This window comes from Rattus rattus, chromosome 11 (assembly GCF_011064425.1).
Source record: "Rattus rattus isolate New Zealand chromosome 11, Rrattus_CSIRO_v1, whole genome shotgun sequence".
NCBI classification, from domain to species: Eukaryota; Metazoa; Chordata; class Mammalia; order Rodentia; family Muridae; genus Rattus; species Rattus rattus.
The window spans coordinates 61838565-61910653 of NC_046164.1; the positions used below are offsets into that span (position 1 = coordinate 61838565).

A 72089-nucleotide genomic window follows, 5' to 3' on the forward strand; every position below is an offset into this window, starting at 1 on the left:
AGCACCTAAGTCAGGGTGTTCACAACAGCCCGTAACTCCAGCTCCAGGGATCTAACACCTCTGGGTTCTATGGATGCCAGGGCTCAGACACACATATCCACACATAGGCACACACACCTACACATCATATATATATGTCCCCATAATTACACGAGAAACAAAAACTGTTTCCTTGGGTTCGTATGCTTTCCCAGGCATTAAGTTAGTCATTACCCCCCAAACTTCAATCATGCTGATTAGTTCTGCATGGTAGAAGAGAGACTTTTCACTTTCTTGTCCCTCCTTTCAGAAATTTTGCCAAATTTTATTTTGTATTTAGGGGTAAAATTATGAGACTGGCCCTCGAGATCAAGCTTGCATAAGCAGATCTACTCACAACATTTCACTCGACATATTTTGCTGATCGTAGGACATGTGCCTGAATTATCTTTAGGCTCCAAAATCCATAAAACCCAGATGTTGTTCTAGCAGAAGCAGAAGAGCAGGCTTTGAGCGTTCCTGGATTTAGAGTATACAGGCTTGTCAGTAACTCTGGTAAACAGCCTGTTAATTTTAATGAATCATTTGCATGTGGCAGCTGGGAAAAACAGATGTGGCTGCTTCCCACCAACCTCAGGTGAATGAGAGAGGCCACAGAATGTCCTTGTCTTTGACAAGAATGCTGTAGATCGCAAGGAGGTACAGTGTAGGCTTGACAGTTTGTGACCTGTCAAGTTTGTGAAATTCTTTATTAGACCAGTCTAGAAACTGACATGCAAAAATTATGATCACTTACTCTACATTACTACCTGTCAATTCAGATGTAGTCTTCATTGAATAAATGCATTTACTCTGGTCTTCAGTTCAGAGAGAAAATGGTGATGTATCTTGTCAACCTAAGGCTAAACAGACGCACTATGAACAAAATATCTTAGGATGCTATTGCTTTTCCGAAACATATTTGTTTTGCCTTTCTTATTAGCATATATAAATAGGCTTTACTATATCTCTCTTGCAAAAATAATGACCAGTCTTGACAGAAATTCATTAGCAACATGTGCATACTTCTCTAAGCTCTACAGTTATAAATTCTGTTCAGCTAAGGGAAATACAAGGTTATGCAGATGCCTTCCACATTACAAGGCAAGACTAGTTTTTCTGATTCCATGCCATGCCATGTCCTGGCTGGCACTGTCTGGTCTAATGGAACATGGTGTACTTAAGGAGAGAAATCTAAATTGAGAAGCTGAGAAGCTGGTTGAGACTCTGTTAAATGGTTTCTCCCAGTTTCCTCAATCTTGAAATAACAATGTAGCAAGGGCTGTGGGAATTAGCAGTGTTCGCCATGTTCAAGGCTGTTGTAATTTTCCTCATAGAACTGCATGACTTGAGCCTCCTATGAAGGAGGGTGGCTGTGAACTTCCTGGAGCTGTGTCATCAGATAGCAGGTGGAAGCACGAGTAGGGGCTTAGTGTTTTGGCCCCTTTATGGTGCGCAGGAAAGGGCCCCTTTATAGACCACTACCCATGTCTTTCTCTTTCATGGAATTTGCAGTTATAGACACCGCTTCTATCCTATAAGCCACTGTTTAAAAAAAAAATCTCTTCCAAACTACATATTTGCTGGTCAACAATCTGACAAATTCGTAGGCTAACAATTATCAAAATCTTCAAACAAGAAAGACCTAAGAAGCCATCCTGCCTGTTTCCTTCATTAAATTAAAAAGGAAGCCCTAGATAAATGAAGTGACTTGCCCAAAGCCACAAGGCAGGCCCTTTCCATCAACACCAAAGCAAAGCAACTTCAATGCCATTTTCAAGGACAGCTCTGGGTCCCTGGTACTCTTTTTATGAAATGAAGAGGGATTGTTTCCCATTGTGTCCTTGTGCAACTGAGAGCTGGTCTCACTGTCGTTTCGTTCCAAGTGGAAGGAAGCCCTGCTCAATGGATGCCACTTTTACCATTGTAAAGCCAGAAGATTCATAGATCGAGCCATCTTAAGCAATCCCTATCGTCCATGGATGCTGCTGCTGACACACTCCCTTGACTTTGGATTAATTCTTTGTCACCCACTAGAGCCGGAAGTGCTAGACAATAGGCTAGTGTTTGGGAGAGCACCAGTGAGCTTCCTCAGGATGTCTGTGAAGGCAGGAAAGCTAAGTGAGAGAATGCATGAATGAAGGGAGGGCAGTGCATGCTTTCCAAGCACAGGGATCTCAGAGGCCATCTGATCCATTCGCTGATTTAAAAATAATAAAAATAAAAACATATTCATCAGTTCAGGAATACTTGCTGAAAGCCTAATGGGGACCAAAGACTTACCTAGATATTAGGGTTTCACACAAATGGGCAGTCCCTCCTTCACGGGCCTTATCTGCTATTTAGTATGTAGTTCAATAAATTGTTGTGCTAATTCATCCAATAAATATTTACTGACCATCTAGTACATGCTAGGGCTTTCGTACATATTAGAAATATAGAATAGAATAAAGCAGAAGTCTCTGTCTTCCTAGAATTTACATTTTAATTAGAGGAGACGGAAATAACCAAGGACTTACATAAATGACATATCACACAGTCCCAAGTGCAATGGGAAGCATCGTGTAGATTAAGAAGTCTTAAGAGTGTACAGCCACACCCACACCCACTGGCTTTGAAGTCAGTTCTACCCTATGATAACTCTAAAACTCCCATCAAGCTACGTAATTTTTCTATACCATGTGCTGATAGTCACATGGCCTACTTCACAGCAATTTTTGTTAGAACTAAGTGAAGTATCTGAAAAGTACTGTTAGGCTGGTACCCAGCTATTTGTTATTAAATGTCTAATCAATAAATAACAGCTTCTCCCCTGCCCCCAAATTTAAAGAAACCAAAGACTTGTCTGGATGTTAGGGTATTGTGAAATGGGTAAGCTTCTTGGATTTAAAGAAATTAGGTTATAGTTTGCCTTTCCTCCGTGTTCTCACGTCAAATCCCCTCGTTTGGATCAACTAGCAGCACTTGTCCTGGCCTCTTTCAGGTTTTTGCCTCTTGCTTTTATTGAAAAGTAATTATTAGTTTTCAGCAAAGAAATGAAATCAAATACAGAGCATGTAGAAAAGAGGCCAACTGTTCCCTTCCATGTCAATCTCAATATTTTCAGCAGACCAGGAAAACGACTCCCAGATAATTCCTCTTCTGTGACCCAGGCCAATGTCTTTAATGACTCAGTAAACTTCAGTTTCCTTCATCATGTTGGGACTCAGCCTGACTTCTATCTTTCTAGAAAATCAAGTGACACCCATGCTGTAATGCCTAAGCATGACTTTCTGAAAATGACTGAGCATGGATAGCCTCTCAGGAATTCTCTGATATGACCTTGCATACACTAGAAACTCAGCAATAGGCCACAGCCTCATAACCAAGCATGAGGTTCATACACATGCATAACCAGATGACAGGCTTCGGGTTGGGCAACACCTTTCACTAGCAGGACTCAGAAATTTCTTTGGTTAAATAAGAAAAAGGAGAGTTTGGATTATGTGTATGGGAGGGGACTCCCATCTCCCAGCCCAGTTATTGGAAGTATGGATACCAGAAGGACACTAATAAATGTGAATTTTAGCACAAGCTCTTCTTCAAGTGCTGCACAGTCACATGTGACTTTCACAACAGGTGGCACTTTCTGAGAAACCAGGTGACATCCTCAGATTCCCACAACTAAGTAATGGGAAATGTACATCAAACTCTGCCTTCAAGTTAAATACCAACTGTTCCACCTGACTGAAAGTGTTCCCTAAATATGGAATGGAACTATCAGTGCCAAAATACAACTGTCCTGAGAAAATTGGGACAAATTGGTGACCTTGTCTTTAGTACAAAGTTTTCCATCGGATTGCTCAAGCTGTGGCTTACATGGGATGTTACTGTGAGATAGCCTGATCATCTACTCATGGTTTGAAACATGAGGATGTTTTCCATTCATTCACCCATTCATTCATTCATTCATTCGTTCATTCTACATCCCAATTGCAGCTCCCCTCCCCATATCCTATCCTCCCAGTACCATTCTGTCACCCCTTACCTCTTTCCCACTCCCCTTCAGCAAAGGTGAACACTACCAGCACAACCTATCATACCAATCCTCCCTGGTGCATTGCGTCACATCAGGACTAAGCACATCCTTTCCCACTGAGGTCAGACAAGGCAGCCTAGCTAGTGGATACAAGGGCAGGCAACAGAGTCTGAGTCAAAAACAGACCCCACTCCAATTGTTAGGGAAACCCACATGAATACCAAGCCAAATATCTGCTACATATATGTGGAGGTCTAGATCCACCCATGCTCTTTGGTTGGTGGCTCAGTCTCTGTGAGCCCCCATAGGCTCAGGTCAGAAGGCTCTATAGGCCTCCTTACGGTGTCCTTTTCATGACTCTTCCAAGACTACCTGAGCTCCGCCTAATGTTTGTCTGTGGGTCTCTACATCTGGTTCCATTAGCTACTGGATGAAGCCTCTCAGTAGACAATTTTGCTAGGCTCCTATCTGTAAGCATAGCAGAGTATCATTCGTAGTGTCAGAGGTTGGCTCTTGGGGTAGATCTCAAGTTCAGCCAGTCATTGATTGGCCATTCTCTCAATTTCTCCTCCATCTTTATCCCTGCATATATGGTAGGCAGGGGAACCTTTGGGTCAAAGGTTTTGTGGGTGTGTTGGTGTCCTGCCACTTCAGGTTCTATATTTTGCACTGCTAGAAGTCTCAGTTAGGGTCATCCCTAGATCCTCAAAGGAGCCTCCCCTATCGCTGGTCTCTGATTTGTCTCAGAGATGGTTCCCCTAGATTTCCCTTCTCTCTCCCAGCACTCTCACCTCCACCACCACCCCTGCTCTCCCCACATCTGATCCTCACCCACATACCCCTCATCCAGCTCTTTATCCCCATTTATTTCTATTTTATTTCCCCTTCTGACTGAGATTCAAGCATCCTGCCTTGGGTCCTCCTGTTATTTAACTTCTTTGGGTCTGGGATTGTAGCATGGTTATCCTGTACTTTGTGGCTAATATCCACTTAAAAGTAAGTACATACCAGACGTGTCTTTCTGAGTTACCTCACTCAGGATGGTATTTTCTAGTTTCATCCATTTGCCTGCAAATTTGGTTGTGTCCTTGTTTTTAAGCGCTGAGCATTACATTGTGTAAATGTACTACATTTTCTTTATGTATTCTTTGCCTGAGAGACATAAGTTGCTTCCAGTTTTTGACTATTACAAATAAAATTGCTATGAACATATTGAACAAATGTCTTTGTGGGATGCTGGAGCATCTTTTGGGTTTATGTCCAGGAGTAGCATATAGCCGGATCTTGAAGTAAAACTGTTCCTGGTTTTCTGAGAAACTGCTAGATTGATTTCAAAAGTGGCTGTAAAAGTTTGTACTTCCATCAGCAATGGAGAAATGTTCGCCTTGCTCCACATCCTCTCTACTATAAGCAGTCACTTGAGGTTTTGATCGTAGCCATTCTGGTGGGAATCTCAGATTCATGTTGATTTGCATTTCCTTGATGACTAAGGGCCTTGAACATCTCTTTAAATACTTCTCCACCATTGAGTCCTCTATTGAGAATTTTTTGTTTAACTCTTCCTTTTTTTTTGTTTGTTTTATATATTTTAGATATTAACCCTCTGTTGGATGTAGAGTTGGGGGAGATCTTTTCTCATTCTTCAGGCTGCCATTTTATCATATTGAAGGATGTCTTTTGCCTAACAGAAGCTATTCACTTTCATGAGGTCCTGTTTATTAATTGTCAATCTTAGTGAGTGAGCTGAAACATGAGAATTTCGAGATAGAAAGTTAAAAATGACCCTTGTGCTTCCTTCTCAACCTATTCGTCAACAACAGCCTGAATACCCATGTCACAATGTGGTTCCATTTTCCGCAGGCACTGCTCCCACCAGGCAGGGAAGGATGCATCTTTGAAGTCTGGACTGAGTGGGTCAGCAGGATCCCAGTCTTGCAGTGAAAGCTGGAAGTAAGGGGATCTTCTCCAAAGATTTCAGAGTTACAGCTCTGCAGCATATTTCTAAATCTAATCTGTAATTGTGCATTTCATTTTCTATTCAATTTAATATTTTGCCATAAAGATTATAGATGTTTCTATTCCAAAAATGCCATCCCAAAGAGTTTATCTCCTAGTTTATAGCAACAACAAAATTGTACTGTTCCTTCAAATAATTTAAAAATGCCTGGGTGACCTCTTTGTGAGGCTGGCTTGTAGGGTTCACTTTTCCTTATAAGCAGAGGGGCTGAGAGTCCTCCTGGGGAAGTCATTCATAGTGCTATCTCGATTTTATCATCTATCATATCTATTCATTGTTGTGCTTAAGAACAAATCCAGGCCTTGAATACGCTAAGAACTCAGTTATTAATCCTTCTAGGGCCTTTATTGTTCTTTGGCATTCTGTTTTTGTTTGAAGACCCATCCTTCTACACTGCCCATGCTAGTCTTGAATTTGAATATTCAATCATATCTTCATCCCAGTACCTTCTGTTGGTCCCCAGATGATCCAAGAGCATGTACCTGAATAGTAATAATGGTGCTAAAGGACGTTTGTGTACATTTACTGAGTAGTGAGGAGTTAATGGTAGTCATGAGCCTGTTGACTTAGCTGTTTTGAAACACCCATTCTCACCTCCATCTGAAACAGTGGCATGTTTATCTAGTTCAAAACAAAGCCTCTTCCGTGGCTGGGTGAAGTTAGAATTTTAGTGAATGGTGTCAGTTAAAAGTGTTCTATGAAACATTCTAGAAGCTTCTTAAAAGACAAAGCAGAAGTATTCTTTGGTTCTCTGTCTTCCTTTCCCCTCCTTCCTATTACTTGGATCACAGATGCAATTCTTGGAAAGCCATTTTGGACCATGAAAGCAGAGGATAGCCCTGCAGTACGCAGTAGGCAGCTGGGTTTCTAAGGAGCCTTCCTGCCCCAAATCACTGGCTCTGGAGTTTTTTAACATAAGGAAAAGATCAATTATTTTTGGCACTAGCTAATGATTATGAGTTTTACATTTCTTACCCTGTCTTTATTATCTTTTATTCAGATCCCAGAAATCCTTCAAGGTAGGCATTGTAAAATTTTACAGTGAATGGAAAAAGCTTTGGGGCTATGGAGTAGAAGAATCAGAATCCTCTACCCTAACACTGAAGCAACCCTCCACAGGGTTCTCTGCTGCCCCCTACTGCCTCTCTTCTCACTCTCACTCTTAAGCTCCATCCTTCAAGACAGAAGATGCTCTTGAACACAAGGGCAATCAAAGCAGCCATTCTCCAGTTCTTATGGCTCTCAATGTACATCATGTTCTGCTTAAGGAAGCCAAAAGCCAGAGAAGCCAAGTACATTGACCAAGATCATGTAATACAGGAGGAATGGAATCCAAACCTGGCCTTATTTGACCAGTGATATTTACAGAATGTCAGGCAGAGAGCACGGTGTGCTGAGGGATAATAATGGGAAGAAGCATTAGGGAAGTAAGATGATTAAGGAAGAGGAAAATGTGGCAGGAGAGGGAGGGGAGGACCACGGGCTTCCCTCAGTTGTCACCACTGGTCTCTTACCCTTCTTGACAGTCAAGGATTCCTCATTCTATCAAGGTGAGCTGCTGACGTGACCTTTAATGCCAGTGGTCAGCCACATTCTGGAGAGCAGGGATTGGGTTGGCAATACAAAGGCTGCTAAATGCATTGGCTTAAGGAATGAAAATAACAGATCTCAGAGTCTTAGACATGGGCTGGAGAGTTCCATCTTTGTCTTGGTCACAGGATTTGGAGGAGATCTCACTTGAAATAGAGCCAACTCTGTTCTCAGATGGTATCTGGACTTTGTTACTTTAGATGGGGAAATATTAGCCACTTAAGTTGATTCAAAGCTAGTGAAAGGTTGTAGTTGGTCCTTCTGGTAGGTAAGAGAGCCAGTCATTCTTTTAACTGCTACCTCACCCCTCAAAGTCCTAAGGTTTCAGCTTCTAATCCAAGCTTGTCAAGGATTTTTTCCAGAACAAACACAACACCCTTCTAAAAACCAGCATTGGTAGAGTTTTTGCAGATGTTGAGCAGTTTTATAAGAATTTTACATTTCTTTTCTTCTTACAAAGTCCTCAAAACAATGTAACAGGTAGGTGTTCTAGTCTCTGTCTTGCTGTTGTGATAAAATACTCTGACCAAAGACAACTTAGGGCAAAGAGATGAGCATTTTAGCTTGTAACTCCAGGTTACAGCCCATCACTGAGGGAAGTCCAGGCAGGAGCTGAAGGCAGGGACTTGAAGGCTGGTTTGCTTGCTATTCCATACAGCATTGCCTTCAACCAAGGAAATCACTTCATAGGCAAAGAAGTGTGGCAGGAAACACAGAGAACACTGCTTTTTTTTTTTAATGCAGTTTAGGACTACCTGGCTAGGGAATGGTGCTGCCCACAGTGGGGTAGACCCTCCTACATTAATTATCAATCAAGACAATCCCCACAGATAAACCCACAGGCCAATTCAATTTAGGAAGCTCCTCAAGTAAGGCTCTCCTTTCTCTCGTATGACTGTACTATACTTTATGTGTATGTATAGATCACATATTATAGGCTGTGTCAAGTTGACAGTTAAAGCTGACCATGACAGTGCAAACTACTGTGACTCCCATTTTTAAAATGAGGGAATCAGAGCCTGCTCTAAGCAGTTGTTTATATCAGGTCTTCATATCAGGCAGATCTGTGCAGTGAATTTGAGAATGATATAGCAAGCAAGCATCAGGATCCACCCATCACCTGCCATCCATTCACTTCTGCAAATTCTATTCCCAGAAATAGCCATGACTGCTTAGCATAAAAGATGGCCTATTATCTAGAAGTAACAAAAGACTCTTTCACCTCACCAGTCAGTGGAGTACCTGGAGATGTTATTTTTGCCGGAGTGATTCCCAAATCTGTTTCTTGCCCTCCTGCAGAATCCATAACATCCAAATAGCATTTAGAAAAGACTTTTTAGACACTGAAACCAAGACACAGACTTTGCTTATGAACAAATACATTGCCCATTCCAGGCATCAGGGGTTTCGAATGACACCTTCCTGAGCAGCTTGGCAGCTTGCTCCTGTGTGGACAAAGAGGAAGAAAGGGAGCTGTGAGAAGAATGACTCAGGGGAAGCCAGGGCAGGGAAAGGGAAGAGGAAGCAGAAGAAAAGAAGTCTCAAGAGAAAAGGCAACTTAGGAAGTAGAGACCTGGCATCAGACTGCGTAGGGTGACCAGGCTAGACATCGCTAGGCCTCAGTTGCTTCATCTGGGCTTGCTCCACAGGAAGAAGTTGCAGCTTGATGAGAGGTCATTTGGAGGACCTTGTGGCTTGGCACATGTGTAGAAATGGCGGCCCAGATTAGGTCCTGGTTTTTTCACGATCCGCATCACACACGGCTCCCTGTGGCCTCCACAGAGGGGCATTGGTGATGGCCCACTCAGCACGGACTTCCAGAATGAGGTCTGTGCCTCCTTCTCATCTCTGACCTCAGAAACCTTGACCTGCTTATCGGTCCCTGTGGCTATCACTTCCCCTTCCAGAGTTGTTGGAGTTACGAGAGTGCCCACCAGAGGCAGCTGAGGCAGTTCCACAGCAGGAGAAGTCTGGGAAAGGCTAACAGAAGGCTGAAAATAGCTCCTCAGGTTTTTCTGGGGTCTTCTGGAACCAGGCTTTCGAGGCCTGGATGAATGCCTATGGGCTTGAGATTTTCTTTGTTTCTGTGGTTGGATTTGTTTGCTGGGCTGCAGGACTGACTGCCCGCACATAGGTTCTTGTTCACAAGGGACCAGGAAGCCAAGAATCTTGAGCTGGGTACCTGCAAACTCGGGAAGGAAACGGGTGCACAGAGCTGGACACTGTTTCGCTGGCACACAGGACACATTCAAGACAGCTCCCACAGGGCAGTGGTCAGAGCCCATCACCTCGGGGAGCAGAAAGGCATCTTGGAAAGTGTCTATAATTAGATCCCTGTCTCCTAGGACGTAGTCAAGTCGGGCACCATAGTTGAGACTGCGTGCCCCACTGATCATTGACCAGCAGGTGAAGGCCCTCTCCTGTTTTGGATAGAAATAGCGGTAGCTATCCATGAAAGGCCCTATATGGGACCCAGCCGGGTATTCCAGGTTACTGAGCAAGCCATCCATCCATCTACGTCCCAGGTCTTCTTCAAAGCACTCCAGATTGCCAGCATTACAGTGGTCAATGGGATGGTGGGCTGTATTTATGTCCCCCAGGATTATCACATGACTTCCGGCTGCCAGGAGTGCTTCTGCTCGGATCTGCAGCAGGCGATAGAAACGCATCTTAAAGGTCAGCCGCTCAGGGTTCCCAGGACTGGCATGCGGGCAGTACACATTGATCAGGGTCAAAGGCTTCTCCTTCCCTTCCTGTGTGCAGATCTTGTGCTGTGTAAGGAGAGCCCGGCCCTCGCTATCCAGAGCCCGGAGTTGCTCTTGGGTGAACTCGTTCATGTTTCCATAGCAACCGACATGCCCACTCAGGGTGGCAAACTGACCACTCAGGCCTTCTTCAGCAGCCACTGGTGTAACACTGTCCTTACAGAAAGTAGCTACACCAGAATAGCCACTCCGGCTGCGGCTGAAGCTGAAATAGGAGTTATAGCCCTCAACAACAGCCAGGGGCTCTGTCAGCGCATCTCTGCTCACTTTGGTCTCCTGGAGACAGACTATATCGGCATCCAGTTCCCTTAAAATATGTCTCAAGGCTGTGGGACAGTTGCTGATTACCTCGCATCCCAGACCTTGCAGGGGTCTCCGGATCCCATTGATGTTCCAGCTTACCACGCGCAACATTTTGATAAACTGTACTGCTTCGGGAAGAATGTACAGGCATCGGCAAATTGCCGGAAGTTAACAAATTTCCATCTTCCTCGTGCGTTGGCTCAGTTGTCTCACGCCACAAACCACTGGACTACTCACAGGGCCTTTAAATTCAGTTCTGTTTGGAGGGAGACAAACTATGGTGGAAACTGGGAGGGTGGTGCAGATCCCAAAGAGGAAAGAAAGCTGGGTTGTACATGCTTGTAACCAGTTAGTGATGACTCAAGAGGCTGAGGCAGGGGGTTGCGATGAGTTGAAGACCTACCTGGGGTACAGAGCAAGACTGTCCAAAATCCAGGAAAGAGTAAGCGATGAGAGGGGCATCTATAGTCCGTTTCTTCTGTCCATACACAGGAGGAGACTCCTGAGTGTAGGATCACCTTTCTTCTCTATTCAAAAGTCCTCTTGATGCATCAGATTAGTTACAACCCGGATTTCCAAAGACTATTACTCAAAAGCAAAACAAAGTTCTTCTAACATTTAACAGTCAGCCAAGCAGAGTCTTCTCAAGACACACAAGTTATATTTTTTGGTTGTGGGCCTAGCCTTTAATGGCTGAGCCGCCTTTCCACCCTACACACACACATTATAAACATGGTAATTTGTTTTAGGAAGAAACAGGCCACTGGCGACGGAAATCTGTGTTGGCAGTGCTGTCTTTTGCCTCTGAGGACGTGCAGACTTGAATTGGGCTGTTTTCAGGCAACGGAAGAACATGGAAGAGTATGGGGTGACGAGAGAAGCTTGTACAGGAAAGTGGAGTGTGGAGAGCAGGCACAGAAAGTCTATGAGCAAACAGTAATGCATCAGTCACGGAAGGTGAGGCACACGGACTACCTACTACACACATAGGCCATCAAGTACTCAGGGCTGGAAATGGCAGGGCCAATGGTATAAATGCTCAAAGTCAGAACCAGAGAGAGAAAAGGATCGGGATAGTGTGCTATGGTGATAACGTAGCAGTTCTCAACCTGTGGGTTATGATCTTTGGGGGGGGGGTTACATATCAGATATCCTGCATATCAGATATTTACATTAAAATTCATAACAGTAGCACGATTATTGTTATGATGTAGCAATGAAATGATTTTATGGTTGGGGGTTCACCACGACCTGAGGAACTGTATTGAAGGGTCACAATATTAGGAAGGATGAGAACCACTGTGATAAAGGGAGATGCAGGCAGGAGAAGATGGCTCCTGAGGGTCCATTTCAGCATCATGTGAAACTGAAAGCCTTGTGATTTGCCTCCTCTGAGATCTCTACTGGCCGAAAGCTTGACCTCAGAGGAGTGTTCCTGGTCGCAGCTTACAAGTTGATTTCTACCTTAGGCACACATTGATTTCTACTCTGTTCACTTCATCTTGGAAGGGGATGTGAAGGCCCAGGAGCTTCTGACACAGCAGCCACCTCCAGAAGATGTTCTGGAGCAAGGGCATTAGTAAATCCTAATCTAACAAACAGCCTTCTTAAGGGAGGAACAAAAGTTGATTTCTACCTTAGGCTACACATCTGTTTCTACTCTGTTCACTTCATCTTGGAAGGGGATGTGAAGGCCCAGGAGATTCTGACACAGCAGCCACCTCCAGAAGATGTTCTGGAGCAAGGGCATTAGTAAATCCTGAATCTAACAAACAGCCTTCGTGGTAAGGGAGGAAGTCTTGTGCAAAAGCTCCAGGTTGCAGGCTGGACCAGCAGGAATCTGGTTCTGAGGACATTTTATAGGGGAAGCTACTTGAAATCTGTTGTCAAGCCAAAACTTAAATTCTCAGTAAGGATGAATAAGTGGTCCCGACACCAGTGAGAACTATTCACTGTATGTCCACTGTGGCTATAGCCAAGAACAGGGTTTTCAACCAGAGGATGACAGAGAGGAATGGATGCATATTCTTGGTTGTCAACTTGACTACATCTAGAATTAATTAAGATCCAAAGGGCTGGGTGTAGGATGGTCATACAGGTGAGGCAGATACAAGATAGAATGAGGCCTGTCATTGGACCAGAAAGAAGAACGGGCAGGAGAAAAGTTTGAGGGAAGAGGAGAGACTGGAACGGAAAGGAGGGGGAGACTGGAGAGAGAGGAGAGAGTAGCCGCGGACAGAACTTGGAGGCTGACGTTAAGATTGCTCTCTGCACATTTACAGGTTGTTATGAATATTCTGAAGGGATAGATGTCAGAAGATGGAAAGGGCGCAGGATTATGTTTGGGTACCAAAAGCGATCTACAGATTATATCTTATCAATTGTTAGACAGAACAATTTGCAAATTCATCTGGAATAACAAAAAAACCAGGATTAAAACTATCCTTGCATTGGGTGTTCTTTCAATAGTTAAAAAAACTGCATGGTATTGGTACAGAGACAGACATTTGACCAATTTTGGGAGATTTTTTGACAAAGGACAAAACCATCAAATGGAAAAGATGGCATTTTCTGCCACTGGGAATTGCAGAAGGGATATATATTTTGGGCAAGATATCTACCAGAAATCTTGGGGCAATGCGGTGCCAGATCTAGAGGGGGGTAAAAGACAACCCATTTTTATAATTTTACAACAGCTGGGCACATCTGTGAGGGGATAATGATGATGATGATGATGATGATGATGATTATTATTTTATTTTATAATTTCAAGATGTAGAAGACCCTCTTCTAATTCTGGATCAGTCTGAGGTCAGAAATTGGGAAGATCCACCTTTAATCAAAAGATGGCTGCTCCTTCTGTTGGCATGCCTTCAACAGAGGAATGTAAAGAACATCTACACAAAGGAAGCTATTGTTTTCTCTTTGCAAATGGTTGGAACTGGAAAATATCATCCTTGATCTCACCCTTGTTAGCAAGTCCATTTTACCCCCTGACATTAAAGTCTAGACGGATGATCTTTGAACACAGCCAGATTCTGGCAGAGAAAGAACTGAACTGAAGACCAGGGACAAGCCACTACCCAAAGCTGGACTGACCCTGGACTCTCACCTCATAGGTAGCAAGATATCCAGTCTCATGGACTGAACCCCAGTGAACTAGACTGCAGATTCTTGGACCTAAGGAAGGGGAGGGGAGGGGATGTTGAAACCGGGAAAGGGAATATATATATATATGTTATAAAAAAAAAAAATATAAAAAAAAAAAAATATGCTCTCTGCACATTTACAGGTATATATATATGTATATATATATGTATATATTTATATATTTGGGCAATTATATCTTATCACAGAGGTTATTGTGTGTGTGTTCTTTCATCGATTTGACTTTCTATTACTGAAAAACCAGAATTGGGATGCATACCACCCTACCAGAAATCTTTGGGACCTAGTTTTTGCATATCTATTCTAATTTTTATAATTTTCAACCCCAACTGATGATGATGAGATGATGATGATGACAAGATGATTTTATTAACAATTTTTATCTATCTGGATCACTGAGGGGAAGATCTTTAATCTGGCACCATATTTGAGCTTGGAGGGGTTACAAGTCCATTTTTCCCTGACATTAGAACTTCTTTGGAAGAGAGGGAGGAGCATGTGTATATGCAGGTTCATATGTATATATATATAGCATAAGAAAGCTTGAGAAACCAGAACATATTCAGCATATCTATTCTTCGTCAACCCCAATCAGGCTTTGTGTTAACAATTTTTATTACAGTTAGATCCCTTCTACCTTGATTTTTGAGAAAGCCTCTCTGAGACCTGGAACTTATCAGTGAGGCTGGGGTGAGAAAGGCAATGGGAAACCTATCTTTCCTTCTTCATTCCTGAGATTGCAACTGTACAGCACTAGCCTAGTTTTTGGTTTTTAATGTTTTATTTGAGATGTGTGTAGGGTGGAGATAGCATCTTTCTATGTGGCCCTGGTTGTCTTGGGCCAGTATGGCTTCAAACTCACAGAGATTCACCTGCTTCCTAGCCTTTACATGGTTTTGGGGAATTGAATCCAAGCTCTTATACTTACAAAGTAAGCATTTAATGGACTGAACCATCTCCCAGATCTCAACATATTGTAAGGGAGCAAGGTAATGCCTTTTAGTAGTTTTTAGAAAGTTTAGAGAACAGATATATTATTCAAAACCACAAAACGGTGTCAAAACATGATCACAGAAGCACCTGGCTCCAACATTTATGCTATTTTCAATAAACCAAGCAAATTCTTTGGTGCTGTGTCAATTTAGTTTATTGATACCCACTAAAGACATTTTAAAAAAAAGAAAACATTCTTTAGTTGTTGAAAAGTAAATATCACATTTCTAAATAACAATAAAATCAGGAATTATTTTGAACTGAATTGTAAGTAACCAGGAAAGGCATACAGAAATTCAGTATTACAGCAAAAGCAGGGCCCAGGGGGAAACTAGAGACCTAAAATACATGTGTGAGAAACATCGGACTGAGCACAGGGACCTAAATGGAGGAGATAGAGAAAGAACTGAAGGAGCTGAAATGGTTTGCAACCCCATAGGAAGACCAACAATATCAACCAAACAGACCCACCAGAGTGCTCAGGGTCCAAACCACCAACTAAGGAGAACACATGGAGGGACCCATAACTCCAGTCACATATGTAGCAGAGGATGGCTTTGTCAGGCATCAATAGGAGGAGAAGCCCGTGGTCCTGTGAAGGCTCATTTCCCCAGTGTAGGGGAATGAATGCCAGGGTGGTGAGGTGGGAATGGGTGGGTGGAAGGGGAAGTATCCTCATAGAATCAGGGGGAGGGGGGACTGGAGAGGAGGGAACTGGGAAAGGGGATAACATTTGAAATGTAAATACATAAAATACCCTATAAAAAAGAAAAAAGAGAACAGGCTGAAATAGCAATGGTCTAAACATTTGCCTCAAAAAAGCTAAATGGAGATATTGAAGACAGAAGAAATTTCTATGTTTCTAAAAATAGACAAAAACTCAATTAAATAAATAAATGAGGAAGGGTAAAGAGTGGAGCTTTGAAAAAGACAACCAACAACAACAAAATAACAACCAAATTAGTGACTCTGAGCAAGACAGATCTAAGAAAAAAAAGGATAAAAAACATAAATTGCCGATATCAGCAACAAATGTAAGCTAACTCCTGACTACCTACAGAAGGCACCAAGAATGAGGAGGGAGAGAAAGAGAGTGAAAGTAATTAGTTTCGGGATCACCCATAAAGATCACATTGCAGAGTCTATTGCTAGACGATAACACAGGCTACTATCAACTTGGCAATAAAAGCTCAGAAAAGAAAAAAAAATATCTTATGTTGTGGACTTTGACAGAACTGATTTAATTCCAGATGTAACCATGATCCTAAGAATGTGACTTTAGGAAAATAAATTATCTCTCTAAATTCCATTTTCTCATGCTAACCCTCTCCACCCCCCCCAATAAAACTCAAAGTTAACAAGGACATGTTGGATGGGTTAAAAATCGACTAAAGCACAGGGCATGTGGGTAGTTTCCACAGAGCACCTTCTCTATAATGACCCTATGACCTCATGTTTACCATTTGAATATTTGTGGGGAGAATGCAAAAACATAAAAAAATAAGGTTATTCATTTCGATAAACTTGACGTTTGATTTTCTTTGTCCAATGGGAAGTTGGATTGGCATTTTTCAATAAAAATCCAGCTGTGCTGAGGAGTTAGCTCAGTGGTATATAGGCTTATCCACCATGTGTGCAAGTTCTCAGGTCTGATTCTCAGCCTCATTAAGAGAGAAAGAGAGACTTCATTAAAAGAGAGGAAAAAAGGATGCTAGCAAAAATATAAACAATATAAAAGCACCACATTGAAATAACAATATAGAACCTTAACTCTGGTTTATGGAGTGACTTTTCTTGACTATTACTGGTAGTACACAGGACGCCCTAAGCGGATCGTGTCGTTCTGTCATAATGTATTGGGAAGCTCTTCCATCTCTGAGGTTAGCATTGTAGTAGAGACCTCTCCCTGACAACTGCTGCTTTCCCGACAGTGTTGCTTCTAAATCTTTCACCTCATTGCATGCTGCGGAGTGTGTGGGGGGATTCTGAGATCCAAGTCCTTCATACATTAAGTCTACATGACGGATGCTCAGGATTCTTCACACACTGAAGAAATCTTACAGGTCTGTGGGAGAGAGGCAAGAAAAGAAGTTAGGGTCAGGGTGAGGACTGGCAAGATGGGTCACGGTGTAAAGGTGCTCACTGCCAGGCCCAGTGACCTGAGAGTTTGATCCCCAGAGGTCGAATAAAGCACTGACTCCTATAAGTAGTCCTTTGATGTCCACACGGAGGCTACTGTATGTGCATACATGTGTACATTTATACACGTACAGTAAATAAATAAATATAAATGTGACAAAATTTTTAAGAGAAAAGAGATCAAATATGTACTAACTCATCAATGAAAGAAGACCCTCCGTGGCAACCAAAGATTAACCTCTGAGCATCCACACACGTCTGAGCTCAGAGACAACACTGAGAAAGGTCTAACCCAGGAGTAAATGACTTGAAAGCATGTCCCAAGTTAGTTGAGGTTCACTTATAAGACCACAGAAATAAATACCAAGGAGGGTGTACAATGGTAATATGTGGAGGTAAAACCAAACAACTAGCTCAACTGTGTCACAAGTATATGACAGCTGATGATCAGAAGACAGCAGATATGGCCCCTGGGACCAAACACAGTTCCTTCCTGAGAATTCTTTCCTCGGATCAGAAGCTCCCTGGTGACTTCTGGGTGAAAGCACAAGACAGCAAAGATCTCAGGGACCTTTCTCAAGAGGTTTGGGGGCCACTGTTAGAGAACCATGCTCCCTCTACACAAAGCAAGCTTTAGGTAAGTATCTAATTTGTAAATTTAAAAGACTGCCATTTTCATAAATGTGAGCTAACAAAACCACAGGATCTACATTCCTCAACCTTCTTCCTGTACTTCTCCATACAAAATATCTTAGAGTGATTTAGCCTATTCAACTGTCTAGAGGGTTTCTCTTATAGTTGCTCTTTTCTTCTGTTTTTGCATCTAACTGCTGCATGTTGATAGTTGTGTGTGTGTGTGTGTGTGTGTGTGTGTGTGTGTGTGTGTGTTTAACTCCCAAAGAACAGATGGCTGATTGGTGGGAAATTTGGATCATCTGGGAAATGATTGATCCATCTTTTAAGTCTGTCTTTGAGATGTGGTACATGACATGAAGAGACTGAAAAATATCCCATCTCTTCAGCTTGTACATATACCATGAAGACTTTTCTCTTTCCTTTAGTCTTGGCAGAAGCTATTCCTTATAGGAAAAGCTCGAAAAGTGCTTCTCTGTAGAGGGAGATGTCCCTGCCTGTATCATTAGCTACAACTAATTAAAAACTATGATGGGGTCCTGACATTTTAAAGTTAAAGGTGACTTTAAAGACGATATGCCTGCCCATAGGTTAATGGTAAATTTTCCATAAGAATATACGCCGGTTTTGCTTTTAATCTAGAAAAGATAAATCATGGTAGACTGTCATGTAGAAATTTGCCAAATATTAGGTACTTATATCTGACTCTAACTAAGGAGATTTCACATGCAAATGTGTAGCCAGCCATAGTATTTTAAGCAAAATACTAAGGAAAAGGTCGTGGCAAAACATATTTCTGCTCCCCTGAAATACAGTAGGAAAGAGATGTATACTCGGGAGACAGTCAGCTGCTGAGGCAAGCCTCTGCTTAGGGCTGACAGGCAAGGAAGAAGGGAGTGAAGGGCAGGCAGCCAGATTTAAGCCATTGGCTAGGGAAACAAGCTAGGTTTGGTGGCAGGGCAGAGACCGTCGTGCACCACACGAGCGAGAGCACCGGCCAAGGCCTGAGAAGATCCCTAAAGCCCTCTCAGTTCACACAGCTCTTTTGTTTCCACAAAATTAATTACCGGTAGTTATCCTGGCAGGCGAATACCATATTCCTTTTGTTCACAATCGACTTCAGCTCATTTATGGAGGGGCTCGAACATGCATTACTAGGAGAGAAAATAAAATTTAAATAATGAGATCTTTTATACACTCCGAATCTCTTACTTCCTCTTGAAGCAGCACTGAGTAGAGGTGAGGCAGACAACCACCTCTGGGGCTTCTCTGGTCAGCAGGAGCAAAGGTATGAAGCAGTCCCTGTCCTTTGTGGAGACAGAATTAAGACAGTATAAGGAGCGCTAAGTGTGTAAGCTCCATCCACTTGCTAAGCCAGTCTGTTCCCAGTGTGCTCCTATGACCTGAGAGTCCTTCTGCAGACTGATTCATAGACTATCACTCTGCTACCAAGAAGTAACATACCTGGAAGTTCCTTTAATGTCATGCATTACCCAGGCCTGTAGTTTATGAACCTTATTTGGGTCCAAATTATAGACTTCCACACTTCCAAAGGTGCTAAAACAGAAGAGATAAATAACATCACCGACCTCAAGCCAAAGTGTAGGGCATCCATACCTCCTGTTACAATTCAGCCTGCTGGACACCATTGAGTGCAACCGACCTTGGTTCCCACTCTTCCTCCTTCACAATGACTCTTGGTTACTAGATTTTTCAAGAAAGGACCTTTTCACTCTACACTGATGCTGATGGATACATTAATAAAAACTTGCTATTCAAAAAGTAGCATTATCAGAGAGCTGGTTGGAAACAGAGGATTTCCATTCAACAACATCTTCCTAGATTCTTTCTTGTTAGTTTGGGCAGCTACCCCTCCTGAGGCAAGGACTTGGATCTCAAATAGTAGATGGTGAGGTTCTGAACGCTAGCACTTTCACCCAAAGCCCACCGAAAAAGAGGGTCAGAAGACGACAAAAGGGTTAATGTGGCTGTGTAATATTAAATGCTAAAACAGAAGAAAGGAACAATTTACTGAGGGTACCTACAGAGCCCGGAGAAAAATTAATATGTGTTCTCATTTTTAGAAGCATGCTCATCAGAAAAAGATTAGAGAACAAGACAGTGGTCATTACAGAAACTAAGATGAGAACGAGGCCAGAGAAAGAAAGCTTGAGTGTGAGCCAACACAGCCTTGAGGATTAAATGAAAAAAAAATAGCTAATATGTACTGGGGAGTTTTCAATAGGCATGGAGCACAGCCTATCGTAGTCTATCTCTATAGCATCTTCAGCATATCACTTATGTAAACAGGGACCCACAGAGGCTAGATGCCTGCCCAAGGTCACATACAGCATGTGTAAGGACCGCCGGTATCCTCACCATTGAACCACTGTAGAGCTTTGCTAGCAACGCTGCCAGAAGAGGAGGGAGATCAGAGCCTAGCATGGTTTCTGATGACCCAGTGACCCCTCTACTGCTGATGTGGGATTCCCTGTCTTCACAGAGAAGAAAGCCATTACTCCTGAATGGGGAGGATGCAAACAGGGAGAAGGGTGGAGGCAGGGTAGACCGTATCGGTGAAGTGACAGCACAGAACGCAGGGGGAAGAAAGCTGAGAAAATTATGTGAGGCCTCAAACAGGCAGTAACTGGAAACCTGCAATAGTCTTTAGGAACTTTGGAGAATCTTAGATGAACCAGAGAAAACATTGACCCAGAAAGAAGAGACTACATAAGCCCTTTTAAAAGCTCAGCTCTTCAGGACTAATCTGAAACATGGAAAGAACATCCTTTCTAGAAATGCTATGTCCAACAGGAGGCTATGATAACTGTGAGGATTGACCCTTGTGCAAAAAAAGGAAATAAGTACCTGTTTCTGTAAAATGGCTCACTGAGGGACCCATTGAGCATCACTTGGACCACACCACAGGCATCTTCTGCAAACTTAAAAAAGAAGTCCATCAGCCAGGCCAGGTGGTAACGCATACCTTTGATCTCAGCACTTGGGAGGCAAAGGCAAGTGGATGCATCTCTGTTAGTTTGAGGTCAGCCTGGTCTACAGAGTGAGGTCCAGGACAACCAATGCTATATAGAGAAACCATGTCAAAAACCAAAACCAAAACCAAGAAGAGTAAGAAAGGAAGAGAGGAAGAGGAGGAGGAGGAAGAAGAAGAGGAGGAAAAGGAAGAGGAAAAAAAATGATTCTCCAGTTCTTCCATCCAGAGAGTACTTGGTATTAACTAGAGATGGAGAGAATAAATTATCTCCATATTTCTAGTATGAGAATGGTGAATCTATCCAATAGTATGAATTCTTGATGCATCCATGGCGGTCTGCGTGACACTATTTAGTGTCATGTACTGTAGATGCTACATCTTACTTAGCAGAAGCAAGGTAGACACTTTAGGGGTTAGGGAGATGGAGCACTGTAGAAAGGGAAGCCCAGGTAAGAGGCAGTGATCCTGAGGTTCTGAAAGGGCACACATGGGGGTGCTTGAATAAATGAACATGGTTGAGCAAGGAGTTTCATTTCTTCATGCAACCAACTCTCAGCTGGGAGGTCCGCTAAGCACTCAAGGACACCATGTGAACAGAGTATTGGAGTACTGTCCAGCTTCCTTTGGAGACAGACTTCTGGGACTCGGGTCTCCTTCCACGACACCTGTGCACATTACCTAATGACATTCATTGTAAAGGCGGGTTGAACAGACTTAGCCATCAGTATGAAGAGCTTTGTGAGAACAAAGAGTTTGGATTCCCACATGCTTCTAGAACTTTCAGTGATTTATACCTAGTGCATGGCACAGGGTAGATTTTACTCAGTAAAATTCAATGAAACAATGGCAGGAGAAAGGAAGATACTCTGTACTAGAGACTAGGAAATAACAAGAAAGTATCATACATGGGACAGAACCAATGTCCCAAAGAGTAGGCAAGACTCCAGTGGTGAAGCTGTGACTAGAAAGGGCACGTGGTTTTGGAGAACAGTAACTTGTGGGGAAAATTGCAGTATGAATAATTAGTTCATAGATGGCCATGTGTGTTGTTGGGGAGCCTGGACTTTATTCTTTGGGTGGCTTCTACACTATGGATGGATTTGGAGCTGAATTATGAATTTCAGTGCTCCCTGTGTAGCCACAGATGGACCTAGATCTAATCTTTATGATTGATTATTAAACATTGACTCAGAAGAGTCCTGGACTCTACAAAGGAGAATTCGCACGAGTTCTCTGACACAAGGTAAACATTGACTTCATTGGCCTCAAGGTCACATGACTGAGCAGCAAGTTGTCTCTATGGATTCAAACCTACAAGAAGAACTCTCCTTATTGTCAAAGAGAGGCACTAGTTTGTTTGTTTTCACCAAAGAGATCCTAGAAAAGATCAAGGTGTAGGTGCACAGTGTCTCAGAAGCCAGGGTGCCCTCAACCACCCTCACCATGGAACTCTTAGTACCAAAGGCCGAGATGGGGTACAAAAAAGTACTTAGTTTATATAAAACATGAACTGCCATAGAGGGTTTCAGAGACGACGTGGCTGTAAAACATATCCAAAAGTGATAGCATAAATGGAGCACATTCTCTGTAAAAGCAAGCAAACAAAACTATACAGTATCTTTGAATTTTTAAGTGTTCAACAAACCTTTGTTACATGGGTGGGTTCCATTACTTAACAAAATAGTGGTATTTTATTTAAACGCAGCAATAGCTATCTAGAATATGTATATGTTGATTTCCATTTGATAAAGGTGAAATAAGGAAACTGTAATCAGAACGTCTAAGAAAATTGCTCATTGGGGCTGGAGAGATGGTTCAGCAGTTAAGGGTACTGACAGATCTTCCAGAGGTCCCAGGTTCAAATCCCAGTACCTGTATGGCAGCTCACATATGTTTGTAACTCCAAGATCTGACCCTCTCATATAGGTATATGTGCAGGCGAAAACACCAATGCATGTAAAATAAAGGTAAGTAAGCTTTTAAAAAGATTTTTAAAAGTAGTCATGATACTGGTGGAGTTTCATATGGTCATTGTGAGGTTAGAGCTCTTAACTCCTGCAAAGAGTTGGACACATATTAAGTGGTCTACAAATGCAGATTATTAAGACTATTCTAGAAAACAAATCAATACCTGGGTCCTAGGACTAAGCCAAGTCTAGTATCCTGGTAGATGCAGCCAATGAGTATTATACCCTCCTTGGGTACAGGGATTATTTCCCTGAGCTCCCAAAGCCTTCATGGGTGTTCTGAAGTTGTGTGGGAAAATCTTCTGACATGTTTTTTTCCTTTCACACTTTCACAGCTAAAATGATCTATATACCCCAAAAGGCTGAAAATTAACCAATCACAGACTGGAACAGTATCTTCAGTCAAAACTCTAGAATTTAACTATTTGGGACTTACCTTTTGGGAAATCATATTCCAGAATACAGCAACAGGGTTGTTGGGACAGTTTTCACTCCAATGTGGGCAAGAGTCATAGTTCATATCTAAAACACATTGTTTATAGAAAATAGTTAAGTGGAAAAGGAAATGTACCTTTGGGCTCCGTTCTTGGCTGTCCAGTCCCAGTGGGAGTGATTTCCAACAGCATCTGTGCCAAGACAGAGGCCGGAGAATGGACACAGCTCAACCCAATTTAACTAAGTGTCCCCTGAATTCCTTCCAACTCCTTACCTCCCTGTCCAGATCCCAGACAGGAACACTGTGATGGGTTTTGACTCACCATTCTGGGAAATGGCAACAAATGTCCACCCTAAAGGCACTGGCCCCTGCCACTCTCCTGGAGTCCAGGAACACTTAGAGAGAAGGCCAAGCCTTTTCGGGAAGAAGACACTTTCCCCGGATAGTCCTCCGATTCCTGGCAATTCTCTCTTGTGGAGAGTTTCCTTCTCAACCTCCATAAATTTGGGGGCTCAGGTGGTCTCGTGCTCTTCCTAGCCAACCCTATCAAAACAGGCTCAGCCCTTAGTGTGATATAATGTATAGAGAGTTGATACATGGTTTCTATGACACTGTTCTCAAGGTTATCTGCCTTAATATATAAGCATTCACTGAGGGCTAGATTCTGGAGATAAAGGGTTGAATAAGGTGGGAGCCCTGCCTCACAGGACATGTGATATAGTGAAGTGAAATAAGCATAGACAGATTAACTTTGGTTGTGCACTATGACCAGAAAATAATTCAGGTTGAAATTTGCTTTTGAAGAAGAGTCATTGTCTTCAGACAGACTCTAAAGAAAAGAGCACTTAATGCAGATGGAATGTGGAGAGGCCAAGAGCTTTGGTCAGAAAAGGGATGGAGAGGGGAATGAGGAGAAGAGGCATTTGAAACACGGAGGTCATATCTTTAGACCATAAACCTCGGGGCAAAAGAGAGATTGTTGGGTTTTAGAGGGAGATGGATATAATCACATTTTTCACTCTAAGAAAAACTCTATGGTATCAGATAGAGACTGACCTAGAAGAGTAAAGAGTGACCAGTAAAACATTATAGCATTCCCAGCAGGAAGGAGAGGGTGTTTGTGTGCTAGACTAAGGCAGTGAGAGAGGAGATGCACAAATGGCTTAGTAGGCAAATAGATCCTCATTAGCTATGAAGGGGAAAGAAAGATCACCTTAAGATGATACCTTAAGATGTCCATAGTTAATAGCTCAACTATCACAATCGGTTCACTTTGTCTATTTATATCCAAACGTTACACTGTACACATTAAGTATATATAATTTCAATTTCAAAACATTTTAAAGTGACTTAGTTATATTCAAAAATACACTATATATATGTATATATACATATATATGGAGATAACTTGCCAAGAGTGAGTACGAGAAAGAGGAAGTGGAGAGGGAGAAAAGAGAAGAGGAAAGTGGAAAGGCAGGAAGAAGGTAGAGAGGGGAAGTGAGGGAGAAACTGAATGTGGGACGTCTTAACCTCAACAGCCTTATAAAGCGGTGCTGTGGTTTGATACAGTGTGCCTCAATGCTCACATTAAGCTCAATTCTCTATTGCAATGTGTTTGGTTGATGGAATCTCTAAAAGGAGCTGGGATCATGAGGGAATTTACCCCCATGATTGGATTCAAGACTTTCTTGGGAGATTGGAATATTTTTCTCCAGACTGTATTAGAGCTAATGGGACAGGGTTGGCTATCACTAAAAGGAGTAATAAATGATTTTGGCTTTTTTCACTCTCTCGCTTCTCCTCTTAAGGCGGTGTTTCCTCCCACATGTATACCTATCCCTCAGAGATCAAGGGCAATCCTAAACCCCAAGGCTGATATCTCAAGAGGACAGTGATTTGTTTTGTTTTGTTTCGTTAGAGCCCAACTTGTCGCTAAGGTTACTGATGGCATTAGATATATGCCTACTGGCCTTTCAAGTTCCCTTGCCCAGCTCAGAGATCCCTTCCCATTCACCCAGAGCCATCCTAGGTGGTTTAGATCCTTACCGGAAGTACTGGGGTCTCCACACCACCTGAGATCATCTGCAATGTAGCCCAGCAGTGTGTCCTCCAGGGTGAACATCTTCCCCTGGATCCAAGTATACTGATGGGCCAGGTGTTTGGATTTGCTCCAAAAGAGAGTCTGAGAAAGAACAAAAACACAATTTAGTAGGTCCAAAAGTAAGTCTAAGGGCTAGAGATGTGTGTGGCTTAGCGGTAGAGTGAGGGCATACGCACACGAGGATCCAGATTCATCTCCAGTGCTACAGTACATAGATAGATAGATAGATAGATAGATGGATAGATAGATAGATAGATACATACATACATACATACATACATACATACATACATACATACTACATACATACTACATACATACATACATACATACATACATACATACATACATACGTTTATTGAGTCATGATTTCACTGGGTTGTTGGGAGTTTATTCCTTAACTGGGGGGTGGGGGTGGGGTTGTGGGGAATGTGAGCAGAATCCGTGGCAGGGAGCTGTGATAGGCCAGCCCATGCTGGACTTCTAGAGCCCCGATTTTACCGGGTAGCTGGAACCAGAGAGTTTGTGGCTGGCAGAGAGCCGCCTAGGGAGATACTAATCAGAGATAAATTATGGTTAGTTCCATTTGGCCCCACGGGTGCCGGAACTAACACTGGAGACCAGTGTGGCAAGATGCCACTCCGGAACAGCCCCTGGACCACCTGGGTCAGAGAGTACAGCGTGGAGCCTCTGAGATAAATTAAAGCTAGTTCTTATGGACGGACGGAGCCGGAACTAGTGAGAGCGTGACCCCACTGGTCAAGAGAGAGCCTGGGAGAGAATCTTGGAGCGGTATGGGCATGAACCAGTTGCGCCTTGTTTTTTTCTGAAACAGGTAACTTCATTTCATCTAACCTCCATAAGCCTGAGCTACCCCACTGGTGAAATAAAGTCCCGGATACCTGGTTTGCTCCTCCATAGTATAACTCTGAAGAGCTATGAAGATGAAAAAGGGAAAATAGCTCTTCTAACACAACTTCGCCTTGTGTTGCTGTTTACGTGTTTATGATTATCAGAAACCAGGGGAAAGTTGCATAATTATAAAAGTCTGGGTCACCTTGGTTTGTGTAGAATGGAATTGATGTTAGATTCTCTTTCCCCTGTGTCCCCATCTCTCTCTTACCTTCTTTTCCAGATGTCCTAAACTGTGATGGTATTCCAGTTTTCCAAAGCCCCACTACCACCAGTACAACCCCACTAACCATATCCAATGATGCCTAATGCCAAGGTCTCCTCTCTGTCAGCATCCTAACATTGGTCCTGGGACCTCTTCCCTCTGGCTTTTTTCTCAATCTTAACAGGAATAGCTTGCCCTCCTTACCTTGTTACATGGTATGGTTTGAGTAACCAATTTAACCAGTGGTGCGTAATCTTCATTGGTGATGTTGCAAGGATTCTTGGAAATAAACCCTTTTTTGAATGTACTCAGTATCTTCTTGCAGTCCTGATCTCTAGAGAACCAAAGATGGAAAACATATTTTTAAGCAATTTTTGAAGAGTCTGGAGAGAAGGCTCGTGGGGGCTCCCAACTGTGTGTTCAGTTTCCAGAACACACATGGCACTTGAACATATATACAGACAAAACAACCCTACATATAAAATAAAAATAAATCTTAGGAACTTGACAAGTAGCTCAGCAGATGAAAACACTGGTTGCTCTTCCAGAGGACCCAGGTTCAATTCCCAGCACCCATGTGGCAGCTCACAACGGTTTATAACTCCAGTTCTAAGGGGTCCGGCACATTCACCCAGACATACATGCAGGCAAAACCCCTATGCACATAAAATAAAAATAAAGAAAAGGAAAAAAGTCTCTAAAATATTTTTTGGAACATAGATAGCAACAAGAAATACCCTCCATCTGGAATCATACACCCAGGGGCAGTCAGTTCTTAACACCATCCTGTCAGCTGTCTCCCACACCCCTGCAAGACGGGAATTAGCTGAGGTTGAGGCTCAGTGAGATTAAAATGACCCAAGTGCCCAATATCATTAAGAAGAAAATATGAAGACAACTAGTCTTTTCTGTCTCATACTACACCTTGTATTTTTAAGGTTTCTTAGTGCCTACAGTAAGGACAATGTTTCAAAGTAGCGAGAGAGAGGTTCCGAATGTTCCCAACATACAGATGTCATGAACACCCAAGGTGATAGCGCTATCTATCATTTTGATCATTAAACAGTGTATACATAGACCTGAATGCCACGGTGTGCTCATAAATATGTCCCATTACTTCATGCCGATTACAACTTTAAGTAAGTAGGGTCACTGCAGGTAAACTTGGTAACGTAGGGTGGGATCATGAGTCTATATTCATAGCTCCCTCCCCAAACCCCACCCCAGGCAGTTTTGACCCTGGTTCTGGTTGAGAATTAGTGGGTACACATGAAAATGTGAGTTTCTTTCCACAGTCTAGACAGAGTAGCTTAAGTTCATCAGCACCTGCCTTTGAAAACCATGCCAGGAAACCATTAGTGCCCTCTCTTGCCATACCTTTTACATACATAAAAAGAAAAAGTTATGACATCATGTACTTCAGTGTCAATCAAAATTTATAGGGTACCATCACAGGCAATTGAGAAAATAGATGTTTGGCGGCTCCCTGGCTTTCAGGGTTTATGTTTTAATTCCAGTAATTAATGCAATAGCCTTCTCAAGAACTCTCTGTTCTAAATCCCAACCATCATAAAAACTCCTCCACTTTTCCCCCCTTGGAGCACCTGCAGGACTTGAGGCAGAAGGAGATGGAAGAAGGAGAGAACAGTTTCCACTTTGGAAAGAGGCTGGTGGGAAAGAAGTTATCCAGTACCAAGGACCTACCACACATCTGACGTTTTCATCAGCGAACTCTTATTTAAGTGCTGAAACTCACATCCCTCACAAATTATCTTTGTACTTCTCTTAGGTCTTATATTCCAGCTTAAGAAATAATAAAGATTCAAGAAACTAACTGGGAGAGGGTTGTCTGATCAGGAGAGGAGACTGAAGTAGTATTGTTGACCACGACTTGGAAGAAGTTGATTGTATTTGGAAGAGTTGGTAATTTGAAGAGAATAACACAAACATCTTGCATACACTATAAATACTGCTTTTTAAATTAAAATTTTTATTGGTCCTTTGTGAATTTCACATCATGCACCTCCAACCCACCCATCTTTCCCTCCACTCCTGCAACCTCCTCCTACCCAAAAGAAAACAAAAAATAAAATGAATTAAAGGAAAAAAATCTCGCTACAGAAGTTGCAGTGAATGCTTTTGTGTATGCTTTTGTCCACACATCTTGACTTGCAAATGTTCATTGCAATGAGCCATTGATTGGTCTTCCTCAAAGCCTCTAGCTCCTGTCACACCATCAATATTGGATGCTCACTGTGACTCCTCCCAGTTATCCTGTTGTTGCCCTGTGTCATGGAGATCCCACAGCTTTGGATCTGAAGGACTGGTCTCTTCATTTGCTCCAGCAGTTCATAGATAGGGTAGATGTTCACGTGGGTCAACTCAGACCCCTGGATCTGGGCCTAGGTGGAAGCTGAGTTGGTCAGTTCACCAGCTCTCCCATGCCTGCACCACTGGGACCAACCCTCCTACGTAACTAAGTAAGGGGCAGGTCCAGATCTCCTGCTCGCATGCCCTCTCTGTCCACTCACCCTTGTTCTCACTGTTGTACTGTGCTGCCCAAGGGAGGAGGTATAGGGCTGCTCTCCTAAGTGCTACCGCTGATGAGGGACCAGCTCTCCACACTCACTCCACTGGGGCCAGCTCTTCAGCATCCACACCACCAGAGCCAACTCTCCCATGCTGCCCAGGCAAGGGGCAGGGCCAGCCTTGCCTAGTACTTGGACATCAACATGGCCTAAAGTGGTAGCCCAGGCCAGCGACATTCCCATGGCCTTTGGTGTTAACTCTGGCCACAGACATCAACACAGACTTTGCCTGCAGTAGTGTCACAGAACCAGACATGGCTCTTGTCAGCAACCTGGGGCCCAGACATTACCATGGCTCCCTGTGGTTGCACAGTCTCCTCCTATCTGCCTGTTTCTAACTACTATCCAGTCCCAACTCTGTCTACGGAGCATGAACTGCTCAGCTCCACCCTCCTCTCTTCTGAGTACGCCCTCTTCTCCCTCTTCTCCCTCTTCTCCCTCTTCTCCCTCTTTCCTGGCTGCCCTTCACACATTCACTCACTGTAGTAACTCCAGGCACTTGGGTGCCTTTTTCCTGGCTGCTCCGGGAAATATTGTTTTGTTTTTCATTTTTTAAAATAGATTTATTTATTTAATGTATATGCTCACACTGTTACTGTCTTCAGACACTCCAGAAGAGGGCACCAGATCCTATTACAGATGGCTGTGAGCCACCATGTGGTTGCTGGGAATTGAACTCAGGACCTCTGGAAGAGCAGTCAGTGCTCTTAACTGCTGAGCCATCTCTCCAGCCCCAATTGTTTTTCATTTTTTTGGGGTGTTTTTGTTGTGGTTTTGTTTTTAATATTGTTTTTATAATTTCTCTATGCATTTGAAAATTTTTCACTCGTAGCAAAATAAAAGTAATGTTAAGATTCAAGTTTTATCGGCAAACTTCTACAGTAAGACGTTTAAAGTATTCTTTCCCTTTTCCAGCTAGAACATCTTTTTCTTTTTTTTTAAATGTTGAGCATGCCCAGAGTGTTTTTCACCCCCATCGTCCTGATTCAAGTTGAGTATCCCCAAAATTGTACTCACCCACCATTGTAATCCTGCAAACAATGCTTCACATTTTCTTTTACCTCAGCATGCCCCCGACGTGCGCGATATCTTTTCTTCTTCAGCCTACTCTTTGCGGTGAATTTTTCTCTGATCTTCCCTCTCAGCGGTGCTTGTCCTTAGTTCTCACTCATCAAGATGCAAACTCCACTTTGGTTACAATAACAGAATTTATAAGTTCTGGGGCTACAGTCACCTAACAGGACTGGGTAGTTCTGTTTTGTTTTTTTAGTACTAGGAATTAAACTCACAGCATCACACATGCTAGGCTGCACCTCTGAGATATACCTTCCATCCCCATCTTGACAATGTCTAAATGTACAAATAGTTATGATGTTTTGTAACTCATTACCATTAACACCAAACCCTTCCTCTACCCAGACCCTGGCTACCATGATATTTCCTTCAATTTGACTATGCTAGGTATTTCACAAACCTGGAATCTTTGTAGATGGCTAATTTTACTTAGCATGATGTTCTCACCTATATTACATCTTAATTAGGGTCATTACTGCTATGATCAGGTTACATCATAACCAGAGCAGCTTATAAAATAAAAAAAATCCTTTTAATTGCAGACTTGCTTAGAGTTTCAGATGGAGAGTCTCAGAGGGCAGGGAGCATGGTAGCAGGTAGGCAAGCATGGTGGCAGGGAGGTATCGCTGGAGCAGTGATCAAGAATGCACATTCTGATCTGCGAGCAACAGGCAGGGAGAGGGAGAGGGAGAAGGAGAGGGAGAGGGAGAGGGAGAGGGAAAAGGGAAGAGGGAAGAGGGAAAGGGAAGAGGGAAGAGGGTGAGGGAGAGAGAGAGGGAGAGGGAAAGGAAGAGAGACATAGACTTTTGAAACCTTAAAGTCCATTTCCAGGGACATGCCTTCAATAAGGCTACACTTTCTAGTCATTTCTAAACCATTCAACTAAGATGCAAACATTCAAATATTTGAGCCTAAGGGGGCCAGTCCCATCCAAACTACCACATGGTAAGTATTAAATTTCCTCCCTTTTTAAGGCTGAATAATATCCACTGTAGAAAAAAAGTCAGTGTGTCTGCTCATCAATCAGTGGGCATGTAGGTTATTTCTATACATTCTTTTGCTGCATATTTTCTGTGGGAACTGCCATGAGTCTTATAACATGTTCAGGATGCTATCAAGATAAAAAATTCTCGGTGGGGCACTTGAACATAAGAAGAAAAACACTAATCAGTATTGGAGCAAATATTCTTGCTCCTGACCTGAATGCTGACTCTCACTATGGAGTCTTTGCTCCAACATCCGTTATCTTTCCACACCCATTGTCCAGTGAAGGACCAATATAATCAGAAAATAGTGAGTCGAGGTGTTCATCCCTCATCCCGAAGCCCAAGGATGTGAAATCTGGGGTAAGGTAGGAGGCCTACAGAACTTTTACAATGAACTTATTTTCTCCAACTTTAAAATTTGTCCTTATTAAGTCACACACAAACCACAGATGGATGCCAGGTCCAGACTTTGCCAGCAAGGTCAAGGAGAAGGGAAATGAAAAGTCTCAGAGAAAATGAAAAACAAATGGCGCACTCTACTAAGGTCCCTGAGTCCCCCTTTCTTCCCTGCATAAGGCACATGCTTTTTGGATCAGAATAGAAGGCGCAGCCACATGATTCTTGGTATTGCCAGAAGAAAATGGTTCCCCTTTATTTTCCCAGAGTTCTCTTTGTTTGCATTTTTTGAAAGTCATACCCTACGGATTCTAAATATATTTCCTGGAACTGGTGCTATAAGTATAATATATTCAAGGGCATCCTGCTGTGTCCTTAAAGAAATAGGATTTTGCTCTGGTCACTATGGTCAGTCTGTCTCCCAAGCATCCAGATAAGAAGACTGAGTCAGTTCCCTGTCACTTTCTTTCCCTAAGGCACATCTCTCTCCGGAGAAAGTAGACTGGTAGCAGGCTGGTTACCTTAGCTCCTCCTCCCCAGGACAGGAAATGGACAGGTTATTTGTAGAGATGCTGGGGGAATGAAGGAAAAACAGCTCTGACTTCAGAGAGGGTAAACAATGTAGCCTCACACTAAACCTCATCTGAAGTCTCTTCAATTCGCCACAAGCAATTCCACACAACACCAACATCGGGTAAAAGCAATGGTAGATTACAGTTTGAATGCAGACAAAAAAGAAATCACAAACATGAAGAAGCAATGGTGAACCCATCCTCGCAGTGACGAGTGCACTGTTGCATCTTAACTATCCAAACTTCATCACGTTTCCAGCCTGGTAGAGAGAAATGTATCAAGATTTCATACCAGAGAATTAAACTCATCCTGTTGACTCCATGACACCGTTCAGGTAAAGTTAGTTTCCTTAAGGCTTCCCTTAAACTCTTAAGCCAAGCTAAATCCCCCCAGGTTCCCTGGAAGCCATGCATGCCCTCCACAAACCTTGGCTGTGAATGTTTCCTTCTTGCAGAGAACCACAAACCCAACCCACACAATGTTCCCAGTGGTCCTGGGTTAAGGTCAAGAGTGGTGGTTCTCAACCTTTCTAATGCTGTGACCCTTTAATACAGTTTCTCACATGGTGGTGACCCCAACACATTGCTACCTCATACTGTAATTTTTCTATTAATACGAATCATAATATGACTATCTAATAGGCAGGGCATCTAATATTCAACTCCTGTGAAAGTGTTGTTCCACGCCCAAAGGGATTAGGACCACAAGTTAAGTCATCAATGAACAATCTTGGGGTACAAAAGAATCCAAAGGCCCAATGCAGGGGTGCCTTCATGAGTGTGCACACTGGGCACAAGTTTCACTAAGCCTCTGTCAGCCTCTTGACTTGCTGGAAAAAAATTTTCCTGGCGAAGAAGAAGAAGAATCTTAGTCTGAGGGCAGGTTTTTCCCTTGCTTTCCAAAATGGAGTCCTACAGTCTCGGTACAGAAGAAGTTAGCCCACATATCCTCTTTTCTACTCCTCTGCTCCTGCCAACAGAGCTTCACTTGATCTGCTCCCGCCACCATAAATCACTACTCTCACACCTTCTCTTTCTTCTAAGTTACTCAGGGTTGGTTGATTCCAGGTGGCCAAAGGTGGAAAGCAGCAACCGAGGAAAGGCCAGATAGTCGTGACCATGTTCCTGTGAGCCAAACGCTGCCCCAGATGCCAATGACTCGTGCTTACATCAAAAGCTCACACCAGCCAGAGAAGAGGACGCTATGTCTCTTCTCTAGAAGTAAAGACACCAGAGTTCAGAGCAGCTTAGCCCCATCCAAGGTCAATTAACCAGCTCCAGAAATGCCTTGCAGGCCAGATGTTGCTGTTTTTGCTAGACAATGCTGGCTCCCACAGGAAAACCAAAACTATGCACCTGTATTTCAAATAGAGTTGCTTCTAAAAGAAAAAAAAAAACATGATTCTGGGTCTCAGGAGACATTCAAGATTAGAATGAACAGTCATGTCTAGATGCTAGAATAACATGAGCAGGGAAGGTAAAGGTAAGATCTTGTGCTGAGGGGAAATATATACACATATATATGATCGTTAAATTCAGTTGTTATTATTATTGTTATTATTATTAAATTTTCTCTCATATATTACATCCCCTCCCTCCTCTTCTTCCAGGCCTTCCCCTCTGCTCCTTCCACTCCTCCTCCATTTCCCTTCAGAAAAGGGCAGGCCTCCCAGGGACATCAACCAAACACGGCATAAGAAGCTGCACTGAGACTAAGTACCTTTGCTCAAATTAAGGCTGGATGAGGTGACCCAGTGGGAATAAAAGGGCCCCAAAAGCAGACAAAAAAGTCAGAGACAGGCCCTGCTCTCACTGTTAGGAGTTCCACAAGAAGACCAGGCTATACAACCTTAACTATCTGTAGAGGGCCTAGATCAGACCCGTGCAGGCCCCCTGACCACCGATGCAGTCTCTGTGAGCTCCTGCTGGCCCAGGTTAGTGGATTTTGTTAGTTTTCTTGTGTGGTCCTTGTCCCCTCAGACCCCTACAATCCTTTCTCCTCCTCATCTACAGGATTCCCTGAGCTCTGCCTAATGTTTTGGTTGTGAATCTCTGCATCTGTTTCCATTGGCTACTCAATGAAGCCTCTCTCCTGCACACAAAATATCATTCCTTGATTTTTTTTGCTAGTTCTATTTTAAGTCTCAGGGCCATTTAGCCTTTAGTTTCTCACCTTCCAGGCAGTGTCAGGGGGCTCCCTCTCATGGCATTGGTCTCAAGCTGGACCAGTCATTGGTTGGCCACTCCCATAATTTCTGTGTCACCTCTACCCAGCACATCTTATAGTCAAGACAAATTGTCAAAGGCTGGGTTGGTGTCCCAGTCCCTGCACTGGAAGTCTTGCCTGGTTACAGGAGATGTCTGGTTCAGGTTCTGTATCTCCCTTACTAGAAGTTTTAGCTAGGGCCACCCTTGTAGACTCCTGCGAGTTTCCATTGTACTAGGTTTCTATCTTACCCCCAAAATGCCCTTCCCCAATTTCAGTTGTCTTTCCCAGTTCTCTCTCCCTTCATCTTCTCCCCGACCTCATCCTGTTCCCATACCTACCCATCCCCAGTTCACCTTCAATATCTGTTCCCTTTCCCAGGGAGATTCATGAGTCACCCCTTGAGCGCTCCTTGTTACTTAGCCTCTCTGGCTCTGTTGCAGCACGATTATCCTTGATTTATAGCTAATATCGCCTTACAAGTAAGTACATACTTAGTTTGTCTTTCTGGGTCTGCAAACTCAGCTTTTATACTGAATCCTGCACTGGGTATCAGAATGTCACTGATGCCACTCCCGTAAGAACCACATTTCTACCTTTATAATGTGCCACTCCTGTGGGAGGCTTCCAAACCCTAAACCTTACCCTTCTCTCAGTACATTTGGCTCTCGAGATGCAGGAATACACAGTTGATCTCTGACCTTTCCAGCTAGCTGGTCCTCCAGGTCAAGCTGTCTCGGCTCATGGAAAGTAAGCAGGTTCAGGCACCAGCTGGAGTCTTGACTTTGAGGACACTACAGCCTGTATTTAAAGTAGAGACTGCCACCTTGTGGGAGAAATGGGTGATCCGTGAGATGCAAAGAAGCGATGAGGATTTTCTAAACAGGTAAGAAAATTCTTGAGGTTGAAGGTGTCCCTAGAAACAGCTAAATCACAAATTTGAAAAACAGTAAGAGAGGGAAAGGGGGGCAGGATCAGGGGTATGGGAGGAGACAGGGGAGATGTACAAAGGGTCAGGAATTTGAACAGAGGTGTGTAGCAATAGGGGATGGGGAACTGGGGGTAGACAATAGAAAGTCCCAGATGCCAGGAAAGCAAGAGGCTCCCAGGACCCAATGGGGATAACATTAGCTGAAATACTCAACAAAGGAGAAAGAGAAGAACCTGTACAGTCCACATTGAGAGGTTAGGCATGGTCCCCGGTTGAGGGATGGGGCCACCCACCCTTTTCAAAAATTTTAACCCAGAATTGCTCCTGTCTAAAGGAAATATGGAGACAAAGTGTGGAGCAGAGACTGAAGGAAAAGCTATTAGAGACTGCCCCACCTGGGGATCCATCCTATATGCAGCCACCAATCAAACCCAGTCACTATTGCTCATGCCAAGAAGTGCTTGCTGATAGGAGCCTAGTATAGCTGTCTCCCGAGAGGCTCTACCAGAACTTTACAGATGCAGATGCTTGCAGTCAACCATCGGACTTAGCAGAGGGACCCCAATGGAAGAGTCAGGGGAAGGACTGAAGGAACTGAAGGGGTTGACAACCCCATAGGAAGAAAATAGGGAGAAATGGCTAGGATAAGAGTGTTAGGGGAGGGCACAAACAGTGTTTAGCATTAGATGAGGTGGGGACATTAGATGACATTGAGGAAAGAACAGAAGGGAGACAGCCTTAGAGCAGTAACTTTCCAAAGGAGTAATGTTCTGGATAGAAAGCCCTGGCATCTGATGTGTTAACAAGAAACCGTTAGGCTGGAGCAAAGCAAGCACTGAAGAGATGATGGAAAGAAAGGAAGAAAGGCAAATTTGACCTTCATTATGGACTTTGATCTTTTGTGGCAGCAGAAGACTTTGTACACAGGAAGTAGGAGATACCAGAATGTCCTTCTCTATAAGCTGCACTCAGAAGGAAGTGGGGACAAAAGCACATAGATCAGTACTCCTGACAAAAAGAGCCGACTTTGAGCCATGGAAGAGGAAGGACGATTTAAGTCACGATAGGAAAAAAGTAGTCAAGAGTGGTGGTGCACACCATAAGGCCTGCCTGGTCTACAGAGCAAGTTCCAGGACAGCCAGGGCTACACAGAGAAACCCTGTCTCGAGAAATGGAGAAAGAGGGGAAGGAGGAGGAAGAAGGGGTGGTGGTAGAGAAGGAAGAAGAAAGAAGAGGAGGAGGGAGGAGAAGGAGGGGAGAGAAGAAAAAATAAGACGGGAAAAGGGTATAGATTCTGAGTTCACTGTGGATTTCTAGTGGACTGAATATGTGTAGGGACACAGTGTTAGGGAAATTATTGAGTCAGTAACTAGAAGGATGAAGTGGCCATCAACTGGAAGAGAACTTCGAGCAGAAGTCATCTTCACGATGGGTTCCATTTGGAATAGCTGGGTCTTGAAATGCCTATAAGACAGCCAAAGGAAGCAATAGAATAGGGAAATGGGCTTGTGACAAGGACAAAGAAGAGATGGTGATAAGCCCAGTAGAAGTACTGGAAGATGAAATATAGACACCAGCAAAAGGAAAAATGGAGGGTTGTGACAAATGCTAAGTGAACGCAATATGTCAAACTGAAGCAAGTTTCTGATATGCCAAGGAAGAGAAAGGTTAGACAGGACCTTTGAAGTATTGGGAAATAAGTTATGCCAAGATCTGCATGCTTTCCATATGTAATGGTGGGGGTGGAGAGGATTTATTTCCCTCCCATTTATGTCAAATACTGTATCCTGAGAATTTATTCGGGAGAACACTGTCTTCATTTAAATATAGTATAAATATCTAATAAAGAAAGCAGCAGGTCCAAATCTATCTTCTGTGCCCTCATTTTTCTTACCCCTTTCAACACTTGGCATGTTTTCTCTCAGGATAATAACCAAGCTTTCTTACCAGTCCTAAGTTTGGTTGGAAAATTTCCTGAAAGCATAGATCAGAAGCATCAAAAATTTTAGGTTTAGTAATTCTGTGACAGTCATTTGTAATCTCTTCAAATTCCTATATTCTATAAAACCCATTTATCATTTTTCTCTTAAAAATTCCCAATGTCACAAATGCAAATTTATAGAATATACTTATACATCAGTACGATATAACTAGATCTGTTCTATGTGGAAGAGATCACATCCTGAGAAACGAGTCCAGAAAGAGTTCCTTTCCTCTTTTTTCTTGTCTTTGAGGCAGGCTTTCATGTAGCCCGGGCTGGTGTGAACTCGTCGTGTAACTGAGGATGATCTTCAATGATCCTCTTGCCTCAACCTCCCAAATGTTGGGATTCCACCACATCAAGTTTTTATGAAGTGTCAAAGATCAACCCTCAGCGTAGCACATTTTAGGCAAGAAGTCTACTGACGCAGCTACATCCCAGCCAGAACCTTTTTCTTTCTATCATGCCATCTCAGGAACTGGTTCTTGGCAGGAGATGGTACTCTTCTGTGCATAGTATCCTGATGACTTTATCATCTTTCACTGGGCCTGACTCCTAAAGGCTCTCCAACTTCTATGTCACCACACCGAGGGCTAAGCTTTGAGCACAAGCTCTTGGGCAGTATACTCAAACCATGTCTATCCCTTCCAAAAAAAATTATTCTTTAAAATATATCCTTACCTTTAAAATTATTCCCAGCACCATTCAAAACGGCTTGGTGGTTTCTCAAAAAGTTAAGCACCCATCTGCCATTTAGCCTGGTTCTTTATTTCTGGATACCTCCCCTTTCCAAATGAAACTACATGACCATATAATTGATTAATCTATATACTAATGCCCAGAGCATCTTCATCCATCATATCTGAAATGTGAATATAAGCCAAATGTCCATCAACCAGTAAATGGATAAACAAATTATCATATACACATATAGTTGACTTAGTAAAGGAGCCAACTTTTAAAATAAATTATGTGTGTATGAATGTGTATATGTGTATGTAAGTGTGGCATATGTGTGTGGAGTGTATACACGTGTGCAGATTGATGCACTTTTGTACATATCACAGAGGCTCAGGGAACACAAGGTGTCCCACTCTGTCACTCTGTACATTACTCCTTTGAGACAAGGTCTCTTATTGGACTGGGGCTAAGCTTATGACCAGTGAACCTCAGTGAACCCCAGACTCCCCAGAGCTCCGGTATAGGTACATGCGATTGTAGGGCAAGTGGGCTCTGCCCCCAGAAGGGCAGAAGAAGTGGTCAGGTGAAGTGTGCTTGAACTCCGGAATCTCAGAGATCTCAGACAGCAGGAGCTGCTCCCGCTCAGAACCTGCTCTGGAACACATAACCACAACTAACTGAGAGGACCACAGGCAGTCGGGCATGTAATGCAGCACCAAGTCCTCTTTTCTGTTTGGATAGCAAGTCTCCATTGAAGATTTCAAAACATCAAACACTTCTTGAAACACCTCCTTAAACCTTGGGTTATCCATGCAGGCCACTTCCAGCCAACGGAATTTAAGGAGAAGGCAGAAGAGTGAAGAAAAGATTCTTGGAAAGACATTGTTATCTGACAAGAGGAGTCCCAAGATGAATTCTAGTCTCCCTGATCTTTTTCACTCTGGATGTGATTACATGAGGACAATGGCTAGGATTGCCACAACCATTTTTTGACAAAGGCTTGAGGATAAAAGATACTCCTGGAGATAGAAGACTAGAAATAAAAAGCCTGTCTCTCACTGAGCTGCTAAGCTGACCCTGCAGTCACTTCTGGGTATCTCACTATATACATATTATACAACTCTCACTTAAAGCCTGCCTTGAGTCTCTGTCAAATGTCACCCCAAGCCATTTAATTAGCATACCCAGTGTGGTGGGTTGAACTATGTCCTCACAAAGATGTTGAAACCTTACCCCAGTATCTCTGAATGTATTCTTATTTGGAAATAAGATATTTGCAGAATACACACACACACACACACACACACACACAATCTATATCTATATCTATATATAGATAGATATATAGATATAGATATAGATATCTGCTGAGCACATTTGGTGTGGCTTGAGACTAAATTATATTTCAGTGATGAGCACTGTGTATTAGTGAATCAATTAGGGGGTTCATTCAAGGGAGAGGTGAATTCATCCAAAGAGGCCATCAACTGGAGAGGAATATTAGAAGAGAATCATGGGAGTGGTTGAAAGGAAGAAAGGAAAGAAAGTGATGTAATTATAATTTAGCTTGAAAATGTTAATAAAAATTTAAAAATTTTAAACTACTGAAAACCATCTTTGTAGAGAATCGATTTTATATGAAGTCACTGGGGTTTTCCACATTCCATACGACTGGGATGATGTACAAAGGGAGACTAAGGGGCTGAGGAGATGGCTCAGTGGGTAAAGCGCATGCTGTAAGCCTAAGGACCTGAGTTCAAATCCTCAGCATTCGTGTAAAAGTTAGGCACAGCCGAGTATGGAGAGCAGAGATGCGTGTTCCTCGGCCCTCAGTGGCCAGCGAGTCTAGCCAAAATCCCAGGTTCAGTGAGAGACCTTGTCTCACAATAAAATGGAGAGCAAGAGACGGAGATAACCAGTGTTGCTCTTTGGCCATACAGATGCCCAGGCATATTTACACACACACACACACACACACACACACACACACACACACACACACTGAGGAAAAGTTGGCTATAAAGACAGACGTGTATGAACTGAGAGAATACAATATGAAGACTACCAGAGAACTCCTTGAACCCAGGCAAGGACGTCTAAAGATCCCAAGAGCTGGGAGAAGGGAATGGAACAGAGCCCCTCACAGAAACCACCCCAGCAGCCGTCTCCGTTCTTGACTTCCAGAACTCTGGACTGTCAGTATTACTGAAGCCGGGTGTTTAGTAAGTGCCTGATGGGGCAGCTCTAGCAAACTAAAGAGACAGGGGAAGTAACTGTGGCACACTCTACAGCTCTTATTTATGCATAGATAAACGCCATAGATGAAGGATTGTAAGATCCTTCACAAGGAGAAAAACCAAAAAACCAAAAACAGTTAACTCCACAGAATGAAAGTGTGCAAGGGACACAAATTAGCCAGTACCTTCTCTTACCAGAGTGCTGGTCAGAAAGACAGCGACACCTAGAAGAGGCAGGGTGTGAGGAGACAGGAACACTCCTGTGTCGAAAAGAGAGCAGCCCACGAAGAGAAATGGGGCTTTGGTTTGTTTTTTTTTTTTCAAATAAAAATAATATATGTTTTAACTTAGCAAATTTGCTCTTAGGATTCTATTTTAATCACACACACACACACACACACACACACACACACACACACACACACACACTTTTAACATTTGCTTTGGAAATATTGCAAAAATGAAAGCACGGCAAACGTCCCTGGGTGTGAATCTAGAGGACAGTAAATGTACCAACTGTGGGCCAATTAACTGTGACAATACCATCCAGCCGTGCTCATCAGTTAACTGTGGAGGAAGGGGAAGTGAGAAAAGAGGTTGAAAACAAGATCATACGCTGCCTTGTGCTAGAAACACTTCTAGAAAGCTGTGAGAGAAACAATCGGCTCTCCGATTTACTCTCCGAGAAAAGGGGAAAAGATGTTAAGGGAGGTATTTTTGTAACCATTAGTCTGTAACTGGCTACTTCTTTAAAAACAGAAAGAAATCTGTGACAGGATATAGCAATTTCTCTCTATTGTATTATTGAACAAAAAGAGTTGCTTCTAACATTCCAGGGACATCTCAATGTGCTTTAAATATTTATTATGTAACTTTCTCACCTTTAAGAAAAGGACAAAAGATACTGATTGAGGTTGGTGAAATGAGGATTGAGAAGAACCCCTTGGCATATGAAGAACAAGGTTAACTGGGTACAGGCAAAGCACGTGGTCCTCAGCTGTGAATTGATCTGTTCAGACCTTGAGAGTCCAGAATGTCTTTGATAAAAAGGGCTACACCAAGAAAACAGTTCCCAAAATACAATCCACTGTCCTTACCTAAGCCTCAGTATCCCCTTGTGACTTTAAATCTCTACCAATTATCTGTTTTCTGCCTTTGTCCTTGAAGAACTCACAACGAGAGTTCATCAACTTAGATACCCTAACAGATAATTCAGTTTTCTCCTGGGAACCTAGATGATAGGTTTTACTATGAATTTCATATGACGTGTCAAAGACAGAAGTTACTTTGTAATATTTGTTTGATAGTCATAATGAGAAAGGAGAGAGAGAGAGAGACAGAGAGAGAGAGAGACAGAGAGACAGAGAGACAGAGAGAGAGCAAGTGTATATCAGTGTGTGTGTGCGCGTGTGTCTGTCTGTCTGTCTGTCTGTCTGTGTGTCTGTGTGTGGTGCCAGGGAGAATCTGGGTGGTAGCCATGGAAGTATAAACCTTAAGTGAAGTCTTTTCTGTTATTAGATTAATAATTTCAAAAGATTCCAGGATCAATGAGCTAGATAGTTTTTGTCAACTTGGTCACACAGTTTTGTCAATAAGCTGCACAGACCTGGAAAAGGGAAGGTTAAATGAGGAATTGTGTCTATTAGACTGCCCTCTGGTCATATCCATGGGACATTTTCTCGATTGCTGGTTGATGTGAGAGGACCCAGATCACTGTGGCCAGTGCCACCCTTGGCAGATGATTCTGAGCTATCTAAGAGGCAGCAGAGCAAGCCACAGAGAACAACCCAGTAAGTGGCATTCTTCGCGGGTTCCGCTTCATTCCCTGTCTTGGTGGAACTCTGCTAGTTCCTGCCTCCCTCAGTAATGGACTATGACCTGGAGGATCAAATATTCCTTTTTTGTCTCTGAGTTGTTTCTGGTCATTGTGTTTATTATAGCAACAGAAAGCAAATTAGGATAATAATATATGTAGGTCACCTTCTCCCGGTGTGTACAGGTCTGACACACTCTGGTGAGAAGGAGAAAACACCATAGCAATTTTAAATTTTCCATTACAAAATCTTTTAACTGCATTCTTAAAACTACTTAATGCCAAAGCTACCGGATGAAGCAGGTGTAGATTGCACTTGTCGACCACTTTCAACTTGATGGATTTTAAAAATTTTTTAATCCACTGTTTAGGATTCTAACTGGGGATTAATTGGTTCTTTATTTTGTATTTTAAATTTTTAAGTCAGTGTTTTATATCGGACTTGCTTTCTTTGCATTGTTAGGAAAAAAATAGTGATTGAAGGGAAGTCTGCTGGGTTGACTCTTGCTATTTCTCACCTTAGTTGTCACTCTCCTCTTTCTTCATAGCCTCCTCCAGAGTGGGCATTATTGGTAAAATGGCCTCCTTATTTCCATCCGTATCAGTGTATGAATGCAACCGCCTTGCCCTTTCTGACCCTTCCTAGCACATGTGCACAGGAAACCGATTCTTTATCTTTCACTCTGTTTCCTGTTTTGCTACATTTTTTTTCTCAACACCTTAATTCTATTCTTGTCACCACTTCTCCTTTGAGAAGACTGATTGTTTTCGCTATTCTGACCTGATTGGTTTCTAAGTTGTTTCTCAAAGAACAAGCACCAGAGTGAATCAGCTCTGGAGTCATTTTACCAGAAAACCATGTCCTACTCTACACAGATTTGGCAAAATAAAATCAATCCTCTCCAAGTTGCTCTTGGTTGTAGTATTCATCCCAGCAACAGAAAGCAAACCAGGGCAAGCATATACTTATCCCCCCTGTGGGTATAGCATCAACTGTAGAGGAAGTTGTCTTCACAGACCCTCGGAAGCACAGGCAGAAACTTTTGTTTCCACTCACTTGGATGTGTATTTATCTTTCTGCAAACATGTTTATGCTTCCTATAATTCCCTAAAATGTTATGTAAATAAATTAGGTAAGTGACAAATTAAAAACTACTTTTCCTATGAAAATTAAGTGATTATTTCGGTAAATAATGACTATGTGTGAGACTGTTGAAAAATGCTTCTTTTGATATTGAGATGCTAACAGTAATGACCATAGGACATTATGTATCTCTGGAGGCATGGTTTCTCAGCCTACTTAAAAGGCTCTGCCTCTTCAATACCACCCCACCCTGTTCCTTCCGTTTTGTATATTATATCAGCTGTTAGCCAATTTTGTTCTTCATCTTTCCCAGAAAAAAAATCAGATGAAAGGTGACTGTGACTTGGATAGTGGCAGATGCGGTAGGAAGTGGATATACTCTGGGTACATTTGGGATGGGGGACAGACTCGCCAGATACCCGGAATGACATTAAACCATGCCCCTCCTGATTCTCAACTATGGGATGAGCGCATGTACCCACACCAGCTGAGATAGATTTTGAAAGTAGAATGCATTTGATTTAGTGTGTGATCACATACAAAATATGAAAGAAAAAAGAAGAAGACAGAAGTGATACCAAGATTTTTGAGCTGAGCTACTGGAAAATGACTTGCTGTTTCAAAGAAGGAAAGAACAGAGCGGAACAAATTTAGAAAAGCACCAGGATTTGGATTTGTACAAATGAGTTTTGTAATGCCCACTTCTGTCCAAGTGGGGAATTTTAAATAGGAAGTTGGCCGTGTCAGTCCTTGGGTAATAAAGTTTTGGGTGAAACTATACACCCATGCAGACAGTGTAGAGAGATTAAGGGAAGAAAATGTTTCAAAGGGAGGATGTGACATCAACTCTTTCTAGTGATTCTAATTGATCATGTGAAGTGAAGACAGGAAAGGAGCAGAAGATTGATGAATCTGACAAGATTGGTTTAAGATGAATAGTAATGACACTGGAGAGGACTAAAGAAAAGCTAACTGAAGAGCCTCTGGATCACTTTCTTAGTTGAGTGTCTTACTACTGTCTATTCTCAATGAGACAGCCAGCATGATTGTCTCTTTAATTAACAGCAGCATGTCAGTACATAGTATTCTCAAGACACATCACTAGTGACATGAACCCTGTCTCTGAACCTTGAAGAAAGCTTAATCACTTAGAATATATGTGCTACCAATAACACTGATGTAAGCATAAAATAAATATATAATAATTACATATCACATGTCCAGAGACAAAGCAAACACATACTTATGTTGTTGTTGCTGTTGTTATTGTTGTTGTTGTCTAGGTTTTCAGTATAAGATAAATTAGGTACAAACATAAAATTAAGAATATTATGGACTTGTACTTTTACTCCTGATTGAGGTTATAAATGTGAAGTTACAACGGGTCTGTCTTTCCTTAAATGACTATGAAACAGCCAGAAACATGACTTGGCAGTTAAGAGCATAGCATAGGCTGCTCTTCTAGAGGACTTGGGTTTAATTCCCAGCACCCATGTCCAGCAGCTCACAACTGCCTATGACTCCAGCTTCAGGGAGCTCCGACACTCTTTTCTGCCCTCCGAGGGCATTGTACTCGCCTGCACAAACGTATACACATATGCACATAATTTCAAAAAATAAAATATTAAAAATGCAGATTTCAAGAACAATCCACTAAAGTCCAGAAACATCATGTCAACTTGCAGTGAGTAGCAATGTCACACTCTCTAAGTTTTGCCTCTACCGACAGCAGTTAATATTCCTCAGAATAACAGACAACCCCATCTCACAGGCAGGACAGTTACTCAGTAAGTTAGGGACTGGGGATTGGTTCTTGTCCTGAGACTTTGTTCCCCTGTCTTGGGTATCAGAGGTGCCAGTTGCATGATCCTGGGAATTCCAGCCTTATATGAGCAGCCAGCCTGATCCTCTGGATTTTGGTCCTAGATTGAGTGTCATACTGTTGGCTACTCTGGCTCTGAGGCCTCAGACTTGGGACTGAGCAATGCTGCTGCCATCCTTCGGTTACCAGCATGCAAGCACCTGTTGTGAGATTCCCCAGTCATCAAAGTCATGTGAGTCATCTCTGCTAGCAAATACCCCTCTTATCTCCCCATCCTCATCGTTTACTGCCTCTGTTTCTGTGAAGAGCTCTGAAAAATACATTTGCCACCTGACTGATAAAGGACCCAGAACTTATCAGCATTTCTTTTATGAACTCTCTTTCAGGACAAGCAGCAAAGAATGCCCTTTGCTTAGAATTAAAGTAAAGGCATGCCAAAGGACTCTTTCAGTTTAAAAATAATGATTCGCTCATCCCCATTGGATTCATCAATCTTGTCTAGGGTCATCAGATGCTGCTAAACTAATGGGATGAGAAGTCACTGTGGAAGTTGAGAGCACAATGACACACAATGCTCAACTCTAATAACCTTTAAACTGTGGACAGTGTGACATTATGGGGCTTTTGATGTGATGCTGGAGGAAAAGCCCCCTCTGTGAAGTATCCCTGCTTCATCCCTAAGTCTAACCATCTCTCACCTGGCTATCAGTATACAGGGAATACTGCTTCAGGAAGAACGTGTTCAACAGCAGCACAGAGGCCAGCCAGAGGAATCAGCAGGTCAACGCACTGTCTGTACAAGCCTGACAACCTGAGTTGTTCCATGGAACCCACATGAAGGTGGAAAGAGAAAACTGACCTCCATTCGTGCACCATAACACGTGTGTATCCATGTACATGTGCACTCACACGCATCATACACATACATTCAATAATATCAAACCAAAGCATAAAAATAAACAACACCACAAGGCTTTAACCACTCAAACCCAGAAGGTGGAAAATCCTAAGCTAAATGGCCATTCTGTTCCACACACTGATAGGTATCTGTAAATGGTAATAAACTAAAGAAACCATAATATACATCTGTACAGCATAAAATATGACTGTACATTAGAACTAATCAAACTTATAATATGTCTTTAGGAAAGTCCTGGAAAATTAAACACAGACTAGACATTACTAAAATTTCACCTCCTAGGAAGTTGTTCTTGTGTTGCTTTAGTCCCATAATTGAACATTTAAACTGTCTTCCACATTCTTTCCAGCCCTTCCCACCACTTGCTATATAGTATATGTTCTTCTGTTTCATGTGTACCTCTGCCTGTGAGAATGTAAGTTTCTGAAATTAGAAGAATTCTGTGTTTTGCTCACTGTTAAGAAAGAAGAATCCGCAAGAGTTTCCAGGAATACAGTTGGTCTTCTGTGCGTGTGGCCACCACATCTATGAGTCCAAGTCACGACAGATTGAAAATATTCAGAATGAGCTGTCTTTGTACTGTACATGTACACACTTTCCCTGTTGCTATCATTCTCTGGACTACATGATGTAATAACAATTTATGTAGCATGTATGTTGTATTGGCTACTTTAAGAAATCCAGCAAAGATATAAAATATGAATGACAAAGTGAAGACTACAAGCAAATATCTCAGAGTTTTATAGAAGAATTATCCGTACAGGAGTCCTGGGCTTCCTAAGACCAGCTCCCCACAGGTACATAGGAATGCATAGTATTCTTGAATAAATATGTTACACAATACATAAAACTTTGAAGGGAGGCTAAATTAGAGCCACAAGATAGACAGCATTCTTTGTCGCATCATACTGAGGTGTTATCATCGCTTGGATATGTCTGTACCCCAATGTTTCCCTTGCTTAGAGCTTGGCCCACTATGTGGCTGTGTTGAAGTTATAGGACCTCTGAAGCTGGGACCTGATAGAAGGTGCTTAAGTTGTGGGGCATCACTCTCAGAATAAATGAGTCCTGTTCTGGAGGTGAGAGTTTAGTGCCTGTGACTAAGTGCTCTCCTCACAGGGCCCATCATCCGGCCATGCTATCGTGGAGCCAGAAGGTGCTTCAACTTCTGAAATTGTGAGCTAAACTCATTTTTCCTTCCCCTGTTTTCCAACATCCTGTACTCTACTATACTAATAACAACAGACTACAGCAGGTACTATTGGGGAGATTTACAAAAAAAATTTACTCAGTAGAATATGTTTTTCATTCCTTGTCATCGGAGGTTATAGCTTCAACCTTTCAAGTGAGAGAATAGTGTGTCATTGTTGTCTGCTAGAGGTACAAATACTTTCTGTGCAATAGCAAGGTAATCACAAAAGTTCTGCTTCATGATGCCTTCTAGAACATTAGCTTCTTCATGTCACTGCACCTAAGTCTAATATTCATTTTGAGCACTAGCAAATACAAAGTGCCTCAAAGTATTCTTTGAAGTGAATCTATCATTTTACTGATGTCCTCACGAATGAATATTTAAAGCCAGGTCTCTCTGGCTTCAAGTCTGTTCTAGTTACATTTCACCTGGTCGCTTTCAAGGCTGACACAAATGAATACATAAATCACTAATGTGTGTAGGTCCATGTGCGATGTCGTATGGAAACTTACACTTGGGAAATGTTTTCAAATTCTGATGAGGCGGGCTGTTGAATCTGGTCACTGTTCTAGACTTTTTCCTGATTCATCAGTTTCCTGTCACTGTAGTGAAATGCCTGACACAGTCTTATGTAAAGGGAATGGGTTTATTTTAGTTCACTGATTTGCCAGTTCCATCCAAGATCAAGAAGTCTTTACTCTCTGTACTAGTTTTCTGCTTTCATCAAGACTTAAGCAAAATGCTGAGCCCATCAAAGTGGGAATCACGGGGAAGTAAAATGCACACACTTGACCTCCTAGAAAACCCAGAAAGTTTGAAGAGGAAGGAGCAAAGGACATTTTTTAAATGTAACCCAGAAACAATGGAATCCAAAAAGCCAGAAAGAACAAAGTGAGAAAGAAGTGTAGCAGGAGAATAGAAAATATTCTTTCACTCTCATCATTTACATCTGGGTCCAACCATCTTGATATTGACATAAGTGTGTTCCATTCAAAATACTTTTATTTTTTAATAAAGAGATCAGAATATGATGGGCAACATATGAGGTAACTAGGGGTGGTGAGGTGAATTAGTGGCTGACATCACAATCATCCATGGAGGAAGCTGATCTGATGGGAGTCATGGAACTTAAGTCTTAACAACCAGGCTTCTCTCTAGAGACCCATCTTCCTTCATGGCTTGGCCTCTGCATCAGTCTTCAGACCCTCTCCTACCTCTGCACATACTCTGAGTCCTGTGTGACACTTTCCCACAGAGCCAAGAGATACTGTCAGTGCTGACATCCTGTACACACTTTGATAATCTTCAACACGTGTCTCTCAGTATGTCTAAGAAGACAGCTCATAAGTGTAGCCTTTAGATAGAAGAACCAAGGGGGATAGCTCAGGAGTACTCTACATTCGTGCTCCTGGTTCAACTTAGGGAGTTGAGTTTCATCTTCCAGGAAAAGCTTGATATCCATCTTCTTATGAGGTGGAGACCATGGCTCAGCCAAGACCCCAGGTTTAAACCCCACCTGTTAGTAACTTTTCTTGTCACTGAGAATAACTGGTGTGTTTATTTCTCCTTGAAAACACTTAACAAAAGCCACACTTAAAGGGAAAGCTGTCTTGTAGCTCACAGTTTGAGTCATAGTCTACCAAGGTGGCAGAGTCAGGAGGGAGAGAGGTTGGTCACATTGTCTCTCCAGTCAGGAAGCACAGTGATTAATATGGGCACTCACCTGGAGTTCTCCTTTTCACTCAGTCCAAAACCAAAGTTCTTGGAATAATACTATGCACACTTATGTTGGGTCTTCCTACTTTGATGAATGCAATCTGAAAACTCCCTCATAGACATGCCCAGAGATTTGTCTTCTAGATGATTTCAGACCCTGTCAAGTTGACAGGTAATATTAACCATCACAGTTCATATAAACCAACTTAAGAAATGAAGGAAGGAAGGAAGGAAGGAAGGAAGGAAGGAAGGAAGGAAGGAAGGAAGGAAGGGAAGGGCCAGTAGATGAATTTTATGAGGACAAAAACAAATTTAATTTTTTTTTAAATAAGATTTGCAGTGTTGAGGAGATGGCTCCATTGGTACTAGCCTTGCAAGCATAAAGACTCGAGTTCTAGTTCCAGAACTCCTGTTAAAATTCTAAGTATGGTGGCATGCAACTCGGGGATAGGAGGCAGAAAGAGGTAGATCCCCAAGGTTCATCAGCTAGCTAATCTTACTTATTTAGCATGTTTTGTGGTGGTTTGAATGAGAATGGCCTCCATAGAATCATATGTTTGAATACTTGGTGTCCAGCTGGTAGGACTGTTTAGGAAGGATTAGGATGGGTGGCCTTGTTGGAGGAGCTTTAAAAAAAAAATACTTAGTCGGGGCTGGAGAGATGGCTCAGCGGTTAGAGCACTGACTGCTCTTCCAGAGGTCCTGAGTTCAATTCCCAGCAACCACATGGTGGCTCCCAACCATCTGTAATGGGATCTGATGCCCTCTTCTGGCACATCTGAGGACAGCTACAGTGTACTTGTCTATAATAAATAAATCTTTAAAAAAAATACTTAGTCAATTATCAATGTGTCTCTTTCACTCTACCTCAAGATGTGCCTCAAGACCTGGCCTCTCAGCTACTGCTCCAGCACCATGCCTGCCTACCTGCTGCCATGCTCTACACCATGGTGGTCATGGACTCTAACCTTCTAAACCTGTGAGCCCTGTGGTGGTTTGGATACAAATGGGCCTTATAGGCTCCAGTTGATGAGTTCTTTGGAAAGGATTAGGGGGCATAGCCTTGTTGAAGATGTGGTCTTGTTGAAAAATACATGTCTTTAGGAGTGGGCATTGAGCTTCCAAAATTCCACGCCAGCCCCTCCCCCTTCGGCCTGTGGATCAGCTGCCACTCTAGCACCATGCCTCTATGCTTCCTACCATGACTAAATGGACTAAACCCCTGAAACTGTAAGTCAGCCCTAATTAAACCTGTTCCTCTATAAGAGTTACTGTGGTCATGCTGTCTCTTCATAACCCTAAGACAAAAGACAAGCCCCTAATTAATTGCTTTGTTTCATAAGTTGCCTTGGTCACAGCAATTGCATCATTGCCCCCTCCCCCCACAAAAATCCTACAGCTTATAAAGAAACTACCCCCTACTGGGGAGGTATATTTATTATGGCTTTGTGCATATATACTCATAGGCCATTTATGTAATCCAACTAAATATTTAGAGCTTATTATAGTTTAAGCATTGATCTAAGTGCTCAATATATGCCACTACATAACAGTCCCCAAACTCAACTTGCTATTCTTTTTCATTATAAATCTGGTTGCGGGAGGTTGTTAAGGGCAGCAACAGAGGTAACAGAAAAATCATAACAAAATGCTAGCAGGAACAGAGACAAGGATGCTACCATGCAAAACCTGAAGAGTTGAGGGTACTCACAAAATGTGTTATGCCCCCCCCATTGAGAAGCAGAGTTTATTTCTCTAGCTATTGAGTCTGAGTTGGCCTTGGATTGGTGACCTGTAGCGGTGAAGCCCATCGTGAGCTTAAAGCTTTAGGAGGAGCCATTTTCCAGAATGTGGAAACCATGAAGGGACCCTAGTCTAATAGGGAAGGCCTAGTGCAGGGGATCATGCAGAGGCAACATAAAGAGAAAGAGAGGCACAACTTCTCTGCTGAGCCAAGATGTCGTTCACGAAAGCACAACATCTTGAATGATGGCCTGGGTGATGGCAGACCCAGATAACATCAAGTCAAGTTGGTCTCTAGACCATCCCTGTCTGCTGACAGAATCATGAAATCTAGATGATCCTCAGTGTAAATCACTGAATCAGGGAGTTTGTTATAGAGTCTTAGAAAATGGTACCTGGCATAAGATTCTGCATTTTAAAAAAAAAATCTTGAAACAGGGGAATCATCGGCAGTGTCATCTCCATGAAGCAACAGCACTTAGATATGTGCTCAAACATATCTACCTGCCTGCTGTGAAAATGTTCTAGGACATGAAAATAGCATTAAACCATAGGCCAGGTAGGAAGGACATCACCCTCCATAATTGTGAGAGGGCTGCCTCTTATCAAGCCTTAAGTCTGTGGTTCCAGGCCACACTTCCTTCAGACTAAAGCTGCAGCAATTCTACAACTTACAGCCTGTTGGCTTAGACTGCAGGGTTTTGTTTTGTTTGTTGTTTTGAATTACCAGCATCCATGAGTATGCAGACCAATTCCAATACCCACCCCCCCACACACATATACACTATTTTAATTTGCGTGAAGACCCTGAGACTTCAGTACAGGCAGAAGAAGAAAGGTCTCAAGGAGGGACTGTTCATGCTGACTTGATGAACACACAGGAAGTGGTCGTTGGAGGCTGAAAGAAAGCCCCTTGCAGAAGTGATGTAAGATGTTATAACTTGTCAACTGCAAAAGCGGAGATGCCTAACACCCTTTAGGAGCTCAAAGCTTTGGCTCAAATCCTTAGAGCAGAAGCTGAGAGTCCAACTGTCTCTTTTCTTTTCAGCTGTGCAAGAGAAAGTGCAGACACGGAGAGGAAAGAATTCTTAATTCATAGTGCAGAATGGAATGTAAACATTTCTGGTTTGCTAGGTTTGAAAATAAAACTAACGTTCTCAGGGCTTCTTACTAAGGGCATCAAAATAAGAAGTAGCCGGAGATAATAATGAAACTCAGGGTGTTGTCAGTAAAATGTGTTCTCGGGGCAGAGGTCTTAGTGATGTAGCTGTGAGATACTTTGTGTGTATAAATATGACCTAGAAATATAAACAACCCCAAAACACATATGTAAGTAACTCGACAGAAAGAATGAAGATCTGAACAAAGTTTAAATGGACAGAAGCCAGACAAAAGACTTGCTGGCAAACAGGGAATGGTTATATGCTATTTTTCTATCTTTCTCATAATTTAAAAAGATTAAAGACATTCAGTAATGGTTGGATCATGAAGGAGTTGTCCCTGTAGACTGACGTGGGAGTGGGAAATAATAAAACTATTTCAGAACGGATTAGGAATTCGAAAGCCAGTCAAACATAATGTGCACTGTGGCTGGCGATGGTCTGAGTGAAAATGGCCCCCAAAGGTCCATAGAGAGTGGCACTATTAGGAGGTGTGATCTTGTTGGAGTAGGTGTGGCCTTATTGGAGGAAGTGTGTGAGTGGGCTTTGTGGTTTCAGACACTCAAGCCAAGCTAAATGTCACTCTCTCTTCCTGTTGTCTGCCAGTCCAGATGTAGAACTCTCGGCTCCTTCTCCAGCACCATGTCTGCCTGTATGGCACCGTAATGCTAATGAGCTAAAACTTCTCAACTGTAAGCCAGCCCCAACGAAATAGTTTCCTTTACTAGATACTCTATGCTCGTGGTATCTCTTCATAGCAATAGAAACCTTAACTAAGACATGCACAATCTCCTAGCTTACCCAGAAATCCCGTCAGTGGGAGTCTGTCATACAGAACACTCCAGTACACACATGAAGGTGTAACCTGAAATGTTTACAGCAGAAGGAAACCTGCACGAGAATCAGAAATGTATCACTCCTGTGCCACCAGTAGCCAGGTCACCGCCTGGAACACAGTAGGGGCTCAAAAATATTTATCGAACGAAAGAATCAATACATGGGATCGAAAAATTAGAAAATGGGCCAACAAGATGGCTCACTAAATAAAAGCGGTTACTGCCAGGCCTGAAGACCTGAGTTTGATTTCCAGAACCTGAATAGTGGAAGAAAGAAGCGACTTCCACACATGCCCTGTGGCAATCCTCCCTCCCCCCAAATGTAACAGAGATACGTAACTAAAACTTGGAAATTAGATTTTTGATGACTGAAAATGGTTACATCTACCCTATAAAAAATAAGGTAGATTTGAGTATAGCAACGTGAGAGAACCTGACCAGACCACCAAGCGTTAGAAGTTAACAAGATTTGAAACAATGTAACTTTCAGCACTGAAGGACTGAATTAGGGGACAATGTTCTACTGCGTGAATGATTGCAGTTGGTTTATATGTTTTTGTGGAGATGTATCTGCACCACTACATTTACACAGCGGTAACATTTTGAGCATTCACCGTGACAAGATTATTTGTCTTAGTCTTCTTCATTTCTCTAGGAACTGGGTGCTGACATTACCATTCCCGTTTTACAAGGTGGGAACACAGCACCATACAGATACACTGAGAACCTAGCCCAAGGTCATACTGAAACAGAGCCAACATTCAAGCTCAAATGATCTGGCTTCAGGGTGCACATTCCCGAACCATGGGACGATAAGGTACTATGTGTTCAGGTTAACCTTGTTGGCTCGTTATTCTCATAATTATCATTTCTTTCCTGTTTCAAAGGTCTCTCTATACATGGCCTATAAATGTCACAGAAACTTCCTACAAAGCATACACAGGCAATTAGTTTAGTGGCTAGGAGTTCAATCTCTACAACCACAGGTGGACACTCCACTCCAACTTTCTAACTCGGTTTTCTTGTCTATAAAATAAAGATATCAACAGCAACTGTCCCTGCATCATTGTCTTCTGTCCAAGTCCGTTCTGTCCATTCATTCTTCTACTGCGACGCTGGGGATGAACCCAGGGCACTGCGTAAACTAGGCCAGGGCTCTATCACTGAGCTACATCTCAGCTTCTGGCATAAGTGCCTGACACATGATAAGTGTCTATCACTAATCTGTTAATATAAAGTGTGTGTGTGTGTGTATGTGTTGTGCAATGTCTGGAAAGATGCTCAATATTTATATGTTATAGGTCAATGAGGTGAACCAGCAGGTAGGGATATTTGCTTCCAAACTTGTAATTACCTGAATTTGATTCCCAGAAGCTACATAGTGGAGGCAGAGACCTGATTCCATGATTTCTGCACACATACACCCATATGCACATGCGCACATACACAGTAAATATGTAAACTTTTATTACTTAATCTCGTTATTTTTAGATTGATTATTTGATAAACACAAATTGTTCTTGCAGAATGCATACACATACACATGAGTGGAGAGGTTAAACAAGTGTTTAACATCTACACACCTCAAGGTTAATGCTAAGTACACGCCATGCCAATTCCGTGCATCCCGTTTGCAAAGCACAGTGAATTCACTCAAAATGACTGAACAACCAATATCATTTAAACATCTGTAAACAAAATGTTTGCCAGGGCCCTCAGAGTGTTCATACATGAACATTTTCGAGTAAGACCAAGACCCAAACCACTGAGCATGGGAAACATGTGCATCTGAAGACAGAATGTAAAGTTGGGCTTCTATGGGTGCCTTCCCAGCCTGTAGGGCTTCCTGTTTGACTTCAGAGATCAGTTCTACATTAAAATGATGCCAGGGAGTAGCAACACAAATCCTTCCCTCTGGGGCAGGTAGCGGGTGGGAGGGGATGTGGAGGATGAGGACTGGTTCTATGGGCTGACTCTACTGACTGATGAAGATGTTGTTCCCAAGGGTCTGCACAGGTTCACCGAGTGCATTTAGCTTACCTGATGAGTAATATTTCAGTTTTTATAGTCTTGTTTTGTTTTTATTAACGATCAGGTGCAAAAAACAAAAAACAAACAAACAAACCCAGGATGCTGTTTGGGCTTGTTTTTCCATTTTCTTTGTGTTGTAATTAATTAAAATTTACCTTAACTTATTTTGAGCCTGGTCTCTCTTTGTAACCCAAGCTTGCCCTAGAACTTACAATGTAGCTGTGCAGCCCTTGCTAACCTTGAATTAACAAAAATCCTCCTGACCCTTCCACCCCGCAGCGTGCTCAGCAAGTCACCCAGTCAAGAGTCGCCTGTGACCCTAACTTTCTGGGCAGGGGCAGTGTCTGAGGAAACCACAAACCAAATGACAATGTGAAGTTCCTGTGCCTGCGAGTCATCTTTGTCCCTGAAACACCGCTGTGGCTAAAGATGGTCCTAAGGGCCCCACAATTCAGGACCCACTGTGGGAGGCTAGCATCTTTAAAGAGCTAGCAGAGCTCAGCAAGGATCAGCGCCCCCGTCGCAGACACTTCCAACCCGGAGGTGGTGGTGCAGGCGGTGTTCTGGTAACTCGAACGGGAGACCTTCGGCTCAGCACTGCCCCTCGGCTTCCAGCTGATCCACAACAGAAGTTTCTTTGTTTGGGGCAAACTGAAAGGTCCCTGCCATGAGAGCTCCAGCTGGGTCACAGCCGGCTTCCCCGGTCCCGCTGTTCACTGTGCCTAGAGTGTGCCTCACAAGCCAACTCACCTCATCTCCGGCCGGAGGATTTGAGTATAGATCAGGCAGCGTCCCAAGATGATGTCAGCGAAGTGCTTCGTGGTAGGCTTCCCATTCCACACCAGGGGTGAGCGCGGCCACAGAACTATGACCAGGACCACTACCAAGGCGACCAGGAGCAGGAGACCCACTCCGAGACCGATCTGGGCTTTCCTAGTGAGGCGGCAGCCAGGTCTGTCCTCAGACACCTGGGAAAATTCATAGTTGGCCATTGGGCTCCTGGAGACTGGCCCAGGCTAGGCAGGAAGAGAGCACAGGGCTGACTGGGTCAGAGCCTGCCCCTCCTCCTTTCTTTCACTTGCCTTTTATCTGCTTCCTTTCCCACCCCCCACTCCTGCTTCAGAGTTCCACCGGGGGTGACTAGACTAACAAGGCTTTTGGGTTGTCAACAGGCGCTCCAGCTGCTTACTTCCAGACTGCAGAGCAGACTGACCCGAACCTCTCTCTCCAAGAGAAGACAGCACTTTAGCCTCTGTGGGTGCACAAACAAGAGCTTCAGGATACTCCTGGCCAACGCCCCGTGTCACCTGTGCACTTGACACTTTCGCTACATATGCGCCCCGGAGGTAAAAATCCTCTCTCTCTCTCTCTCTCTCTCTCTCTCTCTCTCTCTCTCTCTCTCTCTCTCTCTCTCTCTCTCTCTCTCCATCTCTCTGCCTCTTTCCCACTCTCCGTCTCCCTCTTTCCTCCCTCCCCCTCTCTCTGTTCACCCAAATGCCTGGCATTGACTGTCCCCCCTACTTCTGAACTTTGATAAAATCCTCAGATATCTTTAAAGTCTCAGCATCACTGTGTTCCTCTTCTCGGGAGTTATCAGTTCAAACCCAGCCCCAGCTGTTAAAGTGCTGTTAAGTTTAACTCACCTCTCTGAACCAGATAGATGTGAGCAGAGACTCACATTAATTACATCACAGCTTGCTTTGATTAGGTGAGTTAATATCGCCTAGGTGTTTGTATAATCCCTAAAACATAATAACTGATTACTCAATAAATGTAAGTTATTGCTGCTTGCTCTAGGGGGTTGTCAAATAGGGTTTTATAGTTGATAGGATGCCTGCAACCCATCTCATGTGCACTGATACGTCATCCCACATAGGAACCCCAAAATACAGACGCTCTTCCTGCCGCTTCTTCCTAGGAAGACATATATTGCTTAAACAGAGTTTGTCACATAATGGATCACAACACTGGATCTTCATGGGACATTTTCCAGGCATCGGGAATACTAGATGAAAAGACTGGGACAGGAAAGCCCCTTGTGTTGTTTTAAGGAGTGGGAAAGCAGCCATTGCAGCTGGACTAGAGGATGAACAGAGAGAGAATCCTTCTGAAGGCAGCAGCAGAGGAGGTCTCTGCAGCTTCCTATGTCAGCGGGACATTTTTAGACTGTGCATTTCATTTTTTTAAAATGTTTGGTATGCTCGCTTCGGCAGCACATATACTAAAATTAAAATGTTTGCTGTCATTTTGCTTATTCATTTTGTGTGCCTCTGTGAGTGTGTGTGTGTGTGTGTGTGTGTGTGTGTGTGTGACAGCACACAAGTGGAGGTCAAAGGACAACTTTGAGGGGTCCTTTCTCTCTCTCTCCCATGTGTGTCCAAGGCATTGAACTGAGGTCATCAGGCTTGAGAGCAGAGAGGACTGAACAGGTTGGGCCATTTCACCAGCACACATTTCTGTTTTAAACCATTTAAGATCGGTGACCTTAAATGACCTGGTAGATGAGGGTTCAGCACATGGTTTGTAAAGAGGGCTGTCATGTCTCAGAAAGACTGTAACAGACAGAATGGAGAAGTTTCAAAACCTTGGGGAACATTCTTGAAGTAGGGGTCAGAAAAACGTGGGAATCCCAGCAAGAGGAACTTGGAAGGATGACACCTGAAAAAGAAAAAACGGTTCTTAACTAACGGGAGCTCAAAAAGATTAAAAACCTAACATAGTGTCTGTGTATGTGTGTGCATGCTCCTATGTGGGGTGCCCATACCAGCCAAAATAGGGCATCAAGTCTCCAGAGTTGACGTTGTAAATGGTTATGAGTTGCCCAATGTGGATGCTACATCCTAACTCCAGTTTTCTGCAAGAGCAGCAAACACTCTTAAATGAAGGACACGGCCCAGCAGATTAGGTTCAAGAGAATGTTTGAAGGTTCTAAAAGTAAGTTAGAGTGCAGTTGTGTTGAAAAGGGAAGCGGTTCTGTTTGGTTGGTTTTTTAATGTCAAAAGGAACAGAAAAATAAGGATGCAATTAGAAGGCGCTGAGTATTATGACTTAGATATGTAAACTTCTCTAAAGGATCATGATTTTAAACTCTTGGACCTCAGGTTGGGGAACTATTTTGGAAGGTTTATACATTTAGGAGGAGGGACCAAGATGGAGGAGTTGGGTCACTGGTTAAAAGTCTTTGATGCTGTGTTATCCCTGGTAACTTTCTGTCCCGTTCTCTGCCTTGTAGTTGGTCATGATGTGAGCTACTCTCCTATGCCATATAATGTTCTACCCAAAAGCATGACGCCAAGAGACCATGGATCAAATCCTCTAAAACTGAACCAAAGTGAAATTCTCTTCAGTTGTCACGTTGGACATTTTTTCTCAATAATGAGAAAGTAATAACAGCCTGGGAGTCAGGAAACAGCTTCCTGTTCTGAGATCAGACTTCCCACAGAACTTTTGGAGGCTGACTCACTAGCACAGAAACACTTGACAAATGTAGGAGATGGTGTGAGGAATCTGAGGCATGGTCAGGATGTGGGCAGGAGCTCAGAGCTCTCGTTCCTCACAAAAGAGAGGTGGAGAATAGGGGTGGGGGTGGGGTGAGGCTTTAGAGGACATTCTCTCCTGATTGCTTCCTTCATGCTGTAAAAAGGGAAAGATCCTGTGGCGGGGAACAGCACGGAGCACTGATGGAGTCTAATCAGGGTGCAAGTTAGACAAGGCCTCAGGGTGTCATTAAATGGTCAAAAGTTCAAAAAGAGGCCAGTTAGTGAACCAGTGTTTGTGCAACCACACCCACTACTTAGGAAAATACCGGAAAAAAAAAGGTCAAAGTTCAGTCTGCTGGAGGTGCCATAGCAGCATACCACACCGTATACTGGATGTCTTAAACAAAAGAAATGTATTGTCTTGCACTACTGAAAGCTGGACGTTCAAGATCAGGGTTTCTGCATGGGCGTCTCCTTCTGAGGCCTGTCTACTCAGCTTTCAGACTGCCCTTCTCTGTGTCTTTATTTGCTGAGCAGGTCTCTGTAACAGACTGCGATCTGATTTCCAGTCTGTATGAAAACACCAGGTGATGGATTTGAGCCTTCCCTCCCTCCGTGGTCTCATTTTAATTACTCTATACAGGTAACCAGGCTATCTCCAAATACAGCTGCCTTTTGAGACACAGAGGTTAGGGTTTAGACCTAAGAATTGTGGGAGTCCTCATGAAGTCCTGTTAACCTTAACACCGGGTAAACACCAAACTGATATTTGAGCAACAATAGATTTAAATAATAAACTATGGCTCCTAAATCCTCCAGCACAAAAGGAAGATGAAAAACGGTGAAAAGACACCAGATATTACCGCCATGATTCTTATGGGACTGCAGGATTATAAAAGCAGGGATGTTCATCCTTCTGTGACTTCACAGGTCCACCATGGCAGAGAGGATATGGAGGTAGCATGAGGCAGGTGGTCCTTGGTCAGGAAGCTTAGAGCAATGAGAGCTATCGCTCAGTTCACATTCTTTTGCTTTAGCCTAGGAGGCTGACCCATAGTTGGGATATTTACATTATACATATTAAATATGGTTCTTTATCCATATCTGCGTATTTAGGATGGGTGTTTCCACTTTAATTAGTCCAATCTGGAAAATCCCTCACAAACACGCCTGTGATATGTCTCCTAGATGATTCTAGAGTCTATATTAACTATCACAGAAGGCCTCCAAGTTGTACCCTCTCCTTGAACACTACAGACACCAGATCGCCTGAGACAAGGCAGATCTCACAGGCTTGGAAACGAACTACCTAGTCACCAAATACAACTTGGGAGAGCTTCTTCTAGGTTCCTTCCCACAAGGCTGGGTATTTGCTGAGGGTGTGGTTGGTAACGACAGGCCTTTTCTTTCCCTCTCTGTATTCTGAAATTTGAAGTCCTTAAGTGCCTGTTAGACAAATAGATGCACAGGTTTCCCCTTCCCCCTCCCCAGTTTACTCCCAGTATCCAGACTTTCTGAGGAGCAGAAGGTTATTCCCACATGTCACATCCGAACTATAGATTTGAAAGGGAGCATGGAATGCTGCCCCTGCTTTGCCTCAAGTTTGCTACCCTTATCTCTGACCCTGTGTTGTTCTCTTACCTTCTTTTACCCCTTTGCCCTGTGTTTCCTTTCATGGCTATAAGGGCAAAATTCAAAAACAGTCGCCATGTAACAAGGCTCCTTCCTTGTCAAATAAGATGATATCTGTCCCCCCACCTCAACCATTCCTTTTAAAAGAATATTGTTAATTTTTTCAAAGACACGTTTATATATTTTTATCTATATGTATGTATGTGAGCCCACATGGGTCTCTATGCACACGATGTTAAGTTTAGGAGCCTATGAAGGTCAAGAAGAGAGATCAGATTCCATGAAGCTAAAGTTAGAAAAGGTTGTGAGCTACCCAAGATAGGATCTGGTTTGCAGTTAAGATTCTTCCAAGCACTATTCTAGCTAGCCCTGTGTGTTTGCTTTTGACAATAAATATGATAAGTACACATGAAGCAAAATGGTAAATATAAAAAAATGACTTTTTCCTTCAGTGGTCTCCTCTTAGGTTAATGAACAAATAAGACACATTTACATATGTGAAAATATATGTACATATTTACTCATATATAATCATATACACATATATATAAGCATCTGCACATATATATAAGCAGAACTTCATTATGTCACAACATAATGCCATGTCCTATTGGTTACCTGGTTACTTTGGAAAGATATCACTGGTCAAAAACATTGTACCCAGTGGCACACTGTGTCTAGACCTCGGGTTTCCCAGCATTCACATGAGTCAAACTGCTCTTTTTGCTGTCTTCATTTCTTGTTATTAACCTTCAGGGACTTGAGGAAACTTGTGTTTTTAGTTCCCCTTTCTCGTAAATATAAGAAACACAGGAGGAAATGAATCCAAAAGGAAGTCGGCAACCCTTGACTTCTGCAGTCACTTGATTTGTGAGCTCTATTCTTTTGCATTTTATCTTTCTAAAAGATGTCCAGCTACAGTGTCTAGCCTTGATATGTACTTAGAGAAGAAAACTACATCTGCGTCAACTGACCATCTCTTTTAACTGTAACATACTGCTACAATATGCCTGGGGGGTGGGGCTGGTCCCTAGATCTTTCTTTTAAGAAATGGTTATCGTGCTATGTTTAATCAGACGGAAGTGGTGCTGACACGAGAGAATCTATACACCTAAAATAGACAAAGCCCTGTGATTATGGACTTATTGGGACATAGTTAACACACCGAGACTCAAAACATAGCCTATGATAGTATTCATTCATTTGTCCATTTATTTGACAGACATTGAGGACCCACCACATGTAAGGCATTATGTCAGGTGTGGAGAGGACAGAAATAAAGGGGCCTTGATCTCCGCGACACACAGTGAAAAGCACCGGCTTTGTGGCCTTTCCAGGTGATTATGAATCAGCTCGGGAGCACACATTCCTCTTCTGAACAATGAAATTAAAAGACTCTTTGGGCTTCGTAGAATTCCTTTGCTAGGGACTCCTTCCAACACAAGTATAAAGAGTGAGCTCAAATATTGCAGCAGCTATGTGGCTGGCGAGAGGGATACCAGTGAGTCTGAGCAGCTTTAAGAGAGGCTTAGAGAAGACAGGGTGTGAATAGCAATCAAGGTAAGTGAACAAAGGAGCTGGGTGTCCAAACACAGCCTCTAGAGTCTTGTGGATCTGGGGGTGCCTCTGGTGTGGCCCAGAGGAGTTACTCTTGCAGGCCATACACAATTCCTATTAACTTTTTTTTATATCCCTCTGTTCAGCTTTTTGTTGTTGTTGTTGTTGTTGTTGTTGTTGTTGTTGTTGTTCTAATCTTTTGTAGGTTAAAGTTAGTTCCTGAAACAGGGGGAGGGCTGGGGTCAAGTCTGTTACCTGAAATTAGGGTGTCTCCTAGAAATGACAGGGAAGCAAATATTCATGATACTATAACAACATGGCTGCCTAAACCAGACCTGAACAACAACAACCCCGATACACATGGTATCATGGAAGGAGGAAATCTCATGGGGTTCTCACCCTAGACAAAGAACTACATGCAACTCATGACTGCTGGGAGAGGGAGAATTAATTTTCCCCAGGGAGGAACTCCCTACCTGGTTATACAATATGAATCAGTCAGGCTAAAATCATATACATACAAGAAACATCTCAGCAGGTTGTACTTAGATATTTGTGTGTGTGTGTGTGTGTGTGTGTGTGTGTGTCTGTGTGTGTGTGTGTGTGTGTGTGTGTAAAATAGCAAGAAGGAGGAGGAGGAGGAGGTGGTGGTGGAGGAGGAGGAGAAGGAGGAGGAGGAGGAGGAGGAGGTGGTGGAGGAGGAGGAGGAGGAGGAGGAGGAGGAGGAGGAGGAGGAAGCTATGAATTCCAGATGGAGTGGGGGATGATGGAGGGAGGGGTTAGAAGAAGGAAAGGACGGGAATGACCAGGCATACCTCCTCTCTATAACAAAGGACCCAGGTTCACTCTTCAGAAGCTCCTTGAACATGAGTGCCCTCCCTATGCAATCTCTTCACTTCCCAGGCTTGCTATAAAATCATGCACATATAAAGCAGATACACCTCCTGGGTCAAGTCTCCAAAACTGGGTGGAGCCTCTCCTCTGTCCTGCCACCAGCAGCTCTACTCCTCTAGGACAGGACAATGCTTGCCTTGGTTTATCAGCTGTCACAAGTACATTATGCCCCAGTGTGCAGCATGAGGCTGGCACTTGGGCAATGCCTGTAGCAGGAAAGCCTCTCTCAATGCCTAGCTCATGGCATAAGCTAGACCATAAATCTAGATCCTTCTTCATATTCTCCAGCTGAAATCCATCTCATGATCAGCACCTGCTGTTCATCTGCTGAGAATAAAAGCAGAGTCACTGGCAGCAGAGTAATGGAGAGAGAAGAGAGAGATGCCATAGTCAACTGTGCAATTATCTTTTTTTTTCCTCCTTCAACAATGATTGCTAGCATCTTAGAGTATCGAGCACCTTGTGAACAATAATGCCATCTCAAAACCATTGTGTCCTTGAAGAGGATTTGTGGTACAGAACTGACACTTCAGGAGACATTCTTCTCTGGCAGTTGTCAGGAGCCTTTTGTGACCTGAGAAAGCTCAGGGTTGATCTGTTGGTCTTGGTAGGTGTCTGTCTCTTCAGTATGTTCTGTGTGTCCTTAACTCAGGAGGACCATGGAGAGATATTTCTCAAAGCACTAGGAAAGCCTCCTCACTGACAGTATCAAGTCCCAACCTGGGCTTTTATTTCTAGTTGATTCAAGAGAAGAGAAGTCACATGTCTCTCTTCCTATATCCTGAGCAAGGTCCAATATCCTAGCTTCCATTTTCCCCTCCTAGGTTTACTATGAAACAGGAGTAAACAGGACTTGGCACAATGGCAATATTTCCAACTCACTGGAGCCTCCTGCTCTTCTTTGCAGGCTGCCTGTTTATTTGGTGTGAGTAGAACTCAGAGTGCAGGAAAGCTAACGTAGCCACTTCCTTGGCAAGTACTCACCTCCCTCTACGTAATTCAGTGTCATTTCATCTCCCCTTTCTTACCACATCCTCTTCCTAAGTCCTTGCACTCCTGAACTTTCAAGTGACCCCTTAGACGTAGTACCTTTGGCAAGTTTTATATATCCTTATGGATAGCAAATCCTTTTCATGTGTTTTCATGCCCACCCTTAGGTGACCTGCATATTGTCCATTCTAGCAGCCAGAATTTGATTGAATATGTTAATGGCTAAGGCAGTTCAAGATACCATCATCCCTTGTCTGGATCCAAGACAAAATACTCTTTAAAGGATGTATTTATTCTATGTACTTGCGTGTTTGCCTACATGTATGTTTTGCCATGACTGGGGAGGCCAGAAGACATTGTCATATGCCCTACATTTAGAGTTTCACATAGCTGTGCGCTACCATGTGGGTGCTGGGAATGGAACCCAGGTCCTCTAGAAGAGTGAATGGTTTTAGGCACTGAGCCATCTCTCCAACCCCACCCCTGAATTTCTGGCAGTTTCTCCACCTCCACCAGACTGTGGCAGGACACCAAAGCAGTCTTTGTTTCAGTGGTGTCCCCAGGGTCTAGAAAGCCACAGGTATCTAGAAGGTACTACAAACCATTAGCAAATAACATACTTCATTGCAATGTTTTCTTATATTTCCTCAATCATCCACTTACTCATTAAATATTTATTGAATGTTTATCTTATGTACCAGGTATCCAAAAGCTAAAGATAGTCCAGCAGTCTAATAGAGGCAGACGTGAAATAGACACATTCAATAGGCAATCCATAACACGGTCGAAGTAGTTTTGAAGGCCAGAAGACCGTCTCAACAGGGATTGGATCTGCAATTGGAAGGTTTGCTATGGGCCTGCCTAGAGGACTAAGAAGGGTCTCATGGGGAAGGTTATTATCCAAAAACAGGTGAGGGAGCCTCATAACACAGACGTATAGACAGAGCAGGTGAATGGTCTTCCTGGAGGCAGAAGTAAGCCGGATGTGCTCAGGGAGCAGCAAGGGCAACTAGAGGACCCTGGTGCCAGGATTCTGAAATAAAGGAACAGGAGCTCGACGATCGGCTCAGAACTGGGGTCAGAGGTAACTTTGGGATTTTAGTTGCTACAGTGAGGCTCCAGGTGTGTGTTTGTGTGTGAGAACAGGGACACAGCTGGCTGTGCGTTGGCAGTGGGTGTCAAGCAGACACATATATAGAAAAGTTCCACCCACGGACTTGAATTTTATTAGACACCTTGCTGAAAAGCAGCAGAAAGAAGTCCAGAAGCAGAAGCTGCTATATCATTTAAGAGTCTGTGGCGCCTGGACCCAGACAAGAGATGATGGTGTTTTGAAATGGGTTACCTGTGGCAGAATACAATTAAATTCTGGGTGTGGCTACAAGGACTGACTGGTAAAAGAGACAGGAGGAAGCCATGATCTGGGCTTGTACAGCAGGGGGGTAGCAATGATGTGAGCATCTGGGATGATAAAGAAGTTGCATGCTGAACTGAAAAAGACTAGGAAGGAAAGTTCATTCCATGCCCAAGGTTGGGAAGTCCATTACTCCCACAGGTAGACATGTAGAGAACAGAAGCTCTATGACAGGCTTTATAAATGTTAACTCATTCAGTTCTAGAACAAGTTCAAAACACAGGCGGTACCTCTGTCCCAGACTACTGTGCCAGGAAGACTGACTTACTAGCAGCTGGTAGAGCAGGTACTGGGATTTAAGCCTGTAGGATGGACACAAGTCTGTTCTTCCTTACTGTATCACTTTGTAGCAGAGCACTGTAGATTCCCATGTACTAGCCTGGTGCCTCATTGTAACAATTAAAACCCTAGTGTTACTTTTGAGCCCACTTCTGAATCTGTATCTCAGTCAATTGCTAGTGTGTGCCTTAAATTTGGGCAACACCTACAGCCTGACCTCAGAAGCAGAGCCCCAGGTGGACTGTGGATTGGGTGAGAGATGAGCCCTGTGTGGAAAATCAGCTTTAGGACACTAGAAGAGGGTGCATTGATGCTATCATAAACAGCAGACTCACTGATTTAGCCAAATTAACCCCTTTGTCAAGTGCTAAGTCTGCACATTAGCTGTTCTGTACATGCATTGCCAACCCAACCAGAATACCAATGTACACCATTTTTTTCCCCAATAGATCCTCTTATAAGATGTTTACTTCATTTCTAGGGATATTTATGTTTTCCATTCTAATATTCAACACCGAAAGGCTGAAGGTCAAGTATCTTAGCTTGAGAATTGTGAAGGACACTGAATAATGCTCTCTCAGCCCAGTATCATTGGAAGTAAATTAAAAACAAAATCAAACCACAGAAGGAGCAAAAAATGAAGACAAAGTTCCAAATGGAACCCATTTGAAGACTTTGACCCTAAACATCATTTACCGACTTTCAAACATGTTTCATTTCAACAGTGAACTTCCTTTTTATGGCAGGTTTTACAACATAGCAAAATTGAGCAGGAAATAGAATTCTTACACCTTTTCTCAACCTTCCACCCATACACCATCACCACACCCCACCACACCCCACCACACCCCAACTCTCTTACACCCCATCCCAACCCACCCACACCCACACCCACACCTATACCCAAGCACCCCACACCCTCACTCATGCACCCCACACCCACACCCACACCCGTGCATCCCCCACCAGGTTAATTAATATTCACTATCAACCTAACTGAAATTAGAATTATCTAAGAGATACAGCTCTGGTTGTATATGTGAAAGAGTTTCCAGAAAGACTTAATGAAGGAGAGGAGACTCACTCGTGTGGGTAGCACCACTGTATCCTGGATGGAGACTGGAACTGAGTGAAAGAGAACAAAATGAAGGGGGGAAAGGGAGCCTGAGAACCGACATCTGTCCCTTCCATTCTCTGGACTAAATGTAGTGAGAATAGCCCCACATGCCTGCTAACCTACCTTCCCTCCATGATTGACTGGATTCCTTCACAAACCATGAGCCCAAATCAACCTTTCCTTGCTTTAGTGGCTCTCTGTCAAAGCAGAGAGAGAGAGAGAGAGAGAGAGAGAGAGAGAGAGAGAGAGAGAGAGAGAGAGAGAAATCCCTGCTATCACCAGCACCACCCACAAAAGTGACATGTTATAATGTCATGTCATGACTATGTATAAGTAGGAGTCTACTGTTAATACTCAGACCCAGTCCTGTCATCCGATATTCTCTGGGTTGTCCTGGAGGTAGAAGAATATGCACCTACTATTCTTGCACCCCGCATAATTATGAGCTTCCTGCTCAACTCAGGTAACTAGGTAACTTGTTTTTCTTGATAGTCTTTTGTTTTCTGGAATATCGTAATATCTGCACTATAGATTACCTGTTCAAATGTTTTATTTGATTTCCTTCCTTGTGTCTGAAAGTTTTGCCTACTTATATGTCTGTGTACTACTTGCACAGAGGCCAGAAAAGGATGGCAAATTCCCTTAGAACTGGGGTGACAGTGAGTTAAGCCACCATGTGGGTGCTAGGACTTCATCCCAGTGCTCAGGAAGAGCAGTCAGTACTGTCAGTTGCAGGCTATCCTGCCATTCTCAGTAGATTGCCTTTTAAAATAAGCCTCTTTCACATAGCTATGAGCACTCAAAGCTCCCTTGGCTTTTTATTGTTGCTGTAAAATTATAAAAAAATATTCTCTTTTACCCACACTAGGTCTGACACCATAGCACTCCAAGATATCTGATAGATATCTTAATCTCACTCAGCAAAGTCTCTCACCCACTTTGCTCTAACCCATATCACATACATATCATATCCCACATCACAGTGAGATGGCTTCTCTCTGAGTCTCTATCCATCTAGTTCCAAGGCAGGTTGCCATCATGCCAGAAACAAACATCCTAATTCTGTGGCGGCCCAGTGTCTCTAGCCGCCACATACTCTCTTAAACTTAAATTGCTACATGAAAGAACACACAACACAATAACATCTTATCCAATTGATAAGATATAATTGCCCACCTAAACATACAAAGCCCTGTACATATCCATCCCTTAAGAACATTCATAACAACCTGTAAAAGTACGAAATCTTAACATCAGCTTCCATGTTCTCTCGGTGGATTCTCTGCTCTTCCCATTCCAGTCTCCTCCTCTTCCCTCAAACTTTTCTTCTGCCCATCCTTCCTTCTTGTCCAGTGACAGGCCTCGTTCTATCCTGTACCTGCCTTCACCTGCATAATGACATCATCCTACATTGTATGACTAAAGAGTGCAGTCCTTTTTTAGGACTGAGTAGTATTCCATTGTTTAGATATATCACAGCTTATCTTTCATTCATCCACTGTAAGACATCTTGGTTATTTTCTTTCCTTCAGACTAAAATTTTACCAACCTAATAAATTATGAAATCTTGTTTATTTTATTAAGGATTTAGTAGTCTAAGTAAAACTCAAACTTATATTTCAGAAAGATATGCCGTCTTAAATAAGGACAGGATCTACAGATATTTTCCCCCTTAGGTTCATACATAACTGAAAAATATGAACAAAAATTATGTAACTTTCATTACTCAGAAATAAATAATAGTAATACTAATGTTGTTGTATAAAACATAATTTTCAAAATTTAGGGACTAAGATTCTAAATGTGATAAATGATTTACTTTCCCTCTAGGTGTAGTTATCAATTTAATGACCATCTTTTCAGATATTTCCAATCTTTGGCTGTGCTGTAGTTACATCCTAAATATAATATCCAGCAACTGACCCCTTCAAGTTGTCTTACAATAATCTTCTGGAATCTTAATAAAAATATAATTTTTTTGTTAGAAGAAAAAGGACAAAAATTAAAAGGAATTGGGAATTTTAAAATGTTCAAAACACTTTACTTACTAAAAACTATCCAGAAAAAAGACTTGAATTTTTTATCTTGACTGTTAAAGGTTCATTATTTACAAAAGCATAAGGCTCAGTGTCAGAGCACTTGCCCGCCAAGCCTGAGTCTAATCTCCAACACAGAACGAAGAAATGGTCAAGAATCTAAGATCCAGCTGGGCAGTGGTGGCACACATCTTTGATCTCAGCACTCAGGAGGCAGAGGCAGCCAGATCTCTGTGAGTCTGAGACCAGCTTGGTTCTATAGAGCTGGTTTCAGGAGAGTCAGGGCTAAACAAAAAACAATCCTGTCTCAAAAACAAACAAACAAAAAACAAACAAACAGGAAGGAAGGAAGGAAGGAAGGAAGGAAGGAAGGAAGGAAGGAAGGAAGGAAGGAAGGAAGGAAGGAAGAAAAGCACAGAATCTAAAAGACAGGGGTTGAGGATGTAGCACTATTGGTAGAATGCCTGCCCTATGGTGCATGAAATCTGGGTTTGATTCCCACATAAAACTGGATATGGTGTTGCACACCTGCAATTTCTGCTCTAGGAAGGCAGAGACAGAAGACACAGAAGTTCAAGGTCATCCTCAACTCCATAAGTTTGAGGCTAGCTTGAACTACATAAGAACCTGTTTGGAAACATGGGGGGAAAAACACAGAAGTGTTAGTTCTTTGATTTTCAATGTTTCATTTATTTACTGCATATGCTTTACCATATACCAGTGCAGCACATTTCTTTTCCAAAATAACGGGTAAACAGCACCCGCAATCCCTGCAGCATTCTTCACTATTGTCAAGAAACACAGCTGAGGTGGACAGCAGTGAGTGAAGGGCTAGAGAAACAGGGGCGAATGGATACAAACACCTGCGCATGTGCGCGCGCGAACACACACACACACACACACACACACACACACACACACACACACACACGAGTAAATTCTGCTGTTTTTACCAGCACAAATGAACACAGAGGACATTAGGTAAGAAAGATATGCCAAGTAAATCCTTTAAGTTTCCAGTTACAGGTGGAATTCGAAATCATTGAAGTCAAAGAAGCAGAGAATGAGACGGGCTATCAGCTGGGAAATGTTGGTCAAAGGGGGCTGAGTTTGACTCTAATATGACTGTGTGTTGAACACTGGTGCTCATAAGCTCCCTAATGATTTGATTTTGACAATCACTACCCAGCACCACTGAGTCAGCACTTGGCACATCTTGAGTACACACAGTCTGCCTATGAAGTATTTTATAATAGATAAAATTTTAAAGATAGATAAGCAATGCTGAGGATATAACTTAGTCATGAGGGCTTGCCTAGTGCATGCAAGGCCTTGGGCCTAATCCCCACAAGCAACAAAAAAGGGGAAATATACAACATTACAAGAAACAGAAGAAAAGCTACCGTAACTAAAGGACCCTGTGGGGGTTTGAATATGCTTGACCCATAGAGAGTGGTACTGTTAGGAAGTGTGGCCACTTGTTGGAGGACTATGGGGATGTCACTGTGGGGGTGAGCTTTGAGACCCTCCTCCTAACTGCTTGGGAGACTTCTCCTGTTTGCCTTTGGTCTCAGCTCCTTCTTCAGTGCCATGCCTACCTGGATGCTGCCATGCTTCCTGCCTTGATGATAATGGACTGAACCTCTGAACCTGTAAGCCAGCCCCAATTAGATGTTGCCTTGGTCATGGGATCTGTTCACAGCAATGGGAACCCTAACTAAGACAGACCCCAAGACAACTCATGCTTTTGTGTGTGTCTGTGTATGTGTGTGTGTGTGTCTCTGTGTGTGTGCATGTGTGTCTGTGTGCAAGTACCTGTGTATGAAGAGAGAACAGAAAGAAGTTTATATGCACACACACACATATATAAATGCATAGATTTGAGTGAAATTCTTGGCCTGGATATGTAGTTTAGTGACAGAGTGCTTGCTTAGCATGTAGACATACTGATTCAAAATTTTAGCACCACATATGTGTGCACCTACCCACACGTACATATGTACACATTTTTAGAACTTCCTGAAGGAATAGGCTTTTGTCTTCTTTTGAAGGCAGGGGGATCTTGTTCATCCCAAATCATGATAAGAGAAACAGTCTGGGGAGCCCTAAGTATAATTTCAAAGGCTGGAAGGCAGAGGAGAAGAGAGATGCCAGAAATTATTAAGTGAGTAAACTGTGGGCCGAGAACACAATAGTCTTTATGTTCTTGGGTGTACATTAAGCTTTACTTCAAATCCCGTCATGATCTCACCACTGCTTGCAACCCAGCGAATCCAGAAGCAACACGTGCTTCTGAGGGATTGCCCTCCCTTCCCGAACCTCTCTGTCCCATCCTTACTTCCCATAATCCCAAGACCCTTCTCTGTGCTAAGGCAGATTGAAGACCACTAGCTAAGCCCACCTCCCTCAGACACTCTTACTGAAGAGTTGTTCTTAACTCTGGTCCAGTGGACGTTTTTTCAGCTGCCTTCATTCTTACCTCTGGGGAGTTGCACAACTCTGCAACTGGTGTTTTCCTTGGAGAGATCCCATGATCTCAAGAGCTTGAATTTAATCATCACTGACCTAGAGCAGCGGAACTGATTGGTATTTGGCCTTAAGCCCAAAGGGATGCATTGAAGCTAATGGTGGTAGGGTGGTTACTGTTTACACTGTGGGCTCTTCGACTCTGTGAACTAAATGGACACAAACAGATTAAGAAGGGGGAAAAGCCATATAGAAGGGGAGGGGGAGGGGGAGGGGTTAGGGGGATGTTGGCCCAGAAACCGGGAAGGGGAATAACAATTGAAATGTAAATAAGAAATACTCAAGTTAATAAAGATTTTAAAAGGGGGGGAAAGCTACATTTAATTATACAGGATATCTGGAAGTTGACTGCTAGCCAACCTGGTCTACAGAGCTAGTTCCAGGACAGTCAGGACAGCCAAGGCTATTACACAGAGCAACCTTGTCTGAGAGAGAGAGAGAGAGAGAGAGAGAGAGAGAGAGAGAGAGAGAGAGAGAGAGAGAGAGGAGTTTATGCAACACATTCTTTTTACAGAAAGGGATGGGGGCTGAGGCTTCGAGGGAAGTAGGCAGTTACCCAAGATATGGTAGGGCTGGGGAGGAAGTATGCCTATCTTGCAAATAAGTCTCCCAGAAAGATTAATCTGCATACTGTCCTCTACTTGACACACAGAGTTTAGCCTTGTACATTTCCTTTTCAGATGTGTGTGTTTACAAAACGAAAGCTTGTCAGAGCTGCTACTACATCTGCAGTTCCTCATGATAGCCTGCCTCAAATATGCCAAGTATAATTTGAGGTAGCATATTTTGATCTCCTATCATCATATTTAAGGGTAATGTATCGTGAGCCCCAATAACTGAGCGTTGTGAAAAAAAAATTGGCAGGCATAGCACACAGAAAAACTCAGTCTTTGGCATGATTAAGAAAGCACATTCCTCATCCTGAGTGAGGTAACCCAATCACAGAAAAACACACATGGTATGCACTCATTGATAAGTGGCTATTAGCCCAAATGCTCAAATTACCCTAGATGCACAGAACACATGAAACTCAAGAAGGATGACGAAAATGCGGATGCTTCACTCCTTCTTTAAAAGGGGAACAAGAATACCCTTGGCAGGGAATAGGGAGGCAAAGTTTAGAACAGATGCAGAAGGAACGCCCATTCAGAGCCTGCCCCACATGTGGCCCATACATATACAGCCACCAAACTAGATAAGATGGATGAAGCAAAGAAGTGCAGTCTGACAGGAACTGGATGTAGATCTCTCCTGGATGTAGATCTCTCCTGAAAGACACAGCCAGAATACAGCAAATACATAGGCGAATGCCATCATTAAACCACTGAACTGAGAACAGGACCCCCATTGAAGGAATCTTAGAAAGGACTGAAAGAGCTTGAAGGGGCTTGAGACCCCATATGAACAACAATGCCAACCAACCAGAGCTTTCAGGGACTAAGCCACTACCCAAAGACTATACATGGACTGACTCTGACCCTGGGCTCCAACTGCATAGGTAGCAATGAATAGCCTAGTGAGAGCACCAGTGAAAGGGGAAGCCCTTGGTCCTGCCAAGACTGAACCCCCAGTGAATGTGATTGTTGGGGGGAGGGCAGTAATGGAGGGAGAATGGGGAGGGGAACACCCATATAGAAGGGGAGGGGGAGGGGTTAGGGGGCTGTTGGCCCAGAAACCGGGAAGGGGAATAACAATCGAAATGTAAATAAGAAATACCCAATTTAATAAAGATGAAAATGAAAAGAATAAATATTAAAAAAAAAAGAAAGCACCTTCCACAGGATGGGGTGTCTATTTTATAATAATAATAATAATAATAATAATAATAATAATAATAATAAATGATAATAATAATATAGATTTACAGAGTACACACAAAAGCACACACAGACTTGTGTAAACAATGGAGACACTTGTCTTGAGTGGTGTGTAGTCCT

The 72089-nt window shown here is 42.9% G+C and overlaps 2 protein-coding genes across 2 annotated transcripts; both read right to left on the minus strand.

The window, feature by feature from the left end:
- Positions 1–9271: 9271 nt before the first annotated feature.
- On the minus strand, positions 9272–10822 carry LOC116912890 (DNA-(apurinic or apyrimidinic site) lyase 2-like). Its single transcript, XM_032917147.1, has one exon. The coding sequence runs from the start codon at positions 10820–10822 to the stop codon at positions 9272–9274; it is 1551 nt and encodes a 516-aa protein (XP_032773038.1).
- Positions 10823–15008: 4186 nt separating this feature from the next.
- Cd38 (CD38 molecule) lies at positions 15009–55562 on the minus strand. Its single transcript, XM_032916703.1, has 8 exons — positions 54979–55562; positions 26465–26594; positions 25089–25224; positions 23043–23128; positions 20513–20586; positions 19109–19201; positions 18712–18798; positions 15009–16937 (listed from the first exon to the last, which is right to left on the minus strand). The coding sequence occupies exons 1-8, from the start codon at positions 55218–55220 to the stop codon at positions 16874–16876; spliced, it is 912 nt and encodes a 303-aa protein (XP_032772594.1). The 5' UTR covers positions 55221–55562; the 3' UTR covers positions 15009–16873.
- Between the last annotated feature and the right edge of the window lie 16527 nt (positions 55563–72089).

Bases quoted from the DNA above. Each gene is read 5' to 3' on its own strand.
- LOC116912890 (XM_032917147.1), bottom strand. From the start codon at position 10,822: ATGTTGCGCGTGGTAAGCTGGAACATCAATGGGATCCGGAGACCCCTG.
- Cd38 (XM_032916703.1), bottom strand. From the start codon at position 55,220: ATGGCCAACTATGAATTTTCCCAGGTGTCTGAGGACAGACCTGGCTGC. The intron at 25,225-26,464 runs GTAAGGAGGGCA...GTTCTTTCTCAG, and splicing joins AAACCATACCATGTAACAAG to ACTCTCTTTTGGAGCAAATC. The intron at 18,799-19,108 runs GTATGTTACTTC...TTTCTCTCCTAG, and splicing joins GACATTAAAGGAACTTCCAG to TAATGCATGTTCGAGCCCCT.